The sequence below is a fragment of the Phoxinus phoxinus genome (assembly GCF_949152265.1).
Source record: "Phoxinus phoxinus genome assembly, chromosome: 2".
Taxonomy (NCBI): Eukaryota; Metazoa; Chordata; class Actinopteri; order Cypriniformes; family Leuciscidae; genus Phoxinus; species Phoxinus phoxinus.
Window position 1 is genome coordinate 49,689,018 of NC_136877.1, and position 72,089 is coordinate 49,761,106.

Consider the following 72,089-nt stretch of genomic DNA (forward strand, 5'->3'; position numbering starts at 1 on the left):
TATTTTAAATGATCATTAAACAGATGAATATGAAGACTCACCTGATACAGTCAGTGTAACAGCATCACTGACATCTGTGTGTGTGTCTGATCTCTCTCCTCTACAACTGTATTCACCACTGAGAGACACATCAGCTGTGAAACTGTACTCTGCTGTTGTTGTTATATATGTATAGCCAGTGTTGTATAAAGTGTCTCTATCACTAGTCGAGCTGTATCTCCACTGAATGTCTCCTCCTCCCTGTATGTCACATGTGAGAGTGACTCTCTCTCCTCTGAACACACGCTGATCTGGCTTCACCGTCACTGCAGGTTTTACTGTATTAATACACACATGAGTGAATATTGATTAAAACAGCATCACAGTATCATGATCAATGTTAGTGTTTATGAACTCAAAACCTCCTTATGAGACAAACACTGTATTAAAAATGAAAGATGTTTGTTGGAAGTGTGTATTAATTACATCAAAATTGTTTGTAATTATTGATAGAACATTTCTGGGTTAAGATTAACCCCAAATAGTCTGAAAATAAAACCAGGAATCTCAGAGACATTTTTAAATAATTTTATACACACATAATGACTATCAAAAGGTACAATTTTATTAAAAATGTAAATAAGGGCAAACACAGTCAAAAGTAACAGTGTGCATGTGAGAAGAAAAGCAGGAAAAAATGACAAATCATCAGATACACAGTTTACAGATAAATACTTTTTTTTTGTAATACTTCAATGAATACTAATGAATATAACTTGCATTTAAGACCAAATTAAACTTAATAATATATATATATATATATATCCACAATCAATAAAAACACTACATTTTACAATTATGTATTGGTTTCACTTTAAGTAATTGTATTAAATATTGCACTAATCAAGCAAACAAAGGGAACAAGTAAACTCCCAAATTGAAGTTCACTCAACTTTAAATTTACAATTACAAATCTGTAATATTAAGTTATTATAAATAAGAAACTACCTAGTTTATAACAATTATCCAAGAGATCTACATGGTTGCCAAAAAAAAAAAAAAAGAGCTATATTATAAGAGTTTAGTTTTAATAACATTACTAAACACAAATAAACCTCAACAATAACACTGACATTATAACATTTGCATAAGTTATTGAATTGTCTTCCTAAGACACGAGTTCACAAAGAATATGAGCAAGTGTATGAATGAGAGAGTGTGAATTCCTCCACTAAACAACAACACTAAATAGACCGGTATTTGCCCGTTTGTTGCAATTAAATAGCCGCGATGGCAAAAAGCACTCACAGTTTCTCGTTCATCTTTAATATTATGCATGTTATACTGATTCCATTTATATTTCGAATTTTCCTTCCAAAATGTTTGTTTGTAGTGGCAAGAAAACGGATTTGTTGTCTACAACATGGAGAAACATCCGTGAATGTCACTCACAAACACTACTAGGCAACCAGTAGCGGGAACAACCAGTAGCTGCAGGTCGCCAGTGCTGGCGGTGAGGTCGCTAGTGGGCGTTCCCGCTACTGGTTGTTCCCGCTACTGGTTGCCTAGTAATGTTTGCCGTGTCGCTTTGTCGCTTGTAGTGTGCACGCACCTTCATCCTGTTGACATTGGTCGTTGCTAATTTCAGATGTTCAGTTTATATTTGCTGCGTCGTTTAATGTTTAAAAATGACATGCTGTAATCTGGTTAATGTCTGCATTGGTTGACGTCTATCTGTTTATTTGTAAAGGCTAATTCAATGAAGTTACTGGTCTTACACATATTTATATTTATTTCCTGTTAAACAGAGATTTGATAATATGAAGGAATGATGACATTATTTACCTTGAGTGTGTCCAGAGTGCCCGAATAACAGCATCAGGACTAAACATAAAAAAACACAGAAATTAAGCATTTATTATTAAAACAATGCAAAATAGCACATATGAACAGCTGTTGAATGAAAAAAAAAGTGAAAAATTTGGGTTTAGTTCAGTTCATTTTAATTTGATTTAATGATTACATTTTAGACGGGCATACGATTAATCTATAAGATTATTGGTTGTTGTGAGTTGAAGGCGGTGGATCCTGGAATCCACTGATGCTTCAATGTTCAATGTGATTATAATCAAGGTATTAACCCCTTTAGCGCCCCCCTTTTTTAAATAGACGTGAAAATGCACATTCCAAACTTAAATGGTTGTAATTCAAGAATGCTTTGGAATATAGATGTAAGATTGGTCTTGTTTTTAAGAAGACATTTAGCATATTTTTGTAGAAGTGAAATAAATTAAGGAAGTTAAACAGAAAAAAAGTTATAGAAGTTTGAGTTTATGAAAATGTACAATGTTAAAAATTGAATTATTCATATTTTATATAAAATATATATTTTCAAAACCTGGAGGACTCTAAAAACGCATAAAAAAAAAAAAAAAGCCAAAAAATCTGAACAAGTTGTGTTTCAAATTTTAGGTTGATATCTCAAAAAAATGAGCTTTCAGTGAGATTTTGTTTGGGCGCAGTACCACACTTCTCCACTAGTTGACATTATTGCCGATATAAGGGCGTCTCCATTTCCATATGTTGTTTGAGTGATCTGAACCATTATTTTTACAATTTATGAATTCAGAAGTATAGGATGGTTTAGCAAAAGTTTGCCTCTATAACTCTAAGAAACACGTATGTGCATTATAGCTCGCTGCCACATCACAAATGGTGAATCTATTCTTTTTTTCTTTATATTCAAAACATTTTCAGACCTTTTTTTCTAAAACAATTGAATGGATGCTATCTTTTGAACTCTTGGCATGAAAACAAACTGAGGTTTCTACCATTCTTTCATGAGTTTTCATGTTCATCACTATTTCAAAATAAAGGTCTGAACACGCCTTAGGAGTATGAAAGTATTATTGTTGCAAATTGATAAATTACGGCTCCTCTGTAATTTATTTTGAAAATCAGTCAACAAATATGTAAACTAGAGATGGTAAGCTTTCAAATGATATATAGTTTGTCACAATTAGTTTAGGTTTAGTATAGGATATTACTGTTTTAAATATGTAATGGCGATGCCAGTATAAGGGGTTAATCAATATTTTTAATTCTAAATATCACATGAGTTGAATGACTTCTCTAGGCTATAAGATTTTTACTTTGTTATAGAAGTTACCAGTGTGATAAACTGAAATATTCTTTCCATGTATTCTCTAATGTCTGTATATATATCTCACCGTGACAACTATAGGTCACAAGGGTCATTGGAACCAATAGTTACCAAAGTAAGCATTTCTAAGTTAAATTCTTTACTTTACTGTGTTATATTAAAGTGCCCTCTCACTGAGAGAAAGAACATGTTATCTGGATGTTTTGGGAAGATTGTTTATTTAGAGCCCGACTGTTGTCCTTGTTAGAGTAATTAGGACCACTAGCGGTCAAATATGGTATTGCACGCTGAAACAGGAAGTTCTCTTACGAGAGATACTCTCGTACTGCGTTGTCGTAGCAACGCATTGGGGAAAATCCTTTTTCACGAGAATACTGAAGCAAAAAAATTATCCTTAATTTTTTATCAATGTAAAACGCATTGCCACAGCATACAGACCTAGGCGAGACAGCTCGCGCGCCTATTGGCTGCTGTGCGGCAAATGCTTAAGCCAATGGAGCGAGCCCTTGAGTGACGTCACACCCAATGAGGGTGCTTCGCGCCCTCCTGCGTCACGTCCCGCCGAAACGGGCGTGGCTTAGGGCTATATATTTCGCTCACAGGCTTAAGAACTCTGATTTTTAATCCTTCAGCGAAGACTCCTCATCGCTGATCCGTGTGAAGAAGCTGCGCCGTCGAGAGAGCACCTCAGCGGGAGACAAGCTGCTGGCACCGCCACCTTCGTCGCCTTCCAGCTGCGCGTTCCGGCGCTTATATCCTTTCACTGTGTTGAGTGTGTGTGAGGTCGCCGGCGCGACTCACATCTATTTAACTCCCTTTTGTATCTAGCGGAGCGGCGTCTTTTCCAAGATGCCTCTTTGCGGTTCGTGCAAACGGACCACGCTCAGCGACGGGGACCGCCACGTGATTTGCGCTTCCTGCCTGGGCGAGGAACACGCGGCTATCGCCCTTGCGGATGGCGGCTGCCATCACTGTGAACTACTGCCTCTGGCGACTCTGCGGACTCGCCTGGCGTCGTTCCAGGAGCCAGTGTTCTCCGCTGTTGTGCCGCGCCGTAAAAAGCGCCGTGCACAGTGGAACCCCGAACCTCCGTCAAGCCGTCAAAGTTCGGCTTGGCGGAGGCCGCGTCAGCGCTGCACTCCATGGCGACGCTGCAGATATTCCAGGCCGATCTCCTCCGCAAGCTGGACGAGAACGAACCCGATGCGATCTGCGTGGCGGATTTAAGAAGTGCTACAGACCTGGCTCTTCGCGCTTCGAAGTCTGCGGCCTCCGCTCGTGCAGTCCCAAGCGAAGCGATTGTACCTGCGATCATTGCAGCCAACAGGCGTGTCTCACTGGCCGCTTGCCTGCACACAACAGCCGTTTTCACGGCTACCCAGATAAATCCATTAAAGAGTGCATTTTCTGGTGTCCCGGCCACAGCCGATGGTGTTTCTTGTGTAGTAAATCTGCCCGCTGTAATGTGCACATCCCTACACACAAACACGGCCCCACACACAGGGCCCGCGCACATAAAATCGACCCAGTTAAATTGCGCGTTAAAAGTAGCACACGTGCCCACTACCCAGTGCCCACTAATGCTACCTCCTGCTCATCGCACGGTTTCTGTAAAAACGAAACCTGCATGCAGGCGCTCCGCTCCGGCGAGCGATGCTATAAAGGTGGTAAACGTGCCCGGTCCCCAGTGCCCGCGTTCCCACACAAGCATCACGGTTCCTACGGAGCCCGTCCAGCACTCCCTCTCCCGCCTGAAGGCTGTCGAGGGGTCGAGCGTGGACATTCTGCCCGCTTCCATAAGCGCGGCCCCGGCCTCAGATGTTGCGAGCGAGACATTTCTGTCGCAGCTCACGAAAGCCGCTGTATCGCGAGTCGATCAGAGCGCGCTTTTCACTCAGCCCCTAGCTACACGTACAGATGCATGGGAAAAGCTTCCCGGGGTTTCAAAATGGGTGATAAACATCATAAAAGAAGGCTATTCTCTACAGTTTCGCAGACGCCCTCGCCGCCACACGGCGTGCGTCGAGACTTCGGTAGATTTGAATGTAGCACATCTACTTCGAGCCGAAATTCAGAAACTTCTGAGAAAAAGGGCTATCGAACCTTTATCTCAGGCTCAGAGCGAAGGGGGGCTTTACAGCGGATACTTCCTGGTACCCAAGAAAGACGGGGGTCTCAGACCCATACTAGATCTGAGGCAACTGAACAGAGCGCTTGTGAAACGCCAGTTCAGAATGCTAACGACCAGAAAAATCCTCGCGCATGTTCGCCAAGGAGACTGGTTCGTGTCAGTAGATCTAAAAGACGCGTATTTTCAAATACAGATTGCGTCACGTCACAGGCGATTTTTGAGATTCGCCTTCGAGGGCCAGGCATACCAGTACAAAGTCCTGCCGTTCGGCTTGTCTCTAGCACCCCGTACATTTACGAAGTGCATGGACGCAGCACTCGCTCCCCTCAAACTGCAGGGCGTTCGAGTGCTGAACTATTTGGACGATTGGCTCATTCTAGCCCAATCTCATTCAGAGATAGTGGCGCACAGAGCCCTGCTGCTGAGTCACCTCGAGAATCTCGGTCTCACAGTAAACTGGGAAAAGAGTTCGCTATCCCCCAGTCAGAATATTTCTTTTCTGGGACTGGAACTGAACTCGCTGTCGATGACAGCGCAGCGGTCACAACAGCGCGCGCTGCGCATCCGGCGCACAGTCAGCTCTTTTCGCTGCGGCTCCGTTCTCCCTCTAAAGAGCTTTCAGATAATGCTAGGTCTGATGGCCTCAGCATCTGCAGTACTGCAGCTGGGCCTGCTGCGCATGCGCCCGCTGCAGATATGGCTCAAAGGGAGGGTGCCCTGCAAAGCATGGGCCACCGGTCGGCTTCGCCTCAAGGTCAATCAAGCTTGCGTTGCAGCTTTGAAACCATGGAGGTCAAAAGACTGGTACCTGTCAGGTGTAAGCCTAGGGACTTCCTCGAGTCTGAGGGTGGTGTCTACGGACGCATCCAACGCAGGATGGGGAGCGCTGCTCGAGGGCAGACCGCTGTTTGGCCTTTGGTCAGAGCGAGAGAAGCTCTTCCACATAAACTGCCTCGAGATGTTAGCAGTGTGCAAAGCGCTCACTCGCTTTCGTCCCCTGATTATGGGCTGCCATGTACTGATACGTTCAGACAGCATGTCAGTGGTGTCATACATAAATCGCCAGGGCGGCCTCAGGTCCCTGTCGTTATACAGGCTGACCAAACGCCTTCTGATATGGGCGCGCTGCAACCTCCTTTCATTAAGGGCGGCGCACGTGCCCGGGGCACCTGAATGTTGGACCAGACGTACTGTCCAGGAACCGTGTTCCGGCAGGAGAATGGTCATTACACCCACACACAGTACAACTGTTGTGGAGGAAATTCGGCAGAGCGGAAGTGGACCTATTTGCGTCCCCAGAGAACGCTCACTGTCTAGAATTTTTCTCAAAAAGCAAGGACGCGCTGGCTCATCAGTGGCCATGCCGTCCCCTATATGCTTTCCCCCCTGTCTCCCTCCTGACTCGGGTGGTGGAGAGGATCAGGGAGGTAGGTTGCTCAGTGCTGCTAGTAGCGCCGCTCTGGTTGAATCAACCCTGGTTCCCAGCTGTGATGCAGTTAGCCAGCACCGCCCCGTGGCCAGTGCCTCTGAGGAGGGATCTCCTCTCTCAAGCAAACGGTTTGATTTGGCATCCTCACCCGGAGCTATGGTCCCTTCATGTGTGGGCCATCAACGGGTATCCGCTGACCTCCCTCAGGGAGTGTTAAACACGATCACACAAGCTAGAGCTCCGTCTACGCGACGGCTCTATGCGTCGAAATGGTCAGTTTTCTCTGGCTGGTGCACGTCTCGTGGCGTGTCACCCCCAGACTGCGGAGTGACAGAGGTTTTGTCCTTCTTACAAGAGATTTTGGATAGCGGGAGATCCCCTTCCACACTCAAAGTATACGTGGCGGCTATAGCGGCTTTCTCTGAAACCGCGCACGGCCGGTCCATAGGAAGGAACGATTTAGTCATTCGGTTCCTTAAAGGAGCTAGCAGACTTAATCCACCCAGACCTCCCACAGTTCCCATTTGGGACCTTTCCACGGTGCTGGACGCCATGAAGGGTCCTCCTTTCGAGCTGCTTCAGGAGATTGATATGAAACACCTGTCGCTCAAGACGGTGTAATAAGCGGGATAATGTAGAGTGAAGCGGTTATAGCGAATACAACCCCTTCAGGCTCCGCTTCGGGTTCGGGGTCCCGATCAGCCCGTAGGGGTTGTATTCGATAGAACAACCGCCTCGCTCTACATTATCCCTTATACTAATGATGACAAATGTTGTCATCTTTGTGCAAATATTTTTGAAATAGATAAATAATTTCAGAAACATTTAAGTGTATTATTTAAAATAACCCCTTCAGCAAATGATTAAGAAAAAAAAAACGTTTTTTAGACTAGGCTATTGCAGTTTTTTTTTTTACAATCGCTAGGACACATTTCTCAATACTCATGTCACTTTTGCAAAACTTTTCACACAGTGAACACAACCGAAATCTGTGGGCTAAACTGTGGATAATTTATCATTGCTTTAGCACAAAATGCATTCAATGACGACATCTTTCAATTTACATTAGTTCTTTTCTCACTTCTACACAACCGCCAACATTTTTTATTTGTTACGGTGTTCCTACAGGCCAATTTGCACATGCTTACAAACTGTTCTCAAAACTGTTAAACTTAAGTTCAAAACAATAACAGTAATATAATTTTTTTTTAATATATTCGGAATCTAAAAAAATCAAATACTATCAAAGCAATTATGAAACTGAACACATACACACGCGTTATTTCATCATCATCCATTCAAAGGGGAAAAATTCAGAATCATTTTGCAGTGTAATATAAACATAATGTTCATGTAATATAAACTGCAGTGAATTATAAACAGTAGAGAGTATTATTCATTGTTTTGTAAAGACATTTTACAAAAGAAAACGTATAATATTTGTCAAGTTATCACAAGTTTATTTGCCTCAATGTCTGCCCAAACTTGAAAAAGGCTTCAGTCAACTTTTGAGGGTGCATGGAATAACTCAAAGCATCTAATTCTTCATCATCGAAGCAATTTATTGAAAATGACTTGATGTTCTTGTACTCGTTTTCAATGATTATTTCAGATGGTTAGCTTAATAACTTATACAGAAAACATAAATATACGAGTCACTACAAAGTACAACATTGTTAAAATATTCACAGTTAACAGCAATGTAAAATGAAAAGCACTTAATGCAGTTAAAAAGTTAGATGCTAAAACTGCTAGCTTCAACAAACAGCCTCCAACATACACAAAATCTTTGTCCTACCAGTAGCCTAACATCTCAAAGTTGATGAACACATTGTGGCTTTTCCCAGCAGTCTTTGAACAACCAAGTTTTACTCCAAACTCAATCGCCAAAATGCTGATTAACAATCTTTCTCTTTTGGTTGTATAACCACCAAACCCACCACCTTGGGTAGGAGAAGCACATCCACTGCTCACAAAGCTCTCTCTGCCTGCAGGTAATCAGTCACACACACACCAGGTTATGTGTGCCATGTGCGGTTTCAATGGCCAATCAGCTTCCTTGTTTCTCCCAGGTTACACTATGTGCTCACAACCAATAGGCTGCTCACAACCAATAGGCTGTACTCATTTGGATCACAAATTCTCTTTATTTAATAATGATGAATCTATACTTTTTAACCATTAACTTTTTAATGTTAATTAAACCCCCTTTGAATCAATCAAAACTAACTTTAGCTGGAAAATATCTTTATTCAAGAACCGCTATAAAGCCAAAACAATCACCGTTACCTTAAATTATCGTTCTCTTACGTAGAGTTCTCTCGTACTGCGTCAAAGACGCTACGGGAAAGATATTTCTTTTTCGAGATTGAAGCCTAAAAATTAATCCTTAATTTTGTAAATATTGTAAAACGCTTTTCTGTAGCATACAACCTTTGGCGGAGCAATATCGCTCACCCATTGGCTGCTCCGCCAGAAAAGCACAGCCTATGCGAGGCCAGTGACGCTGTCCAATGAGGACGCTTCGCGCCCTTCTGCGTCATCTCCCGCCAAAACAGGCTTGGCCTAGGCCTATAAATACGAGCATAGCTGTCCTCCACTCTGATTTTCTAAAATTCACAAAGCTGCACGCATCGTTGGATCGGATTCGAGCCGCCACAGCCGTTTGGAACAAGCACTTCAGCAGGACGAGCCTTTTCTCTGAAGCCGCCGCCTTCAGCCGCCGTTCCCTGCTACGCTTCTCCGGCGTGGAATATCCTTTCACTTTGTGTGTGTTTTGTGTGTGTGTTCGCCTACCGCGTCACACATTTTTTCTCACAGAGAAGAGCAACGAGTGTCTTTTTAAAGATGTCTCGTGTTTCCTGCGGCTCCTGCCGAGCCGCGCTCATCGACGGGGACCACCACGAGTTGTGTGTTTCCTGCTTGGGCGAGGAACATGCAGCTATCGCTCTCGGTGATGGCGGCTGCCATCACTGCGACATGATGCCCATCGCGACTCTGCGGACTCGCCTTGTATCATTCGCTGAAGCTGCTCACCCACCCCCTGTAGCGCCGCGCCGTAAAAAGCGCCGCGCTCAGCGGGTCCCGGAACCTCCCTCCACGAGGAGCTCGCCGCCGCCACCGCCGCTAGCTCCTCTCAACACTTCGTTTGAGTCGCTCACCGACGGACAACAGCCGCAGCCCGCCGCCTTGTCCGTCATGGAGGACGACCAGCAAGCCGTATCTGAGGGAGATGACGACTGCTGTTCGCTTCTTGCTTCGGGGAGCGAGGGATGGGCGAGCTCCGTGGACCTCCCCTCCCCCGCTGTTCCGGAACGCCGAGGAGGGAAGATCAGCATCGAGGCAGAACTGATGCGTCTGCTCACACAGGCCGTGTCGAGCCTCGGCCTCGATTGGTCGACGCCCGAACAGCCTGCTTTCAACCGGCTGGATGGCTGCTTCCTCTCTGGAGACCGCGCTGCGCCACCCTCCAGACACGCCCCGTTTCTTCCTGAGCTTCATGAAGAGGTAGCGAAATCGTGGAAGGCGCCATTTTCAGCCAGAGTGCGTACCTCTGCCTCGCCAGCATTCTCCGTAGTGGACGGTGCTCGAGACAGAGGCTACCATGCTCTCCCTCCGGTCGAGGAGGCTGTAGCGACTCACCTTTGCCCACCCTCTGCTGGACGGCGGGCTAAGGGAGTCCTACCATCCAAAGCTTGCCGCACGTCATCAGCTTTGAACGGCCGCGTGTACACCGCCGCCGGACAAGCTGCATCGGCGCTGCACACCATGGCGGTGCTTCAAATCCACCAGGCCAACCTCCTCCGCAAGCTAGACGAGGAAGGCCCGGGCGCGATCAGTGTTCCGGACTTACGTAGCGCCACAGACCTAGCTCTTCGTGCTACAAAGTCCGCCGCACACGCCATCGGCAGGATTATGGCCTCAGCTACTGTTTCCGAGAGACATTTGTGGCTGACTCTCTCTGAAATGGAGGAGTCGGAGCGCTCTGCGTTCCTCGACGCTCCCGTTTCACCGACTGGCCTCTTCGGATCTTCCGTGAAGGACTTCGCGGACCGATTCGCCGAGGTACAGAAGACTTCGCAGGCCATGAGACATTTCCTGCCAAAGCGCTCCAGTTCCGCAACAGGCCGCCCTAAACAGCCGCCTGCCCGAACTCAGCAGCGCCCCGCGCCCGCCGCACCGGCCCAGCAGCAACAGGCCCGAGAGAGACCACGGTCTCGCTCCGCCGGACGCCGCCCGCCACCACGTGGTCCTCGGCCCAAGATCACTCTCAAGCCCGAGGCCTCGGCGCCATCCTAGCCCTGCTAGGAAAAAGACGGTGTTCGGGTCCCGCTGCGGCCGGACTTCCACCCAAGATTCCCGCTTGTACAGCCCTAAGTTCCGTGTTTGTACCAGTGTATGTAGCAGCCAACAAACCGGCCGTAAAGCCCGTTTGCCTGCACACAAACGCCGTTTTCACAGAACGGTCAGTCAGTTCACAAACACAGTATTCCCGGTGTTATAAATGTGCCCGCCACCACGCGCCCACATTTATTCACAAACATAACGAGCCCTACGGGGCTCACCCCGCGCGCTCTCTCTCAACTCAGAGAGCCGAGCGCGCGCGGGATGCATACTGTGTTAAACATGCCCCCCGCCTCAGACGCCACGGCGTCCATGTTACAGCACACGGCTGCTCTCGTGTCGCCGCCATTTCGAGACCAGGGCCCAGATTACATTCAACCCCTAGTCACACGTGCAGATGCATGGGAAAGACTTCCCGGGGTCTCAGAATGGGTGCTAGAGACTATAAAAAGAGGCTATTCGCTACAATTTCATCGACGCCCTCCCCGTTTCACGGAGAAAGTCGAAACCACGGTAAAAACAGAAGTAGCACATCTACTTCGAGCCGAAATAGCGAAGCTATTGAGCAAAGGGGCCATAGAGCCTTTATCTCAAGCTCAGAGCGAAGGGGGTCTGTACAGCAGATATTTCCTGGTACCGAAGAAAGACGGGGGTCTCAGACCCATTTTAGATCTAAGGCGTCTGAACAAAGCGAAAGTTCAGAATGCTCACGACCAGAAAAATCCTCGCGCAGATTCGCCGAGGAGACTGGTTTATGGCGATAGATCTGAAAGACGCGTATTTTCACATACAAATTGCGTCACGTCACAGGCGATTTTTGAGATTCGCCTTCGAGGGCCGGGCATATCAGTACACAGTCCTGCCATTCGGCCTGTCTCTAGCACCTCGTACATTTACAGTGTGCATGGACGCGGCGCTGGCACCCCTGAGACTCCAAGGCGTTCGAATTCTGAACTATTTGGACGATTGGCTGATTCTGGCCCAATCGCCTTCAGAACTCGCTCACCACAAGACACTAATACTCGATCACCTCGAGTGCTTAGGTCTGAGAGTCAATTGGGAGAAAAGTTCACTGTTTCCCAGTCAAAGGATCTCCTTTTTAGGACTGGATCTGAACTCGCTGTCTATGACAGCACGGCTGTCATCACGGCGCAGGCGAAACACCCTGCAAATGGCGAAATCCTTCCGCAGCGGCCATATAGTGCCGCTCAAGAGATTTCAGAAAATGCTAGGCCTCATGGCCTCAGCCTCAACAGTACTGCAGTTGGGCCTGCTGCGCATGCGCCCACTACAGTTCTGGCTGAAAGCGCGCGTGCCGCGCCGAGCATGGTTTCACGGTCGCTATCGCCTCAAGGTCAATCAGGAATGCATTTCAGCCCTGACACCATGGAGAGCGTCAGACTGGTACCGGTCAGGTGTAAGCCTGGGGACTTCCTCGAGCCTGAAGGTGGTGTCCACGGACGCGTCCACCTCAGGCTGGGGAGCACCACGTAAAAGGGCATAAAAGGGCACCACGTCCTGGTCCGTTCGGACAACACGTCGGTAGTAGCCTACATAAACCGCCAGGGTGGCGTGAGATCCCGGAACCTATTCAGGTTGGCGGAACGCATACTGGTATGGGCCCAGCACAACCTGCGCTCGCTGAGAGCAATGCATGTGCCAGGCCACTTGAACGTAGGACCAGACAGACTCTCACGGAACAACGTTCCTACAGGAGAGTGGTCCCTACACACACAGACAGTGCGTCTGCTGTGGGAAACGTTCGGCAGAGCGGAAATAGACCTGTTTGCAAACCAGGAAAACGCTCACTGCCCGGAATTCTTTTCGAAGAGCACGAACGCGCTGGCCAGTGTCTGGCCCCGCCGTCCGCTCTATGCTTTTCCTCCTGTCTCACTCCTACCCCAAGTGCTGGAGCGGATCAGGGAAAGCGGATGCTCAGTGCTACTTGTCGCTCCATACTGGACGAATCAACCCTGGTTCCCAGTTTTGATGCGACTGAAGAGTACTGCCCCGTGGCCGATTCCAGTGAGGAGAGACCTCCTCTCGCAGGCCAAGGGCTCGATTTTGCATCCTCGCCCGGAGCTCTGGTCCCTACATGTGTGGGCCATAAACGGGTACCCGCTAACCTCCCAAAGGGAGTGTTAGACACGATCGAACAGGCTAGGGCCCCGTCTACTAGACGGCTCTACGCTTCCAAATGGTCGGTGTTCTCTGGTTGGTGTTCAGATCAAGGTCTGTCACCACTTCAGTGCGGGGAAACGGAGATTCTCTCCTTCCTGCAAGAACTATTGGATAAGGGAAGAACCCCATCCACGCTCAAAGTCTATGTGGCTGCCATTTCAGCGTTCGTTAATCCAACGCTTGGCCATTCACTGGGCAGGAACGACCTGGTGGTCCGTTTCCTTAGAGGAGCTAGGAGGTTAAATCCTCCAAGGCCTCCTTCAGTCCCCGTTTGGGACCTTTCTACGGTGTTGAACGCTATGAAAGGGGCCCCTTTCGAGCCTATTCACTCAGTTGACATGAAACACCTGTCTTTCAAGACCGTGTTTCTTTTGGCTCTCGCTTCAGTGAAGCGTGTGGGGGATTTGCAAGCGCTCTCAGTTAGAGCCTCTTGTATAGAGTTCGGGCCCAACGACTCTGTAGTCGTGTTGAAACCGAAGCATGGGTACGTACGTAAGTCCCTCAACACACCATTCAGGGCTCAGGTCATCTCCCTGTCGGCCCTGCCGGCCTCGGAGGACGGAAATAGCTCCCTTTGCCCGGTCAGGGCATTAAGAGCTTATGTGTCCCGCTCCGCTGTTTTTCGACAGTCGGAGCAGCTCTTTGTTTCGTTCAGTGGGCGCTCTAAAGGGCGAGCTGCGACGAAACAGAGTCTATCTCGATGGGTAGTGGATGCCATTGCGCTAGCCTACGCATCTAGAGGTTTGGAATGACCCCTGGGCATCAGAGCACATTCTACGAGAGGCATGGCCTCTTCATGGGCCTGGTATAGCGGAATCTCGTTACAAGATATTTGTATGGCGGCAGGCTGGGCCTCCCCGTCTACATTTATAAGGTTCTATAACCTAGAGGTTCCTGCGTTGCAGGCTAAACTGCTCTCGGTCTAGAAGACTATGTATGGTGTTCCTGCCCCGCGCTGCGGCCCAGGTCACTCCAATGTTTTAAGCATCACTCACTGACAATGTGTCCCATGAGCATGCTATGACCCCTCATATACATCTAATATTTACACATATATGTTATTATGCCCTTAGGGGCACTATTATAAAGGGATGATGCTAATTCTAGCCGCTCTCCCTATACATTCTTGGTGTAGGCGCTTGTATGCCAGGGCGCGCGCGCCCTCGGGTGTCTGTGTCGGTCCAAGAGCACGCACGGCGTGTTACAGAGGTTCCCTTAGCGTCTTTCGACGCAGTAGGAGAGAACTCTACGTAAGAGAACGTACTCGGTTACTAACGTAACCTCGGTTCTCTCTAGGAGAGGGAACGAGTACTGCGTCTCAGGCCGTGCGTACCCACGCTGCGTCGCTTTTGTGACGAAAATCAGAGTGGAGGACAGCTATGCTCGTATTTATAGGCCTAGGCCACGCCTGTTTCGGCGGGAGATGACGCAGAAGGGCGCGAAGCGCCCTCATTGGACAGCGTCACTGGCCTCGCATAGGCTGTGCTTTTCTGGCGGAGCAGCCAATGGGTGAGCGATATTGCTCCGCCTAAGGTTGTATGCTACAGAAAAGCGTTTTACAATATTTACAAAATTAAGGATAAATTTTTAGGCTTCAATTTCGAAAAAGAAATATCTTTCCCGTAGCGTCTTCGACGCAGTACTCGTTCCCTCTCCTAGAGAGAACCGAGGTTACGTTAGTAACCGAGTATGGTTTATTGCTGTAAAGCCGCTTTGAAACAGTCTACATTGTTAAAAGCGCTATATAAATGAAGATGACTTGACTTGACTTTGCGTTTCACCTACTAGGCTAGCTAGTACTCAAGCGCGCAAGATGCTCGTGGCGTTTATACTTTTAGCGTATTTTATTTATTTATTTGACAGGAACAGTGTACATTAATTAGCATTGCTGCAAATGCACCAGAATTAGCCAAAAGGCTATTTTGCATCCGTTGTCCCTGGACAGATCTAAAAAATGTCTACCTAAAAGCACAATAAGATTACAGTGAACAATACAGATATAAAAAGCAGTAAAACAGATATAACTCTTCAGATCCTGGTGAAAAATACAATGTAAAAGCTCACTATAATACAGACATAAAATATATATATATATATATATATATATATATATATATATATATATAATAATAAAATAATAATATATATATATATATATATATATATATATATATATATATATATTATACACATTGACACAGCAGAGACACAAGTGGCAGCAGGTTGGGTTGAGAGAAGATACATATATTCTTATTAATGCTGACATGTCTGATGTGTAATGAGCCAGTTTTTTTAGATGCTTTTTGAACTGAGTATATGTGGTGAGTTCTCTGATGCTCTGATTTTATTATATAAATATTGCTATTGTACATGTAGAAAGTACTTTTCACAGTACTACTACTACTACTAATGGTCTTTTTTTTTTAAAGGAATAATCACACAATTGTTCTTCAAGGTTTCAATTTTAACACTAAACCTGCAAACAAATAAATGAAAGGATTTGTTACATTTTCATTTGATTAAATTTTTTAAAATATTAAATTTTTAAAAGATTAGTGTTCATTTCATTACCACCATTACCATTACCACGTTTTTTGATAGTAAATGTGTATTAAAAAATAAACATTTCATAGGGCCCTGATATTGCAAAGAAATAAATAAAAATTAAGTTGTTAAAGTTTTATGAATTCAATTGATTATACATCCTTATTGTTTGTTAAAATTTAATTTAAACATTACACTGGAAAATGAGACAAAATTAAATGGTTTTCACATGGCCCTAACAATCTTTTTTTTTGTGTTAAACTTTTTATAAATCATTGATAAATAGTATACGTTGTATAATTTAATTTCATTTAATTAGACATGCTTATTACAAGAGTACAAACTGTAGCAAATATGCTTAATCACTGGGGTCCTTGGAAAATATCTGTCCCAGGACCCAAAAAGTTTGAGAAACCCTGTTCAAGACAATCTTTGAAACTTTTTATTTTTTATCAAATCTCTTGTTTTTTCTTCCTTGGCTTATTTGTAAGTTGCTTTAAAACGTCTAATGAATCAATGTAAATATAAATACAAGATACAAAAAATACTCACAGAGGATGAGGGACAGTTCACTCGACCCCATACTGCCACAATGATGTGCGTTCAAAACCAGATGCTTCCTTTATTTAACAGTCAGTTCAAGGAAGAGGGAGGGTCTATAGAGAGAGAACAAAAAAAAGAGAGATGTTTAACTTCTCTTTTAGTGCATTGAAGATGTTTAAGGCTATTACATTGTTAAAACATCAAATAATGTGTTGTTGTAGTGCTTTCAATATAGAACAGGGTAAACGGGATTTATAAATCACTCTTTTTTTTTGTTTTTATTGCACTGTCACAACTTTTTTGACTTGGGGTAAGAGGGGCACCATGAGGATATTCTGCATTGGACTGATTTTGGATGAAATTCATGAATCACCTTTAGCGTGTGAATGAATGTGCATTTGTCGCTTTGTCTCCTGCCATTACTTTCTCTGCACCGCACACCAGTCAGCACCTGCAACAAACAAAGAACTGTGAATGCTAAAGCTAAGTGCAAACCTGCTACTTTGAATTCCAAAGTTGATGAATACCCCAGCCCCACAGGCACTGATTCCCCAAGCCACTTCAGCCCTTCTAATACCGGCTGCTCTTCCCACTGAGCCTGTTCCAGCCCATAACCACAGCCTGTTATCAGCTTCAGTTCACCCAAAATTATAACGAAACCTGCCACTGACTCGACACCAGTGAACATCGGGACCGCCTATTTTCCATCTCAAGCCATTTCCCGGGCCTGAAAGGAGGTGTCCTTTAGTGCAGACATGATGGCAAAGTCAGCAGACCCCTCCATTTTTGAGACCGTTCCTGTGGGAGAAGTTCCAGAGCCCGTTGAGTCTCCAGCCATCATGGTTCGAGCCTAGTGTCAAGGCCGCGGAGGCTAATCCTTCAATCCTTCCTGCACCACCTGGGCTCCCAGAGTTGCTTGTGCCACCATGACTTCCTGAGCTGCCAGCACCTCCCAGGGTTGCCAGTGCCATCCTGTAGGTATCATAAGTCACCTGCCTGTCACCGGACACAGGTCCATGACGCCAACCCTCCCATCTGTAAGGCCCGGCTTAATCGAACCAATGGGGGCAGTCGATCAGCGGGTGAAGGTCTTTGTGCATTACTGTCTTTCCTTTTGCGCAACAAAACAAGATTAAATGGAACACATTTATTCATATGTATTTTCTCTCCATAAATGAAAACAACAGTCTCGTCAGTTCCAGTCATCAACAGAGGCGATTGGTTATAAACCTGAGATTTGCCGTATTCACACGTACACAATCAAATATACTTTAATAACCCCCTTAAAATGCCTCCTCTTAAACTTAATTCAATCGTTTTACTTTAGTAAAGATTTTGGACACCATTACAGACATTAGTCGATCAACTTACTTTTCTTATAATAGTTTGGATTGGCCAAGCCCGTGATTGCTCACGCACACTTATCTAAAGTAACATTAAATTAAAACAGAGGTAAATTAGACACCCATATTTAGGTCGATCAAACAGCATTCGCTGCACTAAACGGAAATAACTTGTCTCTGCACACAAGCACGCTTGAACTGATGTAGATATTAGCCGTCGCTAATCTGATGCAAAACTTGTGGGAGTATACGAGTATACTGGATCTATTTGGGAAAAAAAAAACTGCGTTCCAGTCCACTTTTAGACACGCACTTGTGAACTTCCCTAAGCACTTCCCCTTGGGGGAATCCCTGCCGCCATTTTGAAGTGCGTTCCACTTTGCGAAGTGGACGAGGGAAGTTTATATGGACAGACCCTCGTTCCCTCGATTTTGACAGAGGGGCGAGTCTACTTCATATGTACACTTCACACAGCTCCATATACCACAATGCAACACGATTGTGACGTCACCGCAGATCTCGTCTAATCACCACCACAAACAACTCTATGATATTTAAATATGTATTTTTTTTTGTGTGTGTGCATATTTCAATTAAAATTTGGACTGGAATGCAGGCCAGCTCCTGTCTCCTCTCTGGTTCACACCTGCTCACACTCCTCAATTACCTGCATCCGCACCTAGCCATTAGCCTTGTAATCTCAATCATTATATCTGCAGTCACCATCCTCACCTCAGTGGCTGGTCTCGTTTATGACAATGGCAGGACATACCGTACTCAACTTGGAACCTTACCTGTCTTTCGTCATCTCCTGCCATTACTTTGTCTGCACCGCACACCAGTCAGCTCCTGCAACAAAGAACGGTGAACGGTGAAGTTAAGTGCAAACCTGCTACTTTGGATTCCATACTCATCTGGTGACCACACTACGTCATTGAACTTCCAACAAAACAAAGACACTGTTGTTTTATGTTACATCTGAATTTTCTCCTTCTGTTATTGTGACCAGATAAAATTAACTGAATCCCGCCTGAATGTCTGCCAATCTTATATTTCAGGTACAATCCAGAGCATGTGGAAAGCATGTAATTATTTTGCTACCAATATTAACAGTTTACAGCACTCAGACTGACTTGAACATGCACTATCTATCATCATTTCTCACAATATAGCATTTTAAGAAACAACATAAAATACTAGAATTAACAACTTGCCTATTGGCATCTGATGGGCTCGATGCAAGTTACATGGACACAAATAGCACTTAGCAGTTTCTATAGTATATGCAAGTGAATTCAGATAACAGTTACCCTTTTTACTTAAACTTAAATTTAATGATTATCAAGTTTATAATAATTCTCAATGGCCCGCTCCGAATAACCATTTTATAATAATTGGTAGTACTTATCAAAATAAATATCCAATGTGCTAAAGATAAATGGCTTATATGGTGCTAGTTATTAATGGTATTTAAAATATATTTAAGTTAGAACTGGATTTGTGTAGAACTGCAGCTCTGTTGAACGTGCACTGGGTGAAAGTAACATGAGCTGACAGTTGCATAGCAGCTCGGGCACCACTCATGCATGATGTGTGAAATAGGCCTGACCTATGGCTGTCATGCTTTTTTTTTTATCTTATAAATAATAGCCTATATACAGAATTATCTTTGCCTGGCCTTGCCTTGCTTTATCAGTACAAAGCTTAGACCTTCTACTTTTCACACAAAACCTAGTTATTACATTTTTTTTTTTAAATGTATATAGGTCTAACACGCACGCACGCACACACAATTTGATGCACTAAAGGTTTGCGAACATGGACACGTCCAAATGTAGGAGGGTGCAATTTCTGATTAAACTGTTAAACATTCTCAATATCCAAGTTTTAAACCTAAGAGTTAAATATGCAAAAATGCTGACCATCTAACAACTAGATCTACACATGTTGTGTGATCCTGTGAAGAAAACATAGAAACAGAAGAGCCGTGAAAACAGTTTGAGAATGTGTGAAGTGAAAAGAGACCTGCTGATAAAACTGCCTCTACAACCAGTCTAAACTGGTTGACTGGTGTTAGCTGGCAGTTTACTGTAAATGGAGGTTGAGATCAGTCACAGACACGTGTGCGTCAAGCTGCTCAAAACCTTGTTTATGACGGCAAAGACTCTGCATGTGACCGGAGGTTAACAGATTTCTGGTCATAGTCTGAATCTGAACATGCTCAAAACAGTGGAGATGAGTGTGGACTTGAGGAGGAACCGCTCTATCCTCCCTCATCACATGCGCAGTGGCATCTGTGGAGTCCTTTAGGTCTGTACCCAGACAGGAACATATAGTGTCGGCCCAGATCTGGCCCACATCTGTACATGTCGATTCCACGCAGAACAGATCTGGGCTGACACTATGTTGCTGTCTGGATAGGCACCAAAATCTCCCATGGACCTGAAGTGGGACACATTTCTACAAAAAGCCCTAGCAGAGGTTGTACTTCCTGCGTTTAACTGAAGTTTAACTGTCATTGAGTCCCATATGCCCCTCAGGTCCTGCTGGTATGGTTCAGCTACCAAACTCTGAAAAAATAGGTTACAACAAACAGTCAGGACGGCTGACAGGATCATTGGTTCAAACGGAGATGCAGCATCATCACCTGACCAGTCTCTTTTTAACCTCTCCAGGTTGTAAACCTGGTACCAGATCCGGAATTACGTAATTATGATCGTCCTTTAATATTAAAATTCAAATAAACAGGGCTATGCATGCTTCGGGAATTTCTTGTCGCAGGTTTCTCTATATAGCTCCCCCTACAGCTTCGGAATAGATATTTGATAACCATGTCGAAAAACTCATTGGCGACTCTCAGATACCAGAGGCTAGTAGATCAACGACATCACAGCAGACGGGACATTCTCTACAACGTCGTCTTCATTCGGGTTCGAACAGCGTGAGGGAGCGCAATAATGACAGAATTTTAGCAGATTTTTTTTTTGTTGCCGTAAAGCAATTCGTTACTTCGCGAGACCTGATATCACGCGATACTTCCCGGCCGGCGGCCCAAAGTTGCAAGGGTGTTTTTTCCGCTCACAGGAGATGGGGGGTGCGAGACGACCACCATTCAACCCGAATAAAGTAATATAACCATTCCAATGACTCCGAAGCTGTTCAGTTAAGGTAAAACAACCTGCATAGTTCACCTTTTACGGCCCTGGCAGTTTTACGCCCCTGTTGTTCCTGATGCGTCCAGTAGGGGGAGGCTGTACAGCGACACGAATTGAGGTATGTTTTAATCTTTTTTTAAATTAATTAATTTATTTATTTTGTATTGCAAATGAAAGGATACAGACATTAACAGTGAGAAGAGGAAGAAAAAAAAACACAAAAAAAAAAAACAAGGGGGGTATACGGACATCAAAAGAGATTGAATTAGGCTACACAAATCAATACAATATTACATTTTGTCAATAAAAAATTAAAGGTTCTTTACAACAGACTCGAGGATATTATTTGTTTTAGAAACCTTTGAGTTTAAAGGTTTTGCCATTGGATGGTTCTGTCTTTATGCAGATGAAACTTGCCCAGAATTTACCAAAAAGTTCAGGACGATTATCTTACCACGTATGTAGGACACTGTTTTGTAGCTGTATGACGACCAATAGACTCGAGAATAGTACAGCAGATATTAAATCGAGGATCCATATGATTACACGGTACTGTATGTCTAATGGTCTAAATATGGTTAGCTAATATCTAAATGTAACTTTATATAAATTCACAACAACATATTTCACTTAGTCTCCATATAAAAACCTACGGTGAATAGGCCTATAAAACTGCAGTAGGTCATACCATTACTTGTCATAACACGTAGTTGATCCAACTATGTGTATTTTTAATTTTTCAATTCACAAAAACAAATAGTCTTCTGTAGGCTGAGTGAAGAGAGTGAACACCGACTGAATATCTGCATCTATTTTTCTATTTTAATCCGGGCAGATCTACACTGTAGCTTTTATATTTAAATGAACAAAAAACACAAAATTGTCAAGTCTATGGACGGGTTATTAATGTGTTAGCGTCGATTTAATGATGTTATTTCGCAGTATATTCCCCTACTGGACGCATCAGGAACAACAGGGGCGTAAAACTGCCTGGGGCGTATATCTACCGGCTCCAGGTCTGCAGCCTCCCCATCAAGCTGAGCGGTCGGCATCGCGCGTTCATGTGTTTTGGGGGCGTGGCTTTGGAAGGAGCCCAGAAGGGAGGGGGTGGGAGTGAGTGGAATAAGTAGCTGTGTTTATTGCAGCCCTGAGAGGACTACAGACACTCGATTTGTATACTCTCCTTTTCAGAGTACTAACATTTTTAATAATGTATTGGTATATAAAGACAGTATATAAATGGTATATTTAAACATTTGGGAAAACGTTTTTTTTTTTTTTTGAAAAAACCTGCCTACCCTGCCAGATTATAAAGCAGATTATGATAATCTATGAACATCTTGAAAAAGGGTCTCAAACTACTAAAATTGAGGTTATTGTGAATCAGCACATATATAAAAAAAAAAAGATGGATAATCCAGTGCTATTTTATTCTATACAGCGAGGTGCTTTAGATTTGCGGAGTAATCTAGTGTTGATATTGATCACAAAAAAACTACTAAATTGATGTTCTTAACTCACTCGAGGAGGTTTCATTCCTCAAAATCTTCCATTAATGAATAAATAAATTGAGCTAAACATTAACTGGATTGCATTAGTATATTTATGTTTTACATCAGCTAGAACGTAACAAAAAGACCCTATTCTTAAAACTATTGAACCAAAAATAGTGCAAAAAACTGAAGCTCTTTTTACAGACAATATGTGTGGCTCTTAAAAGAGCCTTTGTGTTGTGTTGAGCGGATCCTCTACTTCGAGCTGGTGTATTTGGTGACCGCCTTTGTGCCCTCGGACACGGCGTGTTTGGCCAGCTCTCCGGGCAGCAGCAGACGCACGGCGGTCTGGATCTCTCTCGATGTGATGGTGGAGCGCTTGTTGTAGTGAGCGAGACGAGACGCTTCACCGGCGATGCGCTCGAAGATGTCGTTGACGAAAGAGTTCATGATGCCCATCGCCTTGGAGGAGATCCCGGTGTCGGGATGAACCTGCTTCAGGACTTTGTACACGTAGATCGCGTAGCTCTCCTTCCTGGACTTTCTGCGCTTCTTTCCGCCCTTGCCGGCGGTTTTAGTGACGGCCTTCTTCGAGCCCTTCTTGGGAGCGGACTTCGCTGGTTCAGGCATGATGCTTCAGAGATACTCAAAGCACGATAAAGCTGTGTTGCTCCAGGCTGGCTTTTAGGCACTGCTCTATGCTAATTTTCAAAGGGAGGTACAGCCTTATCTGATTGGTGGTTTCCCTGGACCAACCCATAGAATGATTTCATTGGCTGCATTAAAGGTTCCTTGACTTGTAGGACAACCAATCACAGGCTTTAAATGCGTATCCCGCCCATCGCCTCATGTCCTACTACCATCCCCCATTATATCATGTTTCTTTGTTCATTTTACCGCATTTTTCGAAATGCACTGCAGTATTCAAAATTGATAATTTCAGTTGTTTAATCAAATTGAAAAACATTAATACATGATTAAAATACACGAAAGCATATTCATACTACAAAAACACAGATCATCACATTACCTCTGTTTATTTAATACATTATCCATAGGAATCGGATGAGACGTTAAACCGACATCCTGACTCTGGTCATTAAAATCCCATGGCACTTCTCGTAAAGAGTAACATTAGGGGTGTAACCCTGGAGCCAAAAACCCTCCATTTGGCCCTTATCAATCATGGCCTCCTAACAATCCCATAGCATTGAATTGGACTTTTAAAAGACCAGGGGACTGAAATATTACCAGGAATGAGCCATACATATTGTTGGAAAGCACTTTAAAATTGTGCAGAAATCCCCTTCCATTGAATTGGCTCTCTTACTCTCTTTTCACCTGTAACTATGTTCACTAAGTAATGTTAGAATAACGCTTTTTACTGAACGGCACCAGATGAACTACAATCCTCTCGGCAAGATCAACTCATTTTCACCACATGGAAACTTATTCTTTGTATGTAAATGTGGGTGGCTCTTAAAAGAGCCGTTGGGTTTTTCTTCTTCGTGGATCTCTTAACCGCCGAACCCGTACAGGGTGCGTCCCTGCCGCTTCAGCGCGTACACAACATCCATGGCGGTGACGGTCTTTCTCTTGGCGTGTTCAGTGTAAGTCACAGCATTATGGCGTTCCGATCGGTTCTTTAATATGACTTTGCAGCACGCACTCGTCTCAATGAACGTGACGTCTGCGTCTGCAGAACGTGACGTCTGCGTCTGCAGAACGTCTCGTCTGCGTCTGCCACATCACTCGTTCGTCTGCCGAACGTCTCGTCTGCGTCTTCCGAACGTCTCGTCTGCGTCTGCGTTTGCCACATCACTCGTTCGTCTCGTCTGCGTCTGCTGGTTTCCAGCACATTCCACACACTTATTCGTTCTTTATTATTTTTCCCCACTGATCTTCAATTGTATTTTTCATTAGCAATTAAGTGATTTTACCTTGCTTATGTATAGCTTTTTATTCCAAATAGTAAATATTAATTTACACAAATGATCATGTTAAAATTTGTGTTTTCCATTGTTTCTTGTCAACATATCCACAGATAGCCTACTTATTGAATAAATCATAAAAAAGCATGTATGTAGCCTACTATTCACCACTAGGAGTCTCTTGACCAATACAAAAGAACGTAGTTGTAAACATTTGGGCTGATTTAACTAACATATATAATATTTGTAATGTTTAATTTTAGAGTTGTAATATTTAGTTTTAGATTTTCGCCGAAGTTTGATTGACAGGCGGTCTGACAGTTATCATCAGAATTATACTTAAAAACAGATAGGTCTACACCTCAGGAGAAATGCGAGCACAGTTCATTATTATTATTTAGCCTAAATGTCTTTGCTTATACTAATAATAATAATAATTAGCCTATCATTAATATTATCAGTCCAAGGCTACATATTTAGCTAGATTGGCCCACAGCTTTTATCCCAGTTGCAGTGAGACTGTTGAACGAGCATTTCTCCTATTTATACCCAGCCCGCCACACACACCTCAATACTCTCTATACACAACTTTAGTAGTTGGGAATGCATTGCTGTACTATTTACTACATCTCACATATTGTTTATACGGACATTAATTGTTATGTCCCTGTCGACTGGTGATATAACGGATTGCACTTTATCGACTTTTTATTGCACTTATAGCCTATTGTAGGATTATCTGATGTTATTTCGTTGTTATTTATAAGAATGACAAAAAATACAAATAAATAAAGAACAAACAATATTTAGAAGACGCTTTTATCCAAAAAAAGGAACAAGCAATTGGTCAAATGTCAGTCATAATAAAGGTTAGACAATAATAATACAGGGTTTTATTTGATTATCACAAACAAACTCGAGATTTTGACGCATATCCAAGGGTTTGTGCGGTGTGGAGCGCGCACTGCATGGCACGGAGGCGCGGGCGCGAACACTTGTATTTTCCTATCAACAGTGGAAAGTAAACAACTTAAAATACTCATAATTTATGGTCATACAGAAAATAAAAGAAAACAATCAGGCGCGCTTTCATGATCTCCGTGAACATGAGCGCGTCTCAAAAATGAACTGAAACAAAATAAAGCTTGAAATGTCCACTATTAAACGAACAAATTCGAATCGAAAGCAAATACTGTCTGATTATGTAATCCGAGAACGGTGCATTTCTATAAAGGCGCATCTGCTTAACAGCGGAGATGGAGATGTGTTTGCAGCCGACACTGATTTACAAAATAGGCCTACTTGTTTATTAATAAAAAACAATATGCCTCGTTATTTTTTCAGACACATTTAGTATCATTAGCCTATAAACCACCTATAAATCACCTCTCTGTATGGTTCCAGAGATGGCTATTCTCATTCAGCACTGCGGGGAAAATAAATGTGGCATTAGATAACCAGTAAACAACAAAAAAAAAAAAATCCATATTAATTTGTGAATATTTTAAATGTTTAATACGGGTTATTAATCAGGATTTGTTAAACCGAGGGAACAGTTTGAGAATTCGTGAGAACGGTTTATAAACGGATTATATAAAAAATAAAAATAGTATTTTTCAATTCTATATTCTTCTATTTAAAGGATCTACAGAAACAGTGGTTGTGCGATCGAGTTGTCTGTTTTCTAGTTTAGTGCTGTAGCCTATAGGCCTTTTAAAACTATAAAAAAATTAAAAACACAATAACAACCCCAACAATAAGCTATAAAAATGAAATAGCCTATATCAATTTTGTTTCTTCATATTTCTATCTTTGTGGGGGCATTTGGCCCTCAAAATGTGGGTTAAACAAGAACACACACACACACACACAAAATATCCTATATATAAATCCTATAAATCACAGACGCAGACGTCACGTTATAAGGCAGACGCAAGTGAGACGAGTGCATGTTGCAAAGTCATATTAAAGAACCGATCGCAATCGCTGGCGCACTGCACTGAGCAGTGCTGAGTAGCGTGTGCAGTGCGTGTAAGAGAAAATTATAATAAATGACTTCACTGCCACACGTGAATGACGTGTAACGTCTGACTTGACACTTCACTGCTACGCGTGATTTACGTGACGTCAGCGTGACGTCTGCGTGACGTCTGCGTCACGTCTGCGTCTTAAAATGAATGGAATACATAGCAGAATAAAAAAAAAATTAAGACGTTGAGTGAGACGTTCATTGAGACGAGTGCGTGCTGCAAAGTCATATTAAAGAACCGATCGGAACGCCATACAGCATCACGAATGACGTTCTCCAAAAACACCTTCAACACACCGCGCGTCTCTTCATAGATCAGGCCAGAGATGCGCTTGACGCCGCCACGCCGAGCAAGACGCCGAATAGCGGGTTTAGTGATTCCCTGGATATTATCGCGGAGAACCTTTCGGTGCCTCTTAGCGCCTCCTTTCCCGAGTCCTTTCCCGCCTTTTCCTCTTCCAGACATAACTGCAGATACTGTGTTCAAATCACAACAGACCAGAATAAAGAAAAACACTGGGGGAGAGCAGTTTATACTCAGCTAGCGGACCTAGTTGAAACCAAATCAATGGGCGGTTCTATTTAACGTCACTCGACACGATCATCAGCAAATGACATGTAGCTCCGCCTCTCTGTACGTCATGGGTTGAGTTTGACGTAGTTCAGCTCCACCTCTGTGGATCTAATGGGTGGAGGGATAGAGCTGTGGGTGTTACAGGGTTTGGTAGGACCGTCTATCTTAACCCGTTACCCAAATTACATTCAGAGAGGAGGAGCTGGATCTCACACTCCACAATCTGCAGTGAGAAGCCTCTCCTACACTCCTATGAAGTCCAGTTGTCATTCAAAGCTTGGTTAAAAAAAAGAAAAACACTTCAGGGAACAAGCAAGCACTGTGACATTACATTCTGCATACTATTTATGGAAATATAGTTTTTATTTATTTACATAATTTTAGTGAGTCAGTTATTTATTTAATGACCAAGGAATTACTTTAATATATATATATATATATATATATTGTCATATTTTAAATGCCCAATTACAGCAAAGGAATTAGCTATTGGTTTTGGAGCTATCCCCGATTGTTATGTTTATGACGGGGTTTAATAACAAGATACAAAAAAATGTATCAAATAAATCTGTTGGTAAATTATCTCTTGCCACCAAATCAAACCACAGGGGTATTCGTGCTGTTCCAGAAAGATGTCGTCTCTTGTCCTAATGTCATTTTTTATTGGAACAGTCATAAGTGAAATTAACTGGGCTATGTGGACTTTGCCACCAAAAAATATTTTTGTACAATAAGATCAAAGAAGTGTCTTATAAAATGATACATCATTGCTATCCAATAAGAGGTTTATTTCTGACGACTTTGATGTAAATTGCTCCTTCTGTGGTCTCCAAACTGAAGATATATCTAATTTATTTTGGTATTGTAAGTAGCCTATGCTACGAATTTTTGGAAAAAACATTGTTTTTTTTGTGGTAGGCTATAATTCCTAAAATATTGAAATATGAAAATATAATTCTGGGTTATATACATTGTGAAATATTTATTTTATTGTATATTAATGTTATTATTGTATTTACTCAATCTAATTTTGTTTCTGGACAAATATGCAAGTGTGAAAAGTGTAAGCCTTTCTTTATCATTTTTTCAGGAAGAATTTGAACAGTATGATTTCTGACTCTTCCAATAAGAAAGCTGTTGTTACAGTTCCTCTAGGTCAGGGTGTAACAAATGACAAACAAATACTTCGTATTTACCCATTATTATTGTTCTTCTTGTTCTCTGGGCTATTTTTCACAGTGATGTTCGTGGTTTTAACAAATCAATTTCTTATACAAAACAAACAAACAAACAACGACCAAACAATTTGGAAGCAAAATAATAATAATAAAAACTTCAGGGGTTAGCTATAATGCATACAAGAAACAAACTTCCCAACAAGAAAAAATAACTTCCCTATAAATCAAAATAAAATAAACAAAACATACAATGACATACCCTATACCTTCTTATCGAACCAATAGCCTAAATCCTAGCTTCTTAAATAATGAAGTTATACAGATAGGACAAAAGGGCACTGGTGTTATCAAAAGATCAAACTAACAAAAGTAACTAACAGCACTCTGTTAATCTGTTGAACAAGAGAGAGATCTCAGAAATCACAGTCTTCACACACAGCACAACAACCATCAAGATTAATCAGAGAGGCAGAGCTCCTGTATGAAAGTTGTTGAGGTGCGGATCTTAAACTAAGACAACCGCTACAGATTGTTCAGCCAGAACAATAAACCACTTGGTGCATGTCCACAATAAAGATATTTACTGTTGTCTTTTGATTCATACATCAGTATGGGTGTTGTTCTATAAATGAACAACAACAATTATTAATATAGATACAATCATGAGGCAGAAAACAGTAATAACTGAACAATATAAAAGTAAAGCAATAGGTTAACTATAAGAGCATATTTATATATTAAAGTGTAGCAGCTTTAAATTTCCTCAGGTTTATACATATTCACTTTAAATTATCAGATGAAAAGGTATTTAAAATGTCCACATACTATTCAAAAAGTAACATTCAGTCTAATTCATCGTGTTTTATGATGAAATTAATGTGTGATCGAGCTTACGCGTGCATTGATAGCCTACCACAAAATAATAAACTTTTAATATAGCAATATAACGTAGCGGCAATTAAATCTACCAATACATAGACGTTTTTAATTACTTTTAAGATGTACACACAGTATTAACAAAAATAAGCTAGAAATTAAACCAGATCAGCTCGGAGATAACTACAAAAAATGCTGCATAATTTAGGAACATAATTACATGTCTGGACGAACACTATTTGATTGACACAGGGTTCTCATGATTTAAATCAATTATCAAATGAAATGTTGGGTAATTCAGAAATCATACGTACTAAAGTGCAACAAATTAAATGTCCATCGGAGGACTCCAGCGTCATTAAAGCTTGGTACACTCAAGAGGAATTCTGGGACGTGTAGTCCGGAACTCTTATTTGGTTAATCACCAATAGCCTCTAGTTACATCCAAAACCAATATTGAAGGAAACAAATGTAGACAGCAAGAACAATGCAGCTACAATCGGACTTTAAAATGTATATATTCCTGCTCCCTAGCATGTAATATATTATTGACTTTCGATAAAGAAAATCGTCTTTCGTAAAACATTGAGGTGGCTCTTAAAAGAGCCTTTGGGTTTGTGTGGCTGCTGCGGATCTAAGCGCGCTCTCCGCGGATGCGGCGGGCCAGCTGGATGTCTTTGGGCATGATGGTGACTCTCTTGGCGTGGATGGCGCACAAGTTGGTGTCCTCAAACAGACCCACCAAATAAGCCTCGCTCGCCTCCTGCAGGGCCATGACAGCCGAGCTCTGGAAGCGCAGATCCGTCTTGAAGTCTTGAGCGATTTCTCTCACCAGACGTTGGAAGGGCAGTTTGCGAATCAGCAGTTCAGTGGATTTCTGATAACGGCGGATCTCTCTCAGCGCCACGGTACCGGGCCTGTAACGGTGAGGCTTCTTAACGCCGCCGGTAGCGGGTGCGCTCTTACGGGCGGCTTTAGTGGCCAGCTGCTTCCTCGGGGCTTTTCCTCCGGTGGACTTACGAGCGGTCTGCTTAGTTCTTGCCATTGTTACAATAAGTTTCAGTTGCTGCTGTGAAAAGAACGAACGAATGAATAGTTCACCAGAACACAGCGATTTTTAAGCATAGGGCTGCCATGCGCTCATTGGATGGCTTTGCTCCAGAGGCATTCGATTGGTTGTTGTCTGAGGTCTGTTAATCACAGTTGGCCAATGGCGACTACTATTTAAAAAAAATAGACGACAGTTTGTGGTTCCCGCCCAAACGTGCTTTATTGTTTCTCACAGTCTTTTGTAAACGCGACATCTGCCTTAAATCTGTTCATCAGAAACCGTGATTGTTTCTTTAATAAAACGTATTTAATGTGCAGAATTTGACTTCTGGAAATAATTGTGAAAACTGAGACACGAACAGATACTTATAACACCATGTAAAAAAACATTTATATATATATATATATATAAATATTTAAATGTATTTAAACATTTAGCCATGCCAATACAGCAATGTGCATTTTCATAATACATTCATAAAATCTTTAATAAGTGCAATTCGACTCAATAAAATACAGGTGAAACTTGAAAAATGTGAATATCGTGCAAAAGTTCATTACAGTAATTCAACTTAAAAGGTGAAACTAATACGGTATATTATATAGTCTCATTAAATGCAAAGATATTTTTTAAGCCTTTATTGGTTATATTTTTTATGAAAACCTTTTCACAATATTCTTATTTTGAATTTGGGGTTTTCATAAGCTGTAAGCCATAATCATCAAAATTATAACATATTCTGGAAGAATATAATGTATTTTCAGTGAATTAAAAGAAACATTGAAAACAAACTGCTTTAAAGTTGTAATGCAAGACTAAATGAGCTTATAAAGATTGTTGTTTAAGTGTTTTAAGCTTGGATATGTGGATTTAAAAATAATAATTTGGACATCCAGCTGGATTTACCAAAAAAAAAAAAGCCCCTTTTTAAATAGACGGGCTTGAATACGAATAAAGATTGGACGAATGAAATCACTCTTTATGGAGAAATTGGGTGGCTCTTAAAAGAGCCTTTGGTGTTAACTTTGAAGAGACGCTCGGTCCATTTACTTAGACTTCGCGGGCTTCTCGGTCTTCTTGGGCAGCAGCACGGCCTGAATGTTGGGCAGCACGCCGCCCTGAGCGATGGTCACGCCGCCCAGAAGCTTGTTCAGCTCCTCGTCGTTGCGCACCGCCAGCTGCAGGTGTCGAGGGATGATGCGGGTCTTCTTGTTGTCCCGAGCGGCGTTTCCAGCCAACTCCAGGATCTCAGCGGTCAGATACTCGAGCACAGCGGCCAAATACACCGGAGCACCGGCACCGACGCGCTGGGCATAGTTGCCTTTGCGGAGAAGCCTGTGAACACGGCCGACGGGGAACTGCAGTCCCGCCCTGGAAGAGCGACTCTTGGCCTTAGCACGAGCCTTTCCACCGGTTTTACCTCTTCCACTCATTGTAGCTTGCAGTTGTTGTAGTTCTTTAATTAGAAAAAAAAAGTAATACTTTCGACCGCTGTGTTCTGACCTTTAAAAGAAAACTCACTGTTCTCCTATTGGCTGGAATCTGAACACATCATCGAGCCAATCAGTGAGCTTCCCTCCAAACAACAAACACAACCCCCTTTCTTCTATTCTATCTCTTTAAAGTTTTTTTAATACGTCATTCAGTTCTTCAGTTTCCTAATTTTCACTGTTTTTTATTTTATTATATTTAGTATGTACAGTTTATGACTATAGCATGTTGAATTACAATCTTTCATTTTACTGTCTGGTTTTGAGCATATTAATAAATTAATGTCGGTCTTTATCAGTGTAGTTTCAAAGTTCACTGGTATGAACATAAACGTCTACGCACAGACATATTTAATCAAAACGTTTAAATTGTAAATTTAAATAATGTGTCACTTTAAACCAGGGTTAGGACATTAGTTAAATTTGGAATTATACGTATGTAACTACAAATAAACCTGCTACACGTAGCTGTTATAGCTTAGGGAGAGAGAGAAAAAGCATTAGACCTATTTGCGTTCATCTTGAGATAAAACAATGGCACCGACATATTTTAGTGCAAGTTGCTTTGTTAAAAACGCTAAAACATGCATTAAAGTCTGGGACTATAGGCTTAAGTCTTCTTTGTCTGTGAAATGTGAACATTAAGGGCCCATTATTTTGTCTTCGCTGTCACTTTCATTGAACATGACTGATAAAGTAATACTCTTTACAATGAATTAGTGGATGGCTCTTAAAAGAGCCTTTTTGAAGAAAAAAGAAAAAGAAAATATTGAGATTATTTCTTTTTGGCGGCTGTCTTTTTAGGCTTTGCTGCTTTAGGTTTCGCCGTTTTAGGTTTGGCTGCCTTTGCCTTTTTCGGGCTCTTGGCTGCTTTCTTAGGAGTCGCTGCTTTCTTAGGAGTCGCCGGTTTCTTAGGAGTCGCCGGTTTCTTTGCCTTCTTGGGGCTCTTCGTTGCCTTTTTAGCGGCGGGTTTCTTCACTTTCTTCGGAGATTTCTTAGCGACGACCTTCTTTGCTGCTGCAGTTTTGGGCTTCTTCGCGGCAGCGGGTTTCTTGGCTGCGGGCTTCTTGGCTTTAGGAGCCGCTTTCTTGGCGGGTTTAGTCTTGGTCTCGCTCTGCTTCTTGTTGAGCTTGAAGGAGCCCGAGGCGCCGGTTCCTTTAGTCTGGACCAGGGTTTCATTGGTAACGAGACTCTTGACGGCGGTCTTGACGCGGGAGTTGTTCTTCTCCACATCGTATCCGCCGGCAGCGAGCGCTTTCTTCAGGGCGGCGAGGGACACCCCGCTCCTCTCTTTAGATGCGGACACAGCCTTGACGATCAGCTCGCGGACGTTTGGACCCGGCTTCTTGCTTTTGGCTGCTGGTTTCTTCTTGGCCGCTTTGGTCGCGGACGCTGGAGCGGTTTCTGCCATGATTTCTCGGAGTGAATCTGGACTGACACAATCGACTGTGATCAACAATGAGCCGCTGCGCATTTAACCGCCGCATGAGAACCGTGTAGACTCAACCAGCTCTGTTCAGCGTCTGCTCTCCACTAACGCCTTTGCTTGTGTTTTCTCCTTTCATATTTGGAATAAAACTGGAGTTGTAAAATAGTTAAGTAGAGTAAAAACAGCGTACACATCGAGTAGAGATATTGAACTTTAATTGAGGACTAAAACACGCGAAAAGTGAACATTTATTTTAACATAGTTGGATCAAACCCAAAGCGTCCACCTGTAATGAACAAGGCTGCGTGTGTATTTCATGTAATTGTGTGTATTAACAGTAGTAAACTACTGAGTGTGTCATGCTGGTTTTGAACTAGCACTTTGACAGTGACTTTAATGAAAAGAAGATCGCTGAGGGACATGTGGAGTGTTTCATTCAGAGGTTGTTTTGTGCAGCTTGAAGCACACACACACACATCTGTCAGTGTGTGTGACTCTCCTGTCTGATTTTGATCTGCAGTTACACAATAACTAGGCTACATATCTCGCTATTTTATGGCTTTAGAATACCAGAACGAAGCTCAAACTCCGTGCATTCAGCCGGTCAATTACATGAGCACAGACACGCGTTGATGAAGGACTGGGTTAGCTGAATATAATTCATGAAATTAATAACTCAGTGTGTAAGCCTTAATAAAAACACAATAAAAACTTTTTTTTTTTTGTAATTGGATGGTGTACTTAGAACTAATTTTCTCAATTACTGATGCACATTTTTAATATCAATTTCAATTATTATGTGATTACAACATAACTACCAAGATATGTTTAAGGAAATTGTACACTCTAACTGCACTATTATACTTTGTGATTTCATTATCTGATGGGTTGCGATATACAAGCATGATTTCATTCTGAGTGGGTTTGAGGTTCTTGTTTAATAATTTAGGGCAAAGAAAATGATTTGCATGCAGTGCATTGCAATTCCCAGATTGACAGTCACATGAATCGTTTACAGACTCTGATATTGCACATAAAAGGCAAAAGCTTATTAGAATATTTTCGAAAGACGATGCAATGGTTTAACTGAATTACTGAACACATGAGTTAAACTGACAATCTCTTAAAGACACATAATTATAATATTTGCGCAATATCATATGATTTCCGAAAATCGTAGCCTACTCAACTAGTGATATCATCAGTTAAAATAACTTTTGAGGAATATGCAACAATTTAGACAATTGTTTTTGTCATATTATAATAACTGACAGACATCATTTCATGACAATATCATTTCAGCCGCTCTGTGCAGATTCGCGGCTGAGACACATACAGCTTTTACTCTAAACACAAAAGGCACGTCCATTTTAATAATAAAAAAGAATATTTGAGCAAAAACGAAATAAAGTGAATAACTGAAAAATAAAGCATAGGCTCAAAACTAATACAAACAGTGGGCACAGCGCATGCCGTCTACTGGTGTAATAATGTAATCAACACAATCTTTATTTGAAGATACTCCATTCACTTTAGCCATGAAGGGGAAGATGAGCAAGGAGAAAGTGGATGAAAGTCACAGGGCGGTGACAAGATTTGTGGTGAAGGGGTTACATTCCTTTGCTACGGTTGAGTCGTCTTCATTCAGGTATGCAAAATGCTTTCTTGATTAGGTTCACAGTTTTTCACTGTCTCAAAGCACATCAGAAACGGAGCTAACAGAACATTGTATTCTACAGTAAACTATGATTAGGTAGGTGAAGCATTATAAGTGTACATTTTCTCTGCAGGGAGATGACAAAGTGTCATGGTTCTGGGCTCTTTCTGTTCCTCTACCTCCCTCTGCTGGTCTTTTTGTTACACTCACATTAGTTCCACCGCATCAGCTGAACCACATTATCTCCTCTCATCGACTTTGATTAGGGCTCACCTGTTCTCTATATCGTTAATCATCTTTGCTACATCTAGGTCCCCTTTTCTCCCTGCTCTTCGTCAGATTCTTGATGTTTATACCCCGAGAATACTCGCACCTCTCGTGTCCTTGTCCTGTCGTGTCCTGTTGTGAGTGTGTTCTATCAACGCTATCACCTGTGATCTCATCTACGTTGATAACCTGTTACGTTTGCTCTGCACTGTGTACAGCTTCGCTTACGAGATCGGGTTCGGCTGCATCATCTCCGCTCTGAGGCGCTGACGAGGACGGTGGGCTGTGAACGCCAATACCCACGCTCCTCCCGCTAGTTTGCAAGGAGACCTGAAAAGCAGACTTTATTTTCTCAAAGACTGTTTAAGTTTTGTTCTTACTGTGCCTGCCAGAGCGGCTACCTTTCTGTTTATATATTACCTGTGTGACCAGATGAAGTGGTTTTGTTAGGATCTAGACACCTATGCAGGCTAACCTCCTTTGCTTAGTTTCCCTATAGGGCGTGGTTGGATCTAGGAAGTGGTTAAAAGCTGCGTGCAGAGTTGAGGGATTGTTTTTAGTTGGCCTGGTTAGCGTGCGTCAAGTGCGAGCTGGTAAACGTTTGTCACATTGGAAATCAGAACTCTCATTCTTCTGCGTCAAGCACAACTTGTTAAAAGTTGGACGGGAGTAATTCATTCACACTGGTCGGCGCATCGCCTTTGTTCGCAGCTGAAAGCAGGGACGGTAAGCGTTTTATTTTATATACAAAGCATGATGCCTACCGATGTAGTTAAGTCACGTTAAAAACGTCTCTCTCCTTGTTCTCAGCTGTGAGCTGGAGCAACGAGAGCTTTTCGTCACACTGGCGACGTATTGCTGTTTGTAGTGGCAAACGGGGACGGTAAGCATCTGTTGTTGACTGTTGCATGAAATTTAGAAAGCTCGTTATTTGAAGATGCACTTTAACGGAGCTATCCTCCTCATTCTCAGCCCCCTTGGTCTCAAACGGGAAGATTAGTAGCCGAGCAGAGCACTAGTAGTTAATACAACTAAGAGCGGGCATCCTTAGTGCAAGGTAATTCATTAATGTAATTATATAATGATTTAACTCATAAGTGTGGGATATACTGTGCGATTGGTTTGTGGTTTCCCTGCTTAAACGTGTTGAATTATTTAAAAAATAGATTTTAGATATTTATTTGGTGTGATATTATTCTGTGTGAAATACTATTTTGTAACTCAGGGAAGGACAACATAAATAGAAAGAAACTTGTACAGTTGATTTGATGCTATGTGTGCTTGTTTATGGTATGTTTGTGCTGTGTTACAGAAACGGAGTGCTTCTGGGTGTAATTGCCGCTTTTCCCCCCCTATTGTAATCGTATCAATCATACTTTACCTCCAAGGTTTATTGTGTATTTTGTTTATTTGTTTTGTTCTTTTCTTTTTGCCTTTTTCTTTGAAGGGTCTGACGAGCATTACTGTAACATTGTGCAGCACTTGTCCTAACCCAGTCTCTAACTTAGATGTGGTGTGGTTTCACATGTGTTTTTGAGCTTGCTGTGTACAGAGTTTTCCTATTGGGGGTGCTGTGCTAACTGAGATTGAGGTATTTAATGCACTGTGTTTCTGTGTGATAGCGAGGCCTTGCTGTTGGCCATTTGTGTGCCTCTGGACAGTATTATTTGTCGACCTTCAATATTTTAACCACATTAGTGGTGATAATAAACTGAAATACTATTTTTGTACACCAGTCTTTCCCTCTTTTTGAATCCTCTAAGATACCTGTTAAAGGGAACTAAGTAATGCTATTAAAGAATCATTAACATAATGTTACACCTGATTAAAGTGACCATTTCATTTCATCTCGCAATTGGGTCCTCATCTCCTTCTTCACTCCATCACACAAAGGCCCTAAATCACAAATACAACCCGCCCTACTCTGTACAATCATTTGATACCAGCCTTGTACATCATAGAAAAAGAAAAAAATACAGTCAGATCAGGGAAAAGGACAGCAGAATCGCAGTTACCAGAGACAAGCATGTGCCAGGACCTTTCCATTACGGTTACATCACATTATATCACTGAGGGAAAGATTAATCATAAAGTCCTTAAAACGAAAGCTGTGTAAAAGCACAAACAGGGGCAGTGGTAGCAGAAGACATTGGGGATATTTTAGATGAGTTTGGGATAAGGAGCAGAGTTGTAGCAATCACAGTGGGTAATGCATCCAACATGAATGTGGCAGTACAAAAGCTTCACCTCATTACAATAGGCTGCTTTGCACACACACTTACTCTTGGGGTCCAAAGTGTGTTCACAATTACCTCAGTGGAAAAACGTACAGCAAAGATTCGGGACGTGATTGTGTGGATGAAGAGGTCAACCATGGCCAAAACTGTGCTCCGGGAGAAGCAACACATTCTGAGTAAGAACTAGTACTCCTCATCATCATTTAGTTAATTAATATTAGATATTATTGTGTATGTGTTAGTAAGATAGAGTTATAAAAACAGTTTTTGTTGTAGATCTGCCCAGCACTCTCTCCTCCTCGATGTCAGAACTCGCTGGAACTCTCTTTACCTCATGTTTGAGAGGTTCATTGAGCAGTATCCAGCAATTCAGGCAGCCTCTTTGGATCTACGGCTAAAAAAAAAAAAACAATGGAGAAGAGAAGAAAAAGAACAAGAAGAAGGTGGAGAAGATGGAGAAGAGGGACAGGTATATGACAGGTTTTGGAATGCTGATTGAATAATAATTAATATTGTTTTGTCCTAAACAGACTTGCAAGAGTAACAGATGAGAACTTAAGAAAAGCAGAGGACTTTGTCCAACTCATGCGGGTTATGTACACAACCACACTCTGTGTCTCAACTGAAAAGAGTCCAACCTGCAGCCAGATCTTTGCCGCACGGCAAAAGTTAAGAGAACATTTCACTGTGCATGAAGGAGATCCAGTGTTTGTGTCCACTCTCAAGACAACAGTCTGGTCTGATCTGTCCCAGCATTATCAGGTAAAACAATAATTAAAATTATATTTTAATAATTATACTTATAACAATAATTGTGTTATGTTTTGTTATTCAAATTATATATCTACATTTCATAGAGTGTCAATGTCAGAACTTTCCTTGAAGAGGCAACGGCATTGGGTCCTCGGTTTGAGCATAAAGTGGAGGATGAGACCATCTGGCACCGAATAAAGGACAAAGTACTGGCAGCAGTACATCCCATGGAAACAGAGCAGGTATTCATTATGAACATGAATGTAGTGTGAAATTAATTTAGACCTTAAGTTAACAAATACTCATTTCCTGCATCATGTCCTATATATGTTAGTCCATTGTTTCTTCAAATTGCTTATTACACTTTCAGCTGACTGAGCATGGCGATGGAGAGAGGGACACGGGGACAGTCCAGCAAGATGAAGAGGAGACTCTACTGGTGGTGAGCACAGCATGGTATAAAATTGCAGGGATAAACTATGCAAATGGCTAAAGTTTTTCAGTTTCTTCTTTTGTTCATTGTAGATTCAAAAGTGCAAGACCACCAAGATGACTCCCTTGGAGGAGCTTTTTGCTGAAGATGATGCCCTTAAAGGGATACTTCAGGATTTGGCATTAAGCTTTGTATTAGTAGAAAACCTGTAGTATTTTTGAATTACCGTGCTTCCCTCCCTCATATCCCCCTGAGACGAGAGATTTATGTAGTTTTTGTCTGGAAAAAAATCCTCCGATGACGCAAAAATCGTCATTTTAGGCTAAATACTTCAGCCAGTAGAAGGCGCTAGATCCGCATGTTTTCAACCCGCCCATAGAGGGAGGGATCTCACTCACAGAATGTACAAATAGTGTCAGCCATCTTTTATTTAGAAGCTAAGCTAACGGGTTCTTATTCTGTGGAGAAAGCTGAGTAGTAGCGGTTACCATCCTCTTTTTCCCGGACATGTCCGGCCGTCGAGATCGTCCAAAATGTCCGGGATTCGGCTTTTGCTTTCTGCAGTCGCCATTCATTGTTTACACGCCACCTTATGTTTCAATCTAACTGAATTAATTCCGATTGGTGAATCTGAATGTAGTGTTTACATGAACGCTAAACAAGTGATTGGTTGATGTGCGTTTTAACATTGCTAAGAAAATTCCCGCTCCTCCCTGAGAGATACGAGACCGGTGCGTCTCACAGGTGCCGCTCATCAGTAATCACGCCGCCGCCATCGCCGGCCGCCGGCTATTTTCCCCATAAGCCAAAAATACATTTTCTGTCTTTTCTCAATCTAGAAGGCTCCAAATTCAAAAATAATTTCACATTTCTACTACATAAATGACCCATTTTAAATACACATTCATCTTTCCAGAGGTGAAGTATCAGAGCACCATGTCTATCCAGGAAAAGCTTCCAAAGACTTGGAGATGTATAGGGAAATGCTGCCTCTAATGACATCTGAAGACCCTGCTCTCTGTCGCTGCTGATCTCCAAAGCCGCTACCCTGATGAAAAGCAGGCCTTCATGCTACTTAACACTGCTAGCTATGTAGACCCACGATCCCACCGTCTAAACCAGGGGTCACCAAACTCGGTCCTGGAGGGCCGCTGTCCTGCAGAGTTTAGCTCCAACCAGGTCCAACACACCTGCCTGAAAGTTTCTAGTATGCCTAGTGAGACCTTGATTAGCTGGTTCAAGTGCTTTAATTGGGGTTGGAGCTAAACTCTGCAGGACAGCTTCCCTCCAAGACCGAGTTTGGTGACCACAGGTCTAAACCATTTTTCAGAGGAACACAGAGCACAAGTATGGGCAAAGATTTTGTCCGAGTTAACGACTAGAATGGAGGAGTCAAAAAGTGAGCGCGATGATGTTGTAAAATAACCAGACGCAAGAAAAAAGACTGTGCTGTCTGCCATGGGCAACCTCTTCGACTGCGCATACAGTCAGACCCAGAGCAGTGCAGAAGAAGGCTCCAGGACTTTGGAGCATGAGATGGATATGTATGAACGAAAAGCTACGCTGCCTGCTGACGAAAACCCTCTCAGTTGATGGCAAAAATCGTGCACTATGTATCCATATATTGCGTAGCTGGCAAATAAATACTTGACCGTACCAGGCACATCGGTCAGAGCTGAGTGTGTTTTTTCATCAGCTGGAAACATCCTCAACAAGAAACACTCAGCACTCGCTGCTGATCAAGTGGACAGTCTGGTGTTTTTGACCAACAATATGTAGATGTGATTGTGTGAAGTGGATTCTTTTTGAATGCGAGTTTGCTATTTTGTGTTCTGTTCATGTAGTAGGTGAGAGAGAGGCACAACCTAACGCGGGGAAAGTTGTAATCGGAATCAGAATGAGCTTTATTCGCTAAGTGTGCGCAAACACAAGGGATTTGTTGTGGTTTTTACAGGAGCTCTTGGTACATGCATACATGAATATATAACATGAAAATAATAATAAAATAAAATAAACAATAATAGTAATAATAATAATAATGTGGTATACATTTGAAACATAAGACTTATGTACATATTTGTGCATTGTGTACTGTATGTACAGCTCTATAAAGAAAAATAAAATAAATATTGCTTCTCTCTCAAGTACTGAGAATTAATTATAAAAACAGGTGGTAAATTCTGAGTTAGCTAGTTAGCTGAGATCAACTATAAGACTGTTGGTGTGTGTAAAGTGTGCGTTGCATAACCAAGCCATCAGCAGCTATAGGAGCTCCTAACAATGGACAAAGAGCATCTTGCTCCTGGTGTTTCAGAGTCAGTAGAAAGGTCTCTTTAATGTCTGTTATTGGAACTGTGACATTAATGTTATTCCACCTGAAACTGTTACTGTTCCACAGATGCATGTGCAATAATTGTTCATGGTGCATTGAACAAGCATGAAAAACATTGTTTATACACACGTTCCAATCTGTACTTCCCAAAGATCTGTAAAGCTTATGTGAGAGCCATTATGTTGTATTAAATGTTTGTTGTAATTCCCTTTTTTAGCACTGGGTGGAGTGTGGGCTTAATTACTATACACAGGTTTCTTGTATACAAACAATACCGGATGCGCGCGCATCCAAGAGGCAAGACCGCTATATGTTATGCCGAGTTCTGTAAAAGAACATTGTAATTAACGTAGATTTCGCATTGTTTGTAAATTCTTGTTGACTCAATAATAAACTGCAATTTCAGAGTTGGATCTGTTTGCTTGTGTTTCATTTGCATATTAATATAACATTATGTAAAACGTTAGTTACTTGACTAGAATGAAATTGTCCAACTAAGTTTGCGAATCATAAAAACCTGACATACCCTATGCATTTAGGCTAGTTTACAGCACAACAGCTCCGCGTCATCTCTGCTTCTGCTGGATATAGCCGTAAAGACTGTTGCTTTCTGCCTCTTAGATGCGCGCGCATCTGTGTGATGACGTTGCACAGAAACCCGTGTATATATGTATCCAGGCTGTATTCAAAATCACCACATATACCCTCATTCACTATTCCCTAGATTAATCCACTAATGTAGTCCGCTTAACAGAGTTGATGAAAACGAGTGAGTGAATTTGGACACTGAGTGCCGGAGGGGATGCCAATTTATAGTTTGTGCTTGCAGTTTATTAATGATTTGAAACTTAGCAAACTTACAGCTCCTGTAGTAATGAAAGGATATATTTTGAACTCTGTCATATATGTATAAACCTTAATTAAACAATTTAATAATCAAGTAAAAAGGAATTTACACCTGTATGATATTTTTCATACAGCGGTTTCTGGTCTCTAGCCGTTGTTGTTCATCAGTTGTTGCGGTGCATATGGGATTGAATGAGTGCACTCAATAACGTCCACTATAGTTTCAGACACCACTACAAAAGGCTGTTCCCTCAAATATTGCCCTATTGAAGGTATAGGGAGCGATTTCCGACACAGCTTAAGATAAGTCAGGTGTGTAATGGAGGGAAGTGCAACCATTTTTGAACATGTCAGGACTGTGTCAGTCTGTCAGGAGATGAGCAGGTGGAAACATTAGTAACATTAGGAAATTAGTTAAACGCTGTAGGCCTACTGGTCTGGAATCATGTCTTGTTTGGATCTCATGCTTCAGAAACAAACCTATAACACCTATTAAGTGACAATATTTACGCCTGGTTCTCTTTCTGGTGCTTTTGAAATGCCAGTTCACACTGCACCAACCAATGCTATTATACGAGCGTATAGGACGCTCAAAGGGTTCGGTTAAGCACTAGTAGAAATGGTGTTGGGAGTTTCCGGTTAGAGAAACTGGAGCGAGAGGAAGTGTCCCAGCAGAAGGGTTTTATTTGGATTATTTCTGCATGTATGAAGTATTACAGGCATCAGTGCCGTCGCAGGTGGGGTGCGAGGCCCTGTGCGAACTTGAAATGCGAGGCCCTGCTCTTTGATGTGGATGCTCAATTGCACATGAATAACAGTCACGCATAGCTGTTATAGTTCTATTGCACGAATAATCTCGCTGCAGTACGTTTTTATCAAGTAGAATAATACAGCATCATGCACATAGTCTAAGGCGCCGCAATAGGGCAGGCAAGCCAGGCAATTCCCTAGGGCACCGCATTGTAAGGCCCCCAAGGGCTGATCATTTAAACAATCAGAAATGTTAATATAAAGACGCAGAAAAATCTCTGCATCCCCCTCAGTGGGGCCGCTCTCTCGTTATGCGTTTACCTCTTTCAAACTGGTGCAGCGCTGACTCGCGGTAGCTAGAAAATGCATGATTTGATTTGTTAAACATGAAAAGGACTTATCCGTCCAGCTCGCTCTAACTTTAACCTAGATAAATGTTCGCTATTATAGGTGCATATCCAAGTGTTTGCGGAGTGTGGAGCGCGCAATGCATGACAGACGTCGGCGCGAACACTTTCATTTTCCTATCAACAGTGGAAACAACTTTAAATACTCAATTTATTCTGGTCATACATAAAAGAATAATGCATCAGTCGCAAACTCACAATAACAAGAAAACGTTGTCCTTTTGTAAAATAAAATAAAATAAAACAAACAAGGCGCGCTTTCATTGTCTCCGTGGCGTGAACTGGAGCGCGTCTCAAAAATGAACTATAGCCTCAAGAACATGATGAATATTTCTATATAAATCTCGAACTTTCCACTTTTAAACGAAAAAAATTTAATCGAAAACAAATACCGGCTGATTAGGCTGTAGCCTAATAATAATCCGTATGAAAGGTGCATTTCTCTCTAAAGACGCATCCACTTACAGCGGAGATGTATATAGATGTGTTTGCAGCCGACACTGATTTAGAAATATATTTTTTTTTTTTATTAATAAACAATAAAAATGCCTCGTTATTTTTTCAGACATATTATCATTAGCCTGCTTTGGCCGGTGTTTTGCGGCAAGATTTATGCATGCGCTTGAGCGCGGAATAGGCTATATTCCTCCATACACTCAGTATTTAAGCAGAAATTAATATAAACGTGAGATTAGTCAACTAATTGCTTAAATGAATGACTACTAGTCGACTACAAAAATATTTAGTCTATGGCAATTCTAATCAATGCATTTAGGCTAGTTGACATTTATTTAATTAGTAATAGTATCCAGCTCTTTACGTTAAATTAGTTGAGTTAACAATTAGTTAATGAACTAATAAAATAATAAAACAAAGATTAAATTAAGATGCTAACTACATATTTCTATATAGTATTGCTTGTTCCACCACATAAGACAGTTTTTAAGTTGACAATCCGTTACACATTTGAAGATTTACTGTATCTTGAAGATTGTTGTATTGTATTTTATCTTCTGGTATAAAGATGAAGATTGACATTTCCTTTTCTCAGAACTTGATTCGTGCTTCCGACATCGGTCGCGTTCTCTTGCAGCTGATATGTTTGCTTTCCCTCGCTTTAGCTTTCCCGCTCTCCTGTCTTCAATGAGGACGCATTGCGTACATAGCGACAATGAAAAACCCGCTTAATTTGTTGGATTTTTTTTTATGTGACCTTGACAGACAAAAAAAAAAAAAAAAACAGCAGGATTGCGAGGCCCTCAGTGGCGCGAGGCCCTGTGCGGTTGCACAGTTCGCACAGTCTATGCGACGGCTCTGACAGGCATTTACCTGTGGGTATGTGTGGTCTACAATGAACAGAGAAAACAAAATACAATATAAATTTGCTAGTATAAACAGAATTACAGATAGCATAAAGAATAGTCACTATACAAAACAGAAGTGATAGTAAATCAGGTTATTAAATGTTAAATATTAGGTAATAGCCTATCTGTAAACCATAGGTTAACATTACTTTGGTAAAGTGTATTCAAGTATTTAGGATCTAAATAATTTAGCTTACATATCTGAATTAAACTGCAGAACATAAACAACTGAACAGTATCAAACTAGTTTCAATTTGACTTTACGACTTGTATAGCAATGCAATTCACACGAAAATATAATTATTCCAATGACTAGTCTAACTAGTACATTTCACAGATAAATACTGCCCTCGGATACTAGTTCAGACATGTCCGGACTTGTCCATGCCCGTGCAAGCACCAACAAAGTCACATACATAAATATACCTCAAGGGGGCATTGTTGGGCTTTCCTACAGCTATATTGATCCGACAGAAACCGTCTGAGTCTCTGATGCAGTTGGTCGTCGCTGTCGGTGCAGTGTGAATTGGCCTTATCTGGGTGTCGCACATGTTTGTGTGTTTGATATGGTGTACCTTCATACAGTCATTCATGATCACGGGTTTACTCCGTGACAGCTTGTATTTCTTTATACCAAAAAAAGTTCTATTTTTGGGCAAATGTAAAGACCCTTTCAAACCAAAAGTGTAATAATAAGTCTCAGGCTGAAGGAAAGGCAAATTCACGTGTACAGTAGAGGGCGCATGAGCTCAAATAAATCTTTCAGCTGCTGCTGTTCTGTGTAATGGAAGAATGGGATATAGGAGAAAAACTTTAATATTTACTTTACCAATAAAAACAAAAAATCTAAATCACTTACTTCATCAATAAAAAAAATAAAAAAAATCATTATTCATTATTATACAAAAGTTATTTTTGCTTATGGTTTAAATGAATCATCGAAGGTCAGCAGCAGCATTGATCCATAAAGTGAGATTAAATGCATAAAGTATCTGTTTTATTAAACACATTTAATTATTGGAGGTTTGCATCTGATTTAGCTTTTCACTGATTCTATTCAATTTGAGGAATCCTGAATCGGTTTTAAGTACTAAGGTAAATGCACGCTCTCATTTAGTCTATCATGTTTACACACAACGCCTCTGCAGTCGGCACTTCCTCAACATGAGGACAGGAGAGCCGTCAGTCAATAAATGGGGGAACAAAATAACTTGCTTTATAAAAGTAATTTTTGAAGAAGAAAAAAAGAATATATAGATTTAAAAGATTTGTGCTGATTTGTTTAATCATTTTATCTTGCATCAAAAATGTAAAATGAGACCATTGAAATAAGTCAATTTTATGTTATGACATCCATTGTAGTCTCGAAGTTTAAGCATTTTCTGTGAAACCAGCCATAAATGTCTTTCTATACGGAATCTTCCACTACATGCATGTGATTAAATATGCAATGCAACTGCTCTTTCGAGATAATATGTGTGGCTTTTATAAGAGCCTTTGTGTTGTGTTGAGCAGACTCCTCTACTTTGAGCTGGTGTATTTGGTCACCGCCTTTGTGCCCTCACACACCGCGTGTTTGGCCAGCTCTCGCTAACAAATGTCAAACATGTCAAAACCTAAAACAAAATCCCAATCACAACAAATCAAATTATTAATACATGCACAAAAGAGTATTAAAACACTGCAGAAGCAACAACTTAAAGTAAATTAGAATGTTTTCTGTCCCTAAAGAGAGAATAAATTGTGAGTTTGAGTTGCTTGTTTAACTCTCTTTGGTGTTTTCTGCAGATCTTTAGCTCCGCTGAAGCTGTTGGTTCCTCATCACATGTGGTTTACACGTCCGAGGCCTAGTGTCACTTGTGTTTGTTTTGTTTCCATGAACATTGTAACCACATGTTTTAACGTACAGTAACAGGGTTCTGCCCTGACGCTGAGTTTGGGAGTTTGGGGTCGGCTCCGCTGTACATACACTTCCTATATGGATATTTGAACACTTTCTCCAGTACAAGCCTGGAAATAAATATTTACATTTTACATGTAAACCATATATTATCCAAATAATTATTTTGTCCATGTTTTCTTTTTATTGTCTGTTTAAATGTTATTTAATATATCTTTATGTATGTGTATTCAAATAGTAGATGTATCATTCATCTGGAATGGTACCAGTTTTGAACAGCTTTAGATGTATAGAGATATTTATGACTCAGTTCAAAATGACGCCTCTTTTTTTCACAGTTTCTGCCAACAAGGCGATATGAGTTCAACTCTTGTTCAGCTGTGGGATATTAGGTTTACCAATATTAACCAACTTTATCTTTGTGTTTTCTGTACTGATAACACTGGTTTGTACCTCTAAATACGCGAGCTTGCTGTTCTGTCATGTGTGTGTGTGTGTGCGCGCGCCTGCCTGTCTGTCTGTCTTTATTTATTTATTTATTTATCTATTTATTTATTTATCTATTTATCTACTTATTTATTTATTTATCTATTTATTTATCTATTTATGTATCTATTTATTTATCTATTTATTTATGTATCTATTTATTTATTTATCTCTACTTATTTATTTATTTATCTATTTATTTATCTATTTATTTATCTATTTATGTATCTATTTATTTATGTATATATTTATTTATTTATCTATTTATTTATTTATCTATTTATTTATTTATCTATTTATTTATTTATTTATTTATCTAATTATTTATTTATCTATTTATCTATTTATTTATCTATTTATTTATCTCAAAAAACCCTTTATGAAGAAAATTAAAGCAAGGACCGTGACGTCGCCCGGTATGGCGCAGCCGGGGCCCCACCCTGGAGCCAGGCCCGGGGTTGGGGCTCGTATGCGAGCGCCTGGTGGTCGGGCCTCTCCCCACGGGGTCCGGCCGGGCTCAGCCCGAAGGAGCGACGTGGGGCCGCCTTCCCGTGGGCTCACCACCTGCAGGAGGGGCCGTAAGGGGCCGGTGCTTAGAGGATCGGGCGGCAGTCGAAGGCGGGGGCCCCGACATCCCGATCCCTGGACACGGAAACTAGCTCTAGGGACGTGGAACGTCACCTCGCTGGCGGGGAAGGAGCCTGAGATTGTGCGTGAGGTTGAGAGGTTCCAACTAGAGATAGTTGGAATCACCTCTACGCACGGCTTAGGCTCTGGAACCACACTCCTTGAGAGAGGATGGACTCTTCACCACTCTGGAGTTGCCCATGGTGAGAGGCGGCGGGCTGGTGTGGGTTTGCTCATAGCCCCCCAACTCAGCCGCCATGTGTTGGAGTTTACCCCGGTGAACGAGAGGGTCGTTTCCCTGCGCCTACGGGTTGGGGATAGGTCTCTCACTGTCGTGTGTGCCTACGGGCCAAACGGCAGTGTAGAGTACCCGGCCTTCTTGGAGTCTCTGGGAGGGGTGCTGGAAAGTGCTCCGACTGGAGACTCCGTCGTTCTACTGGGGGACTTCAACGCCCACGTGGGCAACGACAGTGTTACCTGGAGGGGCGTGATTGGGATGAACGGCCCCCCTGATCTGAACCCGAGCGGTGTTCAGTTATTGGACTTCTGTGCTAGTTACAGTTTGTGCATAACGAACACCATGTTCAAGCATAAGGGTGTCCATCAGTACACGTGGCACCAGGACACCCTAGGCCGTAGGTCGATGATCGACTTTGTGGTCGTTTCATCTGACCTGCGGCCGTATGTCTTGGACACTCGGGTAAAGAGAGGGGCGGAGCTGTCAACTGATCACCACCTGGTGGTGAGTTGGATCCGATGGCGGAAGAGGAAGCTGGACAGACTCGGCAGACCCAAGCGTACTGTAAGGGTCTGCTGGGAACGTTTGGCCGAGTCTCCTGTCAGAGAGATCTTCAACTCCCACCTCCGGCGGAGCTTCGACCGGATCCCGAGGGAGGCTGGAGATACTGAGTCCGAGTGGACCATGTTCTCCACCTCCATTGTCGAAGCGGCCACTCGGAGCTGTGGCCGTAAGGTCTCCGGTGCCTGTCGAGGCGGCAATCCCCGAACCCGGTGGTGGACACCGGAAGTAAGGGATGCCGTCAAGCTGAAGAAGGAGTCCTATCGGGCCTGGTTGGCTTGTGGGACTCCTGAGGCAGCTGACGGGTACCGGCAGGCCAAGCGAACTGCAGCCCGGGTGGTTGTGGAGGCAAAAACTCGGGCCTGGGAGGAGTTCGGAGAGGCCATGGAAAATGACTATCGGCTGGCCTCGAAGAGATTCTGGCAAACCGTCCGGCGACTCAGGAGAGGGAAGCAGTGCCCCACCAACGCTGTTTACAGTGGAGGTGGGCAGCTGTTGACCTCAACTGGGGATGTCGTCGGACGGTGGAAGGAATACTTCGAGGATCTCCTCAATCCCGCCGTCACGTCTTCCATTGAGGAAGCAGAGGCTGAGGGCTCGGAGGTTGACTCGTCCATCTCCCAAGCTGAAGTCACCGAGGTAGTCAAGAAACTCCTCGGTGGCAAGGCGCCGGGGGTGGATGAGATCCGCCCTGAGTACCTCAAGTCTCTGGATGTTGCGGGGCTGTCTTGGCTGACACGCCTCTGCAGCATCGCGTGGCGGTCGGGGACAGTACCTCTGGGATGGCAGACTGGGGTGGTGGTCCCTCTTTTTAAGAAGGGGGACCGGAGAGTGTGTTCCAACTACAGGGGGATCACACTTCTCAGCCTCCCCGGGAAAGTCTATGCTAGGGTACTGGAGAGGAGATTACGGCCGATAGTAGAACCTCGGATTCAGGAGGAACAGTGCGGTTTTCGTCCCGGCCGTGGAACACTGGACCAGCTCTATACCCTCTACAGGGTGCTGGAGGGTTCATGGGAGTTTGCCCAACCAATCCACATGTGTTTTGTGGATTTGGAGAAGGCATTCGACTGTGTCCCTCGAGGCGGCCTGTGGAGGGTGCTCCGGGAGTATGGGGTCCGGGGTCCTTTGCTAAGGGCTGTCCGGTCCCTATACGACCGGAGCAGGAGCTTGGTTCGCATTGCCGGCAGTAAGTCAGACTTCTTCCCGGTGCATGTTGGACTTCGGCAGGGCTGCCCTTTGTCGCCGGTTCTGTTCATAATATTTATGGACAGAATTTCTAGGCGCAGCCAGGGACCGGAGGGTGTCAGGTTCGGGGACCACACGATTTCGTCTCTGCTCTTTGCGGATGATGTTGTCGTGTTGGCCCCTACAGACCAGGACCTTCAGCATGCACTGGGACGGTTTGCAGCCGAGTGTGAAGCGGCTGGGATGAGAATCAGCACCTCCAAATCCGAGGCCATGGTCCTCAGTCGGAAAAGGGTGGCTTGCTCACTTCAGGTTGGTGGAGAGTTCCTGCCTCAAGTGGAGGAGTTCAAGTATCTTGGGGTCTTGTTCACGAGTGAGGGAAGGATGGAACGGGAGATTGACAGACGGATCGGTGCAGCTTCCGCAGTAATGCGGTCGATGTACCGGTCTGTCGTGGTGAAGAAAGAGCTGAGCCGCAAGGCGAAGCTCTCGATTTACCGGTCAATCTACGTTCCTACTCTCACCTATGGTCATGAGCTTTGGGTCATGACCGAAAGGACAAGATCCCGGATACAGGCGGCCGAAATGAGCTTTCTCCGCAGGGTGGCTGGGCGATCCCTTAGAGATAGGGTGAGGAGCTCGGTCACTCGGGAGGAGCTCAGAGTAGAGCCGCTGCTCCTCCACATCGAGAGGGGTCAGCTGAGGTGGCTTGGGCATCTGTTCCGGATGCCTCCTGGACGCCTTCCCGGGAAGGTGTTCCGGGCACGTCCCACCGAGAGGAGACCCCGGGGAAGACCTAGGACACGCTGGAGAGACTATGTCTCTCGGCTGGCCTGGGAACGCCTCGGTGTCCCCCCGGAAGAGCTAGAGGAAGTGGCTAGGGAAAGGGAAGTCTGGGCATCTCTGCTTAGACTGCTGCCCCCGCGACCCGGCCCCGGATAAGCGGAAGAAGATGGATGGATGGATGGATTTATTTATCTATTTATGTATCTATTTATTTATGTATCTATTTATTTATTTATCTAATTATTTATTTATCTATTTATTTATTTATTTATCTAATTATTTATTTATTTATCTATTTATCTATTTATTTATTTATCTATTTATTTATGTATCTATGTATTTATGTATTTATTTATTTATTTATTTATTTATCTATTTATTTATCTATTTATTTATTTATTTATCTATTTATTTATTTATCTATTTATTTATCTATCTTCCTTAAAGCAAAGGTGACCAACAATGAAATAAAATGTGGCTCAACAAAAAGACTCAGGTTCATCAATCAAGTCATTTATTAATACAAATATATAAACCATTTAACAGAAAAACTAATTTATTGAAAAACACAAATCATTCTCACTCAAAGATGTTAATAGCCATACAACACTCCATGGACCCCAATAAAACGTCTCAGGTTACGACTGTAACCTATGTTCCCTGAGAACAGGGAACGAGACACTGCGTCGAATGACGCTTTGGGGAACGCCTCAGGCGTGACAGGTGTCTGAAGTCATAATCAAATCACGGCAATCACATTGACCGGCGACAGCCCGTGAATGATTAACGTGCGGCCTGGAAGTATAAAAGGGCGCTTTGCAAACATGACAAATCATCCTTCGTCTGAAGGGACTGTTTGGTAGGCAGGCCCCGAGGCATGGCAAGGAGACGCAGTGTCTCGTTCCCTGTTCTCAGGGAACATAGGTTACAGTCGTAACCTGAGACGTTCCCTTTTGAAGGGAACTCGCACTGCGTCGAATGACGCTTTGGGGAACGATATACCCACGCTGCCATGCTAAGGGGAGTGCATGCCATGAGGCAGTGACAACTATCAGAACCAGCAAATTCAAATGAAATGCTAGAACCACTCACCCTCAGGTCACACTGGGCTGTCAGTGACAGCATTCCCTACGGTCATAGCCCAAGCTATAAGCCTAACAGGAGGACCTCCAAACGATGTTAACCGAAGGCCTACCTGGGCCTGCTCAAAGGCCTAGGACCACAACTTCAATTTAGAAGGGGTCCCTTCTAGGGAATGTGGCTAGGGAACCCGAGGGAACCCCAGCCAGTCACTATTCGGGGGAATATACCACCCGAAATGCCACCAGGAAGGCCTGACCTGGTGTCACAACGTCGGACACTTCAGTCTGGCCAACTTCCTGTCTGTTCGGAGACAGAGCCTCTGGACATTTGCCTTAGGTAAGGCATCCAACCCGAGGGACTGCGAAGCTGGCAGTGAACCACTCAGCCCGGATCTCAGAGACGGGATATCCCGGAGAGTATGACTCAGCATAGTGCTTTACAACCCTTGCTAGAAAGGGGAGTTTCTCTACTCGATCCACGGATCTACCCAGTGTTTGTGTTTCAAAACACTGAGGAGGCCTGTGAAAGGCTGATCTAACTGGGAGGCCTCACGAGAGGCCTACGACCGTCTGACCAGACTCAGGAGTCCAAACACTCATAGTGACCCTCAGTGAGGGGAGCAATGGACCGTCTGGTAGGCAAACCAGGCTGTAGGCAGAGTAGGAAGTTCCGGGAGGGAACCAGTAACAGAGGACGAACACTTTAGTTGAGCCAGGGCACGAGCTCGATTTCAGCAGCAGCCTAATAAGGCCAGCTGAACTGATAGCAAGCGGCCACTAGCTTCCAGAACCCAGCAACGATGGGGAACCACTCACAGGGAGGCCTGGTGGGGCCTACTACCTGATAACCACAGTATGTGGGAGCTTATATTCAGGAAGGCCTGGTGAGGCCTGTAACCTGATAACCCCAGTATGTGGGAGCTCATAACCAGGAAGGCCTGGTGAGGCCTGTAACCTGATAACCACAGTATGTGGGAGCTCATTCTCAGGAAGGCCTGGTGAGGCCTGTAACCTGATAACCACAGTATGTGGGAACTCACCTTCAGGGAGGCCTGGTCAGGCCTACTACCTGATAACCACAGCATGTGGGAGCTCACCTTCAGGGAGGCCTGGTGAGGCCTACTACCTGACAGCCACGATATTTGAGAGCTCACATTCAGGGAGGCCTGGTGAGGCCTACCACCTGATAATCACATCATGTGGGAACATGCCTTCAGGGAGGCCCGGTGAGGCCTACCACCTGATAATCACATCATGTGGGAACATGCCTTCAGGGAGGCCCGGTGAGGTCTACTACCTGATAGTAAGTCAGGCTAGCTGTCCAGTTGCCTGTCCTTTGGGCTTGCCTACAGGGAGGCCTGGTAAGGCCTACTACCTGATAGCCACCGTATGTGGGAATTCACCTTCAGGGAGGCCTGAGGAGGCCTACTACCTGATAGCAATCTTAAACAACTGTTAGCTACGAGCCCTGAATCTGGGTAACGGTTCGAAGGCGGCCTGCTAAGGCCAGCCCATTGGGGACTCGCCTATTAGGGAGGCCTGGTTGGGCCTACTAGCTGATAGCGAGTCAATTCTGCTCCAAAGGTACACTGTTGGGAATCATACCACACCAACATAACTATTGGGTCCACTGACAGGAGGCCTATTACGGCTAGCTACCTGGTCGCGGCTATAAAATGTCCCACAATGTTGGGACTCACCTCCGAGGAGGCCTGTTTAGGGCCTACTACCCATCAGTGAGTCAACTGCCCGAACCACCAAGGCCAGCCACATGAGGTGAGCTGGCCTACAGCGCCCTCTTGAGGCCCATTCAGGAGGCCTGCTGAGGCCTACTACCTAACGGCGCAGCCTTCGTTGGCAGATAAGCTGTTTACACAGCGCCTACAGCATTCTGGTACCTAATCACATTGCCCATGGCAGTGTACTCAGCAAGAGCGCTAGCACCCTTTAAGCAAGGGGAGTACAACATACGCCACTCTGCCTCAACGGAGGCCCCAGAGTCAGGGGCCTCCGTTGTGTACGCATGGGCGTCAGCTCATGGCAATGCTCTGACTTCAGGGGAGCGTACTTACACCAAAAAATAAGTGAAGGCTAGAACTTTCCGCTCAACCCGAGCCATAGTGGTGCGAGGTAGGATAATACAGAACTGAAAGTGAAGGACTCAGACCTACCCTGTATCACAGGGGTATACTTTCCACCTCACCCTGAGGGTTTACCAGGGTGTGGGCCTGCCAGTGGCTCTAGGGGTGACAGAAAATGTATCTGTGCCCAACCTAGGGGAGTGGGGCTTGTTTGTGAGCCAACCACCTACAACCCGACGCTCGAGCAGTAGCTCAGCGAGGTGAGTGAAGCCTATACTGACGGCCCACATCCGTATACTAGTTCTGCACGGCAGGGTCGGGCAGACAGACCCAGTCTCTTCGTGGGGCGAAAGATGGCCTAACCCTGCTCAATAAAGACACATTGTACCGGGGAGGCCTATTTGAGGCCTAACCCAGGATCTTTATAAACCATGCCTCTGCACCATGCTGCATTACTCTTGTCGCCCCAGAATGCAGAGAAGGGGGCGGGCCTTGGCCTAACGACTCCAAGCGACCTCCATGGGAGGAGGCTGTCATACAGGGATGCTAGGAACCTATATTCACAAAGTGAAGGTCCAGAGGCAGAAATGCTTAAGCAGAGCGCCTCCACTATCCCTGGCACAGCCTAGGCCAGCTACAGAGGCGGCCCTGGTGAGGGCCAGCCTGCAAGCATAGATCTACCTGAGGGCTCGGAGGAGCCACAGCCTTACTAGAAAAATAGTTATTATTATTTCATACAACCGGCTGCAGAATCGCTCAGCCCACTGAAAACCCAAACAGAGCTCAAGGGGGCGATGTACTCAGGAAGGAAGTCACACGGTCCCATGGACCGGACATAAGATCTATCTGAAGCACTAGCGTCAGTCTATACTCCAAGATGAAAATCCTGTGGGAGAGAGACCAACTACCCTACCCTGAGGTGGCTAACAGCCCGAGGGCTAAAATAGTCGTTCTAGCCACCTAAAGGGGAACTTCAGGGCCCTAATAATCCAAAAATGTACCTTACATGACCCCATAGCTCTATACAGGGAACGAGGTCTGTAGAGAGATACATTTTAGTGTTAGTTGCACACAAAATTACTCTTAAAGAAGACCACTCAGCTCACCTGCGGCGTGCAAAGTGAAGACTTACCAGACAGTTCTTTATGAACATGGGGTCTACCACCTTTACATGCCTGAAAGAGGCACTCTCACTAACCAAGCAGAGGCGGGCCATCAGAACATTGTTCTAACCATGAGCCCAGCCTCAGGCCAGATGTAGAAAGCGTCTGGGGAGTCGGGGAAGAGAGGAGAGGGCTAAGATATAATCACGCCCTCAAGGGAGGTGATCCATGCCGATGCTGTGTGCGTTCGTGCTGGATCACCTCCCTAGATCCCTCTTCTTGCGGGAGTTGCGCCTCTTCTGTGATCTACTCCTCCATGGAGGAGGCGCACGAGAGGCGACACTGGCTCTCTGGCCCAGTCTAAGGTCCTCGGACCATGATGGGCCAGGCCCTCCCGTCTGTCTGGGTGTGGATACGGATCTCAGCGGTATGTAGGTACTAATACAGCTGAGTGCGCCCTCGCCTCTCTGAACTTTCCAGCCACCGCCTACACGGAGGTGCCGAAAAGCTCAGAGGGCGAAACCAGCGAATCGAGGAGAAAGCCTTTCTCTCTTCTCCCTGATGTCGGCCAGGTTCAACCACAAATGCCTCTCCGTGGCCACTATCGCCACAATCGACCGGTTGATCGCAGCAGCAGTCTGTTTGGTGGCCCGGAGAGGTTAATTTGCGGCGCAGCTCAGTAACCGCCTCAGGGGCCCCACCCCCTGGTCGAGATCCCCCAGCAGATTGGCCTGGTGTACCTGCAACACCGCCATGGTGTGCAGAGTAGCACCACCCTGACCCGCGGAGCATTTCCATAACACCAACAAGTTCAGTATACACGGGGCAGGGTGGCTGAGAAGATTCAAGATCTATCCAATTATCACCACCCTCATCAGCCATCTCCTGTTTGTCCGGAAAAGCACTCACTGCTTACTCTCGTCAGCCGCCGCATCGTCTGAGAGGATTATACCCCTCTCAAGGCGATCGGCGGGCTTCATCTGAGACTTTTTTTTTTTTTCATCTAGACGCTGAGCCCTCTTCTCTCAAGGAGAGGGCCAGACGAGATCGGAGCGTACTCAAAGAAAAACGCTCGCAATTGTACAGGCAGTTCCCTCAAGAACTGCCTGTGCGCGCTCTTCCTTCCCAGACAGAAAACGCACAGTTGAAAACACTCAGCCTTCTCAGTGTATTTCATTATTAACTGATTTTCAAAAGCGGTTACAGACAAAACAGTCCCTGAAGACGAAAAGATGATTTGTCATGTTTGCAAGGCGCCCTTTTATACTTCCAGGTCGCACGCTAATCATTCACGTTAATGATTCACGGGCTGTTGCCGGTCAATGTGATTGCCGTGATTTGATTGTGATTTCAGACACCTGTCACGCCTGAGGCGTTCCCCAAAGCGTCATTCGACGCAGTGCGAGTACCCTTCGAAAGGGAACTTATGAGATACATACACAGGAAAAAAAAAAATATTGGTCAGCACCACCTATCGTCGTAATAATCCGAAGGCGATCAATTGTTTTGCAATTTGCATTCGGTGTGTGTGCGTCACGCTCGCTCGGTGTGGAAGGGCCTGTACACCAGTTGCCCTAAACTAGATGTCACGTGGTGACTTCACTTTGTATTCACTGTCTGTAGTGTGTGGCAGTGTGGCAGTGTGAAGTGCGAGAACAATTACTGGAAAAACTTTTTTTTCATCTCTTCTTGAAGTGTGAAATGACTGTTTAAACACAGGAAGTGTGTGTTTAGCACACAGTGCTGTTAAAACAGTTTATTAATGTGGCAGCATGGGCTCCAGTGCACTGCCTATCATCTGTGAGTATTTTATTATATTCTATACTATCTTCTTTTTTTCTGTTCCTAATGCAATGTATTCAGCTGAAGATGGGATAATATCATGATTGTTGTGTAGAAGAGTCTATGAATCCACAGTCTCACTGTATTCTTCATTGTTCAAATTCATTGTGATGATATGTTGCGTGTTGATCAGATAGAGAGTTGGATGATGCATTTATCTGTGTGATAATGCTTGTAAAAGATGGGGCAATGTGCACATGTATTTTTGCTTAGTTTTGTATAATGTTTCTTCCCATTTCAAATATTTAAGCTAAATCAGCTTTCTCACGACTAAGATTTATCCTAAATAGCAGTAAAACCCTTCTCTTAAAACCTATTCGCAAAGCTGCTGAGACCAACTTTTACTAAGGAATACAGAGAAGGCTTAAGCTAAGAGAAAAGGCGGGATTTTGCTATGGATGATGTCATCACGCTTACTAAATGACCACAGTGATTGGCTGATGGGGGAGCGGTCTGTCAGTGATATAAGCATAGAAATATTGTAAAAACTAGGCAGGGCCTGAGTGGGACCCATTTTCAGCCCGGGATTTTAATGTCCAAGACCAGCATGTATAATAACCTTGATATTGTCTTGATTCCTTTTTTTATTTACAAGGGAAAGGGAGGATTGATTGCCTCAAATTTTTTTTCCCTCATTTACTTTTAAGAACAGATGGATAATTCAAATGTTTTCCATTACTTTGACAGGGAAAAAACAACAAACAAGGAAGAACATAAACCTATCATCTAAACTTGTATCTGTTTATACTACTATTATCTGTTCTGTACATGGTAGATATAGGCCTATGCGGATTCCCCTTTTCTCTCTGGGTGGGTATGCGCCTGTGTAAGAGAGAGAAAGCATGCACGCTCTCTGCTAAATGACATGAGATAAATATATGAATGCATAAACCATAGATATTATATAGAGACTAGATGCCCTATTGGCCGCTGGGCACTGAGAAATACGGCCGCCATCTTAAACCGGTCGTACTCCTAGTTTCGTTGCTAGCAGCAGTTAGATTCCAGAGCACTGTGGAGCATTTTCCTGTTCTAATCGGCGGACCATCGCAAATAGGGCCTGGGATTACTTTTAGTAATCCCGTAAATTTTAACATTACCGTACTTTTGGTTGTATTTTGTGAATAGAATATTACCAGATAATTGAGAAGGAGCAAGGATCTTTGATATTACTGTACTGAAATCGTAGCCAGCTAACGTTAGCTTGGCTATGTTTACTGCATCACTCGGCATGGAGAGGTTGGGTAAAGTAATAATTACAAGAGCTTCTCGGTTATCAGATACAAGCATTCAACGGCCCTGTAGTATAAACATATATAAATATAGGTTCTCTTACGTAGAGTTCTCTCCTACTGCGTCGATTAGCGACGCTACGGGAAAGATATTTCTTTTTCGAGATTGAAGCATAAAAATTTATCCTTAATTTTGTAAAATATGTAAAACGCTTTTCTGTAGCATACAACCTTAGGCAGAGCAATACCGCACGCCCATTGGCTGCTCTGCCAGAAAAGCACAGCCTATGCGAGGCCAGAGACGCTGACCAATGAGGGCGCCTCGCGCCCTTCTGCGTCATCTCCCGCCGAAACAGGCGTGGCCTAGGTCTATAAATACCAAGCATAGCTGCTTCCACTCCGATTTTCTATTCTTCACGAAGCTACACGCATCGTAGGACCGGATTCGAGCCACCACAGCCGTCTGATACAGCACCTCAGCAGGACGAGCCCTTACCTGAAGCCGCTGGTCTTCGCCGCCTTCAGCCGCCGTTCCCTGCTGCGCTTCTCCGGCGTGGAATATCCTTTGATCACTTTGTGTGTGTTTTGTGTGTGTGTTCGCCTACTGCGTCACATACTTTTTCTCACAAAGAGCAACGAGTGTCTTTTTAAAGATGTCTCGTGTTTCCTGCGGCTCCTGTCGAGCTGCGCTCATCGACGGGGACCACCACGAGCTGTGTGTTTCCTGCATGGGCGAGGATCATGCAGCTATCGCTCTCGGTGATGGCGGCTGCCATCATTGTGACATGATGCCCATCGCGACTCTGCGGACTCGCCTTGCATCATTCTCCGAAGCTGCTCACCCACCCCCTGTAGCACCGCGCCGTAAGAAGCGCCGCGCTCAGCGGGTTCCGGAACCCCCCTCCACGAGGAGCTCGCCGCCGCCACCGCCGCTAGCTCCTCTCAACACTTCGTGTGAGTCGCTCACCGATGGACAACAGCCGCAGCCCGCCGCTTTGTCCATTATGGAGGACGACCAACAAGCCGTATCTGAGGGGGATGACGACTGCTGTTCGCTTCTCGCTTCGGAGAGCGAGGGATGGGCGAGCTCTGTGGACCTCCCCTCCCCCGCTGTTCCGGAACGCCGAGGAGGGAAGATCAGCATCGAGGAAGAACTGATGCGTCTGCTCACACAGGCCGTGTCGAGCCTCGGCCTCGATTGGTCGACGCCCGAACAACCTGCTCTCAACCGGCTGGATGGCTGCTTCCTTTCTGGAAAACGCGCTGCGCCACCCTCCAGACACGCCCCATTTCTTCCTGAGCTTCATGAAGAGGTAGCGAAATCGTGGAAGGCGCCATTTTCAGCCAGAGTGCGTACCTCTGCCTCGCCAGCATTCTCCGTTTTGGACGGTGCTCGAGACAGAGGCTACCATGCTCTCCCTCCGGTCGAGGAGGCTGTAGCGACTCACCTTTGCCCACCCTCTGCTGGACGGCGGGCTAAGGGAGTACTACCATCCAAAGCTTGCCGCACGTCATCAGCTTTGAACGGCCGCGTGTACGCCGCCGCCGGACAAGCTGCATCGGCGCTGCACACCATGGCGGTGCTCCAAATCCACCAGGCCAACCTCCTCCGCAAGCTAGACGAGGAAGGCCCGGGCGCGATCAGTGTTCCGGACTTACTTAGCGCCACAGACCTAGCTCTTCGTGCTACAAAGTCCGCCGCACATGCCATTGGGAGGATCATGGCCTCAGCTACTGTTTCCGAGAGACATTTGTGGCTGACTCTCTCTGAAATGGCGGAGTCGGAGCGCTCTGCGTTCCTCGACGCTCCCATTTCACCGACTGGCCTCTTCGGATCTTCCGTGAAGGACTTCGCGGACCGATTCGCTGAGGTACAGAAGACTTCGCAGGCCATGAGACATTTCCTGCCAAAGCGCTCCAGTTCCGCAACAGGCCGCCCTAAACAGCCGCCTGCCCGAACTCAGCAGCGCCCCGCGCCCGCCGCGCCGGCCCAGCAACAGGCCCGAGAGAGACCACGGTCTCGCTCCGCCGGACGCCGCCCGCCACCGCGTGGTCCTCGGCCCAAGATCACTCTCAAACCCGAGGCCTCGGCGCCATCCTAGCCCTGCTAGGAAAAAGACGGTGTTCGGGTCCCGCTGCGGCCGGACTTCCACCCAAGATTCCCGCTTGTACAGCCCTAAGTTCCGTGTTTGTACCAGTGTATTCAGCAGCCAACAAACCGGCCGTAAAGCCCGTTTGCCTGCACACAAACGCCGTTTTCACGGCGACCCAGATAAATCTAAAAAAGAGTTTAATTTCTGGTGTCCCGGCCAAGGCCGACGGTGTAATGTGTGTAACTGTAATGCCCACCCAGTGCCCATTCATTCACACAAACACAGCCCCGTTCAACACAGGGTTTGCACACATAAAATCGACTCATGTCGGTTGTGCTTCACATGTAGTGAGCGTGCCCACTGTCCAGTGCCCACAACCACTACACACTGCACGTTCCGCGGTTTCTGTAAAAACGAAACTAACGAACGGTCAGTCAGTACACAAACACAGTGTCCCCGGTGTTATAAATGTGCCCGTCACCAAGCGCCCACGTTTATTCACAAACATAACGAGCCCTACGGGGCTCGCCCCGCGCGCTCTCTCTCAACACAGAGAGCCGAGCGCGCGCGGGATGCATACTGTGTTAAACATGCCCCCCGCCTCACACGCCACGGCGTCCATGTTACAGCACACGGTTGCTCTCGTGTCGCCGCCATTTCGCGACCAGGGCCCAGATTACATTCAACCCCTAGTCACACATGCAGATGCATGGGAAAGACTTCCCGGGGTCTCAGAATGGGTGCTAGAGACTATAAAAAGAGGCTATTCGCTACAGTTTCATCGACGCCCTCCCCATTTCACGGAGAAAGTCGAAACCACGGTGAAAACAGAAGTAGCACACCTACTTCGAGCCGAAATAGCGAAGCTATTGAGCAAAGGGGCCATAGAGCCTTTATCTCAAGCTCAAAGCGAAGGGGGTCTGTACAGCAGATATTTCCTGGTACCGAAAAAAGACGGGGGTCTCAGACCCATTTTAGATCTCAGGCATTTGAACAAAGCGCTGACAAAGCGAAAGTTCAGAATGCTCACGACCAGAAATATCCTCGCGCAGATTCGCCGAGGAGACTGGTTTATGGCAATAGATCTGAAAGACGCGTATTTTCACATACAAATTGCGTCACGTCACAGGCGATTTTTGAGATTCGCCTTCGAGGGCCAGGCATATCAGTACACAGTCCTGCCATTCGGCCTGTCTCTAGCACCTCGTACATTTACAGTGTGCATGGACGCGGCGCTGGCACCCCTGAGACTCCGCGGCATTCGAATTCTGAATTATTTGGACGATTGGCTGATTCTAGCTCAATCGCCTTCAGAACTCATTCGCCACAAAACCCTAATACTCGATCACCTCGAGTGCTTAGGTCTGAGAGTCAATTGGGAAAAAAGTTCACTGTTTCCCAGTCAAAGGATCTCCTTTTTGGGACTGGAACTGAACTCGCTGTCTATGACAGCTCGGCTGTCATCACAGCGCAGGCGAAACTCCCTGCAGATGGCGAAATCCTTCCGCAGCGGTCATATAGTGCCGCTCAGGAGGTTTCAAAAAATGCTAGGCCTCATGGCCGCAGCCTCGGCAGCTCTACAGTTGGGCCTGCTGCGCATGCGCCCACTGCAGTTCTGGCTAAAAGCGCGCGTACCGCGCCGAGCATGGGTTCACGGTCGTTGTCGCCTCAAGGTCAATCAGGAATGCATTTCAGCCCTGACACCATGGAGAGCGTCAGACTGGTACCGGTCAGGTGTAAGCCTGGGGACTTCCTCGAGCCTGAAGGTGGTGTCCACGGACGCCTCCACCTCGGGTTGGGGAGCACTGCTCGAAGGCAGACCGTTCTTTGGCCAGTGGGCGGAACGAGTCGAACTACCGCACATAAACTGCCTAGAAATGAATGGCAGTGGACTTAGCGCTGAGGCGTTTCCGTCCTCGGATAAAGGGACACCACGTCCTGGTCCGTTCGGACAACACGTCGGTAGTAGCCTATATAAACCGCCAGGGTGGCGTGAGATCCCGAAACCTTTTCAGGTTGACGGAACGCATACTGGTATGGGCCCAGCACAACCTGCGCTCTCTGAGAGCAATGCATGTGCCTGGTCGTCTGAACGTAGGACCAGACAGACTCTCTCGGAACAAGGTTCCAACAGGAGAATGGTCCCTACACACACAGACAGTGCGTCTGCTGTGGAAAATGTTCGGCAGAGCGGAGGTGGACCTGTTTGCAAACCAGGAAAACACTCACTGCCCAGAATTCTTTTCAAAGAGCACGAACGCGCTGGCCAAGGTCTGGCCCCGCCGTCCGCTCTATGCTTTTCCCCCTGTCTCACTCCTGCCTCAAGTGCTGGAACGAATCAGGAAAAGCGGATGCTCAGTGCTTCTTGTCGCACCATACTGGACGAATCAACCTTGGTTCCCAGTTTTGATGCAGCTCAAGAGTGCTGCTCCGTGGCCGATCCCAGTGAGGAAGGACCTTCTCTCGCAGGCCATGGGCTCGATTTTGCATCCTCACCCGGAGCTATGGTCCCTTCATGTGTGGGCCATAAACGGGTACCCGCTAAACTCCCAAGAGGAGTGTTAGACACGATCGAGCAGGCTAGGGCCCCGTCTACTAGACGGCTCTACGCTTCCAAATGGTCGGTATTCTCTGGTTGGTGTTCAGACCGGGGTCTGTCACCCCTTCAGTGCGGGGAAACGGAGGTTCTCTCCTTCCTGCAGGAGCTGTTGGATAAGGGTGGGACCCCATCCACGCTCAAAGTCTATGTGGCAGCCATATCAGCGTTCGTTAATCCGACGCTTGGCCATGCACTGGGCAAAAACGACCTGGTGGTCCGTTTCCTTAGAGGAGCCAGGAGGTTAAATCCTCCAAGGCCTCCTTCAGTCCCCATTTGGGACCTTTCTACAGTGTTAAACGCTATGAAAGGGGCCCCTTTCGAGCCTATTCACTCAGTTGACATGAAGCACCTGTCTTTCAAGACCGTGTTTCTTTTGGCTCTCGCTTCAGTGAAGCGTGTGGGGGATTTGCAAGCGCTCTCAGTGAGAGCCTCTTGTATGGAGTTCGGGCCCAACGACTCTATAGTCGTGTTGAAACCGAGGCATGGGTATGTACCTAAGTCCCTCAACACACCGTTCAGGGCTCAGGTCATCTCCCTGTCGGCTCTGTCGGCCTCTGAGGACGGAAATAGCTTCCTTTGTCCGGTCAGGGCATTAAGAGCTTACGTGTCCCGCTCCGCTGTTTTTCGACAGTCGGAGCAGCTCTTTGTTTCGTTCAGTGGGCGCTCTAAAGGGCGTGCTGCGACGAAACAGAGTTTGTCCCGATGGGTGGTGGACGCCATTGCGCTAGCCTACGCATCGGGAGGTGTGGAATGCCCTCTGGGCATCAGGGCACATTCTACGAGAGGCATGGCCTCTTCGTGGGCTTGGTATAGCGGAATCTCGTTACAAGATATTTGTATGGCGGCAGGCTGGGCCTCCCCGTCTACATTTATAAGGTTCTATAACCTAGAGGTTCCTGCGTTGCAGGCTAAACTGCTCTCGGTCTAAGACCAGGTATGGTGTTCCTGCCCCGCACGGCGGCCCAGGTCACTAAAATGTTTTAAGCATCACTCACTGACAATGTGTCCTATGAGCATGCTATTACCCCCCATATATATATAATATTTACATATATATATTATTATGCCCTTAGGGGCGCTATTATAAAGGGATGATGCTAATTCTAGCCGCTCTCCCTATATACTCTTGGTGTAGGCGCTTGTATGCCGGGGCGCGCGCGCGCGCCCTTGGGTGTCTGTGTCGGTCCAAGAACACGCACGGCGTCTTACAGGGGTTCCCGTAGCGTCGTAGGAGAGAACGTCGTAGCAGTAGGAGAGAACTCTACGTAAGAGAACGTACTCGGTTACTAACGTAACCTCGGTTCTCTCTAGGAGAGGGAACGAGTACTGCGTCTCATGCCGTGCGTGCCCACGCTGTGTCGCTTCTGTGACGAAAATCGGAGTGGAAGCAGCTATGCTTGGTATTTATAGACCTAGGCCACGCCTGTTTCGGCGGGAGATGACGCAGAAGGGCGCAAGGCGCCCTCATTGGTCAGCGTCTCTGGCCTCGCATAGGCTGTGCTTTTCTGGCAGAGCAGCCAATGGGCGTGCGGTATTGCTCTGCCTAAGGTTGTATGCTACAGAAAAGCGTTTTACATATTTTACAAAATTAAGGATTAATTTTTATGCTTCAATCTCGAAAAAGAAATATCTTTCCCGTAGCGTCGCTAATCGACGCAGTACTCGTTCCCTCTCCTAGAGAGAACCGAGGTTACGTTAGTAACCGAGTACGTTATTTGTGTTTGCGCACGAGATATCAGGAAGCAATGTTATAACATTACCTGTGTAATACACACATGACGGCGATGCGCAAATCGTGTGTGTGTTTGTGTGTGAGTGTGAGAGAGAGTAAGTGTATGTGTGTGTGTGTGTGTGTGTGTGTGTGTCACAAATCATTATTGTTTCTTCAACTTATAAAAATATCTTACTTTACTGCAACTATCTGTTTCTGCTTCTTTATCATATTTATAGTGTGTGATTTATAAAATACCTTATATGCTCACATATTTTGATTTCAGACGTCTGGTCACTTTATATCTTATATCAGAATATTATATTACTGTTAAGCCTACTATGAATATTAAAATATGCCGAACCATGTGTCCTGTATCATAGCTACATTAATGACATTTGCAGAAAAAACCCTGCGTGAAAATCAGTTCGGTATGATTAATTAAATGCGCCGACAGCTCATTGCACCTGCCATACAGATTACACTGAGTGGAGCCGGTGACCGGTTTAAGATGGCGGCCCCACGGCTCGACCACGCTATAGGCAGTAGCGGTCGATAGGGCGTCTATCTATATGATGTCTATGGCATAAACTGATCCGTTGCTTTAAAGTCCGCGTTTGAACCGGAAGTTGCAACCGACTTTATCTCAGTGTTGTGACGTATTTCCGAGAGAAAGGGAATACTAAATGAGGAAAAATAGTAGGCGTGGCTTTTTTTCCCACTAGCACCTGATTGGATCTAGAAAAGTAGCTGTCAGTTGGAGGGCGTGGTTACGGATGTTAAGCAGACACCAAAACCGTCAAACCTACGTCATTAGGGGAGGTCCTCCAATGCAGAGGGGAGGGGCATTTTCAGATTTTGATTAAAGATTACGAAGCCAAACATTTTTTTTTGTGTGGATTGACTTGCATGGATGAATTGTTCACCACAACACGATCAATTTAGGCAAACAAAATAAATATGGTCAATTTTGATATCATGTGGACTTTAAATGCAAAGTAAATGTGTGTGAATAGAGAGAAAGCGGACGCGGAAGTGACTCATCTTACGATGTGCGTAACGCTATATAGGCCTAATAATAGCCTAATATGTATAACCGTTGTGAAGAGCGGTGCACGCGCAAGCGACGGAATTGCGGGTGTACGAGCATCACTTGCACGGTTTCACCGCTATATCGCCTGCGATTTGCCGCTGTGTCTCATTGAAAAATAACTCTGACTTGCGCTTTCTGCGTCCTGTGTGAAACTTCCTTTATGTTGAGGTCCAATTTATGAGCGGCCCACCGGGAATTCTCCCAATTCTCCCGATATCCACTCCGGGCCTGGAACGAGGTATGTTGCCATATTCAAATAAAGATCTTAAAATATAGGCTAGGGGTCACTATTCATATCTTCAGTTAATTATGAGCCTCTTAAATGTCTACATCACTAGAGATTGCTGAATTCAAGCGACAAATGGTGCTTTATAAACAATTCGGGTTTAAACCGGTATATAATCCTCTCGAGAGGAGGTATATATATATATATATATTCAAAGCCGACTTACCTAGTTACCTCGACAGTTTTCTGCATCCCTCCATCACTCGACTCCTCACTCTCGGCTGGTTCCTTTTCCCAGTCGGGGATACGGGGCAGTACTCTGGGTTTGGGATAAATTATGAGCTCTGAGCCCTCGATCCCCTCGGACAGCACGCTAAATACACTTATTTTACTCGTTTACTCTATTCGCCTTCGATCGGTTGTGTGAAGATGAGAAAACAACTGCCACAGGTAATTGGACATTGTTTATTTATTTATGAATCATTTATTTTTGCTGTTTTTGCTTTTTATTATGATAAGACAGTGACAGGAAGCGACGTGGGAGAAAGGGCCGTTACATAGTCAACGCGCTCCTTTTCATACGCAAGCAGCAGACGCAAGCGTCACGGGCGACGCGTGAAATGCAATACATCACTCACGCAACAGGGGGTAGTAGAGTAGGGTGATATTAGTAGAGTCGGGTCACGTGATATTCAGATCAAAATGGCAACTGAAGAGGAGTGCAGCACAGATATATAAATATTATAACATAACTTAAATTTAAATGTAGAAATTGAATGGATTTGAATATACACACACACACACACACACACACTCTCTCTCCACTTTTTGTGCGCCCTAGTAAATTTATCACGGGCACTTTTCCAGTCCGTTTTCAACTTATCTACGGTCTTTCCCATCACGGTTGCAACCTCTCTCCAGGCATTTTCCAACGCTATTTTATTGGAGTGTAATTGCGATGAACTGTCATATAAATGCGGATGTATACGTATAAGCTCGCATCATTTTTCCTCTTCGCCCGCCATTGTATTCAAACTTTCTTCTGTAAACATAATATACTTGAGTTAATGTACAATACTTGCAATGTTGCCCCCAACGACAACGTATTCTATTGCGTGCATCGGCGCGTCGCGTATCAAAAACTAGGACACATTTGGCTACGCATCGATGCATAATGGCGGCCGAAGCGTAGAGTAGCGATGCGTAGCCTTGCGGACGCGTATGCGTACTGATGCATAAGGTTTAAAACTAGACCCCATTCAAGTCAATAGGGTGCACATTTTAAAAAGAGGATAACACAGTGTAGGCAACACCGATTTTTGTCGTTGTTCTCTGTATTGACAGCACTCCAAATTTACTCAAAATTGAGCTCAATGTTAAAATTGACCGGAGTTCTCCTTTAATTTTAGCTTGTAATGCAACCCGGTCTCACCCCAAAACGTCATATACTGACGGGTCTTGACCATACGTCAACATACGACGAAAAGGGTACCCCTATAACGTCAATATGAGACACAGACATAAGCGCACCAGTAGTGACTCCTAGCGGTACCCTAACGCATACCTAAACCCAACCATTCCCGAATCGTCACACATGGACGTTAAAGGGTACCCTTTTCGTCGTATGTTGCCGTATGGTCAAGACCCGTCAGTATGTGACGTTTTGGGGTGAGACTGTGTTATGTAATGTGTGTATGCGAGTGTCTTAAAACACACAAAATTTTTTTTTACATTTAAATACATAAAAATATTTGTCATAGTGGCATGAAATATGCATGATTCTATATGTTAAATATACTTTTCATGTTTTACAAAAATTAAGCAAACGCAAACAGGGGAACAGAGGGAATGATACAAAATTGATATGGAACATGAATAGTTGTATAGAAAAGCAAAAGATACAGAGTTGCAGAGATTCACTGACTGTTGATGTGAATAATATAGTTGATATAGTATGTTGATATGTTGTGAATGTGAAGCTCAGTGGTTCAAACTGCTGCATTATTGTTGAGAATCAGTGAATCCATCAGTGATGATTTTGGAAAGGTGAAGAAGGGAATGAACCCAATCGCAGACAGTAGTCACAGCACATGGTTTATAATGAACAAAACAGGAAAACAAAACCCACGAGGGGGCAAAACTCAGACGGGACAAGGAATCGTAGGCTGAGAAGACTAAACTATGACTTCACAATAAACAAACACTACTTCTAATAAACACTCACAATAACAAGACTTTCCGCAAGGTACTCACAGGTATGATTAACAATGAACCGACACAGGACAGCAAACACAAGGGGATTAAATAGGGAGACTAATGATAACATAACAGGTGACAGGTAAAAAAAATAATGACAAAACGAGGATAACAAAGAGGGCGGGGCTAGATGACGAGACAACACAAGCACATGGCCCAAACAATTGGCCATGCGTTTGTACACAAAACATGATTCTGTCATGATCCTGCCTTACGACCAGGGAAAATCAAGGACATTAAGGCAGAATCATGACAGAATCCCCACCTTAAGGAGCAGCTTCCAGACACTCCTTAAGGGGACATTAAACACGGGACATGACAGACTGTGACAAAGACATAAACCAACAATACATGACAAAAACTAACAAAGGCAGACAAGAAAATACAACGACAGGGTTGGGATGGAACAATAAAAACAACAAACATGGCAGAGGAGGTGGAGGAATAACAGAGTTCATGGGGGGTTGTCCAGGGTGGACAGGTGTGCTGGGGGTCTTAGGACCACGGGATGAGGGCGGGGAACGAGGAATCCGGGCAGGCTTGGAGGGGGACACACGAGGAGGGAACTTGGGCGAAACAGTACGGGGTTTAGTGGCGACAGGGGAAACAGGCCGGGGACTAGTGGCGACAGGGATGAACGGGGAAACAGTCCGGGGACAAGTGGAGACAGGGGCGACCGGGAAGACAGACTGGGGTACTGCATTGGTGGACGCAGCAACAGACTCAGACATAGAGGACATAGAGGACGAGGAAACAGGACTCCTGACGGGAGACATGACAGACGAAGGGGCAGGACTGGGTGCAGCGCTCTCAGTGGCAGATACGGGTGCTGCGCTCTCTGTGGCAGGCTTGGGTGCACCGCTCACAGGGACAGGGTCGGGTGCAGCGCTCACAGTTGCAACCTCAGGAACAGCGGTCGCGACTGCATTCTGGGGTACGGCGCTCACTGCAGCTGTCTGGGGTACGGCGCTCACAGCAGCTGAGGACTCGGGTCAGGGCAAAATGACAGGACTGACAGGGACTTCTAGGATCTTGACAAGGGTCTTTAGGTATTCGGACAAAGTTTCAGCGGCGACAAGGACAGGCATGCGTTGACGGGCAGAAACAGACCGCAAAACCTCTTCGGCAGCTGAATCGGCCTCGGCCCTCTCTGCAGCGCCCACAACTGTAGACTCAGGAATAACGTTCACTGCTGCAGCGGGCTCTGGGACAGCTTTCACTGCTACAGCGGGCTCTGGGACAGCTTTCACTTCTGCAGCGGGCTCTGGGACAGCGTTCACTGCTGCAGCGGGCTCTACACCAGGCAGAGACAAAGGACGGGGGGCTCCCTTCCTCCTCCTCCTCTTTCTCCTAGGTCGCGGTGCCGAGACCGTTGTTGAACTAGTGACCGGTTGAAGGATCTCTGCGGGGACCATAGCAGGCTCTGAGAAGACAGTCCCAGAAGGGGTAGACTCCGTCGAAGAGGAATCCGATGCCGACTCCCATGACAGCCGTCTTCCCAGCTTTCCGCGAAGAGTTGTAACTGCGGAAGACGCCTCGGGAGTCGAGGTGGAAAGAGTCCGGTCCCCCAACGTAGCCACGGCGAGAACGCGACCCTCCGGGATCACGGGGAGCAAGCCAGGTGATGGCGACCTCGAGAAAGAAGCCGGCGGCTCCTCTCGGGAGAAACGATCCCAAAGTTGGGCATAATTTCTCAGGATCCACTCACCCTGAGACGGGAATGGAGGGTTGACCCTTCTGTCAGTGGGAGCCAACAACCAGCATTGTTCACTGAACATACGGTCTGCTGGGTTCTTCTTTGGTCGGTTCATTCTGTTATGATTTTGGAAAGATGAAGAAGGGAATGAATCCAATCGCAGACAGTAGTCACTGCACACGGTTTATTATGAACAAAACAGGAAAACAAAACCCACGAGGGGGCAAAACTCAGACGGGACAAGGAATCGTAGGCTGAGAAGACTAAACTATGACTTCACAATAAACAAACACTACTTCTAATAAACACTCACAATAACAAGACTTTCCACAAGGTACTCACAGGTATGATTAACAATGAACCGACACAGGACAGCAAACACAAGGGGATTAAATAGGGAGACTAATGATAACATAACAGGTGACACAGGTAAAGCAATAATGACAAAACGAGGATAACAAGGAGGGCAGGGCTAGATGACGAGACAACACAAGCACATGGCCCAAACAATTGGCCATGCGCTTGTACACAAAACATGATTCTGTCATGATCCTGCCTTACGACCAGGGAAAATCAAGGACACTAAGGCAGAATCATGACACCGTCAGTGAATCCATCCGTGAATCCGTCAGTGCATCCGTCAGTGAATGCATCATTGAATCCATCAGTGAATCAATCAGTGAATCCGTCAGTGAATCCATCAGTGAATCAATCAGTGAATCCATCAGTGAATCAATCAGTGAATCCGTCAGTGAATCCATCAGTGAATCAATCAGTGAATCCATCAGTGAATCCGTCAGTGAATCCGTCAGTGAATCCATCAGTGAATCCGTCAGTAAATCCATCAGTGAATCCGTCAGTGAATCCATCAGTGAATCCGTCAGTGATTCCATCAGTGAATCCGTCAGTGAATCCGTCAGTGAATCCATCAGTGAATCCATCATTGAATCCATCAGTGAATCCGTCAGTGAATCCATCAGTGAATCCGTCAGTAAATCCATCAGTGAATCCGTCAGTGAATCCATCAGTGAATCCGTCAGTGATTCCATCAGTGAATCCGTCAGTGAATCCATCAGTGAATCCATCCGTGAATCCATCCGTGAATCCGTCAGTGAATCCGTCAGTGAATCCATCAGTGAATCCGTCAGTAAATCCATCAGTGAATCCGTCAGTGAATCCATCAGTGAATCCGTCAGTGATTCCATCAGTGAATCCGTCAGTGAATCCATCAGTGAATCCGTCAGTGATTCCATCAGTGAATCCGTCAGTGAATCCGTCAGTGAATCCATCAGTGAATCCATCATTGAATCCATCAGTGAATCCGTCAGTGAATCCATCAGTGAATCCGTCAGTGAATCCATCAGTTAATCCGTCAGTGAATCCATCAGTTAATCCGTCAGTGATTCCATCAGTGAATCCGTCAGTGAATCCATCAGTGAATCCATCCGTGAATCCATCCGTGAATCCGTCAGTGAATCCGTCAGTGAATCCATCAGTGAATCCGTCAGTGAATCCTTCATTGAATCCATCAGTGAATCAATCAGTGAATCCGTCAGTGAATCCATCAGTGAATCCATCCGTGAATCCATCAGTGAATCCATCAGTGAATCAATCAGTGAATCCATCAGTGAATCCGTCAGTGAATCCATCAGTTAATCCGTCAGTGATTCCATCAGTGAATCCATCATTGAATCCATCAGTGAATCCGTCAGTGAATCCATCAGTTAATCCGTCAGTGATTCCATCAGTTAATCCATCAGTGATTCCATCAGTGAATCCGTCAGTGAATCCGTCAGTGAATCCATCAGTGAATCCATCCGTGAATCCATCCGTGAATCCATCCGTGAATCCGTCAGTGAATCTGTCAGTGAATCCGTCATTGAATCCATCAGTGAATCAATCAGTGAATCCATCAGTGAATCCATCCGTGAATCCATCAGTGAATCCATCAGTTAATCCGTCAGTGTATCCATCAGTGAATCCATCATTGAATCCATCAGTGAATCCGTCAGTGAATCCATCAGTTAATCCGTCAGTGATTCCATCAGTGAATCCGTCAGTGAATCCATCAGTGAATCCATCCGTGAATCCATCCGTGAATCCGTCAGTGAATCCGTCAGTGAATCCATCAGTGAATCCGTCAGTGAATCCTTCATTGAATCCATCAGTGAATCAATCAGTGAATCCGTCAGTGAATCCATCAGTGAATCCATCCGTGAATCCATCCGTGAATCCGTCAGTGAATCCGTCAGTGAATCCGTCAGTGAATCCATCAGTGAATCCATCAGTGAATCCATCATTGAATCCATCAGTGAATCCGTCAGTGAATCCGTCAGTTAATCCGTCAGTGAATCCATCAGTGAATCCATCATTGAATCCATTAGTGAATCCATCCGTGAATCCATCCGTGAATCCGTCAGTGAATCCGTCAGTGAATCCGTCAGTGAATCCATCAGTGAATCCATCATTGAATCCATCAGTGAATCCGTCAGTGAATCCATCAGTTAATCCGTCAGTTAATCCATCAGTTAATCCGTCAGTTAATCCGTCAATACTTTTTGTGTGCAAAAAATCCCAAAATAACAACTTTATTCAACGATCTCTTCTCTTCCACGTCATTCTCCTCCGCTGTTGGCGTAGTGTAAACCGTGCCGCGCTTCCGGGTTCTACGTCAGAATGTCGGCTCATTACGACGTCTTTCTGGGTCTTCAAAGTTTCAATGACGTTGCTTCCAATGTGGGGTCAGAAGCTCTCGGATTTCATCAAACATATATTCATTTGTGTTCTGAAGATGAATGAATTACAGATTTGGAACAACTTACCCTAATGAGTAATTAATGACATAAATGTAATTTTTGGGTGAACTAACCCTTTACAAGCTGGAGAATAAACCATCAGTTATCATCTGAGTGCAGCATCAGAACAGAAAAACACTTTCAGTTCATGTAGAATAAACTCTAGACATGTGTCAGTGTGTGATTTACATTGAATGAATGGAAAAGCTTCATATCTGTGTTTCTTCTGCTTTTAGTGCTGATGTCCCTCATTCACTCTGGACTCAGTCAAGGTGACCTCAGTCAAGATGACAGTCAAGATGGGACGGTTGCTGAAGGTACTATATGCATTATTACAGTAAATTGTATTTATTTAACAAATGTGGGTTGTGTTGTAGTTGTTTTTTGTTTTGTGTTTTTGGATCAGATCAGGATTCCACATTTGTCTCTTTGCTGATGTTTATGTCCATATGTTTCTGCCACACATTTTCACACAGCATCATCTGTCTGTGTAGTTCCTCGTGCTGCTGTTTATTCAGTCAATCAAACACAGTCGTGCAGTTGTAGATCAGTCAGACATTCTTTCTGTTGAATCCTGGTGACTGC

At 44.5% G+C, this 72,089-nt stretch overlaps 5 protein-coding genes across 5 annotated transcripts; all 5 read right to left on the reverse strand.

The window, feature by feature from the left end:
• Positions 1 to 22,507: 22,507 nt before the first annotated feature.
• LOC306992806 (histone H2B-like) lies at positions 22,508 to 22,936 on the reverse strand. Its single transcript, XM_079602015.1, has one exon. It carries the CDS (start codon positions 22,933 to 22,935, stop codon positions 22,561 to 22,563), a length of 375 nt encoding a protein of 124 aa, XP_079458141.1. The 5' UTR covers position 22,936; the 3' UTR covers positions 22,508 to 22,560.
• Positions 22,937 to 23,822: 886 nt separating this feature from the next.
• Positions 23,823 to 26,731, reverse strand: LOC306988025 (histone H4-like; the record flags this gene model as incomplete). The annotated part of the gene is made up of 2 exons (XM_079592727.1): positions 23,823 to 24,023; positions 26,522 to 26,731. 2 exons carry the CDS (start codon positions 26,729 to 26,731, stop codon positions 23,823 to 23,825), a joined length of 411 nt encoding a protein of 136 aa, XP_079448853.1.
• Positions 26,732 to 29,450: 2,719 nt separating this feature from the next.
• On the reverse strand, positions 29,451 to 29,979 carry LOC306992712 (histone H3.2). Its single transcript, XM_079601856.1, has one exon. The coding sequence runs from the start codon at positions 29,936 to 29,938 to the stop codon at positions 29,528 to 29,530; it is 411 nt and encodes a 136-aa protein (XP_079457982.1). The 5' UTR covers positions 29,939 to 29,979; the 3' UTR covers positions 29,451 to 29,527.
• A 1,011-nt stretch (positions 29,980 to 30,990) lies between these two features.
• Positions 30,991 to 31,380, reverse strand: LOC306992761 (histone H2A-like; the record flags this gene model as incomplete). The annotated part of the gene is made up of 1 exon (XM_079601922.1): positions 30,991 to 31,380. The coding sequence occupies exon 1, from the start codon at positions 31,375 to 31,377 to the stop codon at positions 30,991 to 30,993; it is 387 nt and encodes a 128-aa protein (XP_079458048.1). The 5' UTR covers positions 31,378 to 31,380.
• Positions 31,381 to 32,209: 829 nt separating this feature from the next.
• Positions 32,210 to 32,866, reverse strand: LOC306992659 (histone H1-like; the record flags this gene model as incomplete). Its single annotated transcript, XM_079601790.1, has 1 exon — positions 32,210 to 32,866. The coding sequence occupies exon 1, from the start codon at positions 32,843 to 32,845 to the stop codon at positions 32,210 to 32,212; it is 636 nt and encodes a 211-aa protein (XP_079457916.1). The 5' UTR covers positions 32,846 to 32,866.
• Positions 32,867 to 72,089: the final 39,223 nt, after the last annotated feature.

Excerpts from the sequence above, each read along its gene's own strand:
- LOC306992806 (XM_079602015.1), bottom strand. The coding sequence starts at position 22,935 with ATGCCTGAACCAGCGAAGTCCGCTCCCAAGAAGGGCTCGAAGAAGGCC.
- LOC306992712 (XM_079601856.1), bottom strand. The coding sequence starts at position 29,938 with ATGGCAAGAACTAAGCAGACCGCTCGTAAGTCCACCGGAGGAAAAGCC.